Source organism: Oryza glaberrima, chromosome 9 (genome assembly GCF_000147395.1).
Source record: "Oryza glaberrima chromosome 9, OglaRS2, whole genome shotgun sequence".
In the NCBI taxonomy this organism is placed as follows: Eukaryota; Viridiplantae; Streptophyta; class Magnoliopsida; order Poales; family Poaceae; genus Oryza; species Oryza glaberrima.
The window spans coordinates 15,737,418-15,808,684 of NC_068334.1; the positions used below are offsets into that span (position 1 = coordinate 15,737,418).

At 43.6% G+C, this 71,267-nt stretch overlaps 5 protein-coding genes across 7 annotated transcripts; 4 read left to right on the forward strand and 1 right to left on the reverse strand.

Moving 5' to 3' along the window:
- Window positions 1-5,455: 5,455 nt before the first annotated feature.
- LOC127783669 (putative F-box protein At4g09190) lies at window positions 5,456-11,378 on the reverse strand. The gene is made up of 2 exons (XM_052310864.1): window positions 11,134-11,378; window positions 5,456-6,840 (listed from the first exon to the last, which is right to left on the reverse strand). The coding sequence occupies exon 2, from the start codon at window positions 6,816-6,818 to the stop codon at window positions 5,604-5,606; it is 1,215 nt and encodes a 404-aa protein (XP_052166824.1). The 5' UTR covers window positions 6,819-6,840; window positions 11,134-11,378; the 3' UTR covers window positions 5,456-5,603.
- Window positions 11,379-12,843: 1,465 nt separating this feature from the next.
- On the forward strand, window positions 12,844-17,973 carry LOC127783666 (probable potassium transporter 17). 3 transcript variants are annotated; one of them, XM_052310860.1, is made up of 8 exons: window positions 12,844-13,304; window positions 14,781-15,003; window positions 15,516-15,758; window positions 15,843-15,893; window positions 15,993-16,253; window positions 16,347-16,399; window positions 16,474-16,843; window positions 16,934-17,973. In XM_052310860.1, the coding sequence occupies exons 1-8, from the start codon at window positions 13,233-13,235 to the stop codon at window positions 17,776-17,778; spliced, it is 2,118 nt and encodes a 705-aa protein (XP_052166820.1). In that variant the 5' UTR covers window positions 12,844-13,232; the 3' UTR covers window positions 17,779-17,973. The 3 variants fall into 3 exon arrangements, with proteins under 3 accessions (XP_052166820.1, XP_052166821.1, XP_052166819.1); XM_052310861.1 differs by lacking the exon at window positions 12,844-13,304 and adding an exon at window positions 14,534-14,651; XM_052310859.1 differs by lacking the exon at window positions 12,844-13,304 and having other exon boundaries at window positions 14,658-15,003.
- A 6,588-nt stretch (window positions 17,974-24,561) lies between these two features.
- On the forward strand, window positions 24,562-26,672 carry LOC127783671 (uncharacterized). The gene is made up of 4 exons (XM_052310866.1): window positions 24,562-24,911; window positions 24,993-25,066; window positions 25,153-25,291; window positions 25,868-26,672. The coding sequence occupies exons 1-4, from the start codon at window positions 24,671-24,673 to the stop codon at window positions 26,449-26,451; spliced, it is 1,038 nt and encodes a 345-aa protein (XP_052166826.1). The 5' UTR covers window positions 24,562-24,670; the 3' UTR covers window positions 26,452-26,672.
- A 15,434-nt stretch (window positions 26,673-42,106) lies between these two features.
- On the forward strand, window positions 42,107-45,788 carry LOC127783670 (uncharacterized). The gene is made up of 11 exons (XM_052310865.1): window positions 42,107-42,474; window positions 42,567-42,654; window positions 43,316-43,465; window positions 43,610-43,741; window positions 44,005-44,149; window positions 44,240-44,278; window positions 44,364-44,438; window positions 44,659-44,718; window positions 44,844-44,908; window positions 45,243-45,333; window positions 45,413-45,788. The coding sequence occupies exons 1-11, from the start codon at window positions 42,225-42,227 to the stop codon at window positions 45,455-45,457; spliced, it is 1,140 nt and encodes a 379-aa protein (XP_052166825.1). The 5' UTR covers window positions 42,107-42,224; the 3' UTR covers window positions 45,458-45,788.
- A 145-nt stretch (window positions 45,789-45,933) lies between these two features.
- On the forward strand, window positions 45,934-49,497 carry LOC127783667 (PHD finger protein PERSISTENT TAPETAL CELL 1). Its single transcript, XM_052310862.1, has 3 exons — window positions 45,934-47,383; window positions 47,458-47,779; window positions 47,881-49,497. Exons 1-3 carry the CDS (start codon window positions 47,074-47,076, stop codon window positions 49,301-49,303), a joined length of 2,055 nt encoding a protein of 684 aa, XP_052166822.1. The 5' UTR covers window positions 45,934-47,073; the 3' UTR covers window positions 49,304-49,497.
- Window positions 49,498-71,267: the final 21,770 nt, after the last annotated feature.

Sequence of the window (71,267 nt, forward strand, 5' to 3'; positions counted from 1 at the left end):
GTTCCGGACGACAGAATATGGGCTTCACGTGACTCGCGTCCATCTTCCGGCCTACTAATTAATATGGGCCAAAAGTGAACAAAGCTCCATTATGGCCCGCACGTGAGCACCGAACTGCCGCCCTCACAGTCCACTTTACCTCGTCAATAAACATGGACGCTCCCATCCTCTGCGCCAGTTCCCACTCACTTTTTTCTGCAGTTAATTAATATTGCAAACAGCGAGTTAAAAAATAAAGCAATTTTTGCCTAGAGCATTTGCAGCTGCCTCTCCTCACATCAAGTTCAAGGCAGTAGTAGTAAACACCAGCTCTCTTGCATAGTTTCAGATTGACCAGATTCTTTTTCTGATTTCAAAACGACAGAATATTTATGTTAATAAACGACGATGAAACGATGGTCAGGAATATTAATGCAAGCCAAAAGCAAGATTTGCTAATATTCGCTAGCATAAAAATGTTAATTAAAACAAGATAAGAATGTAACACAAATGTCAGCAGCAAAATGCATAGGAGTTGATTCTGAGCAACATAACTGAGGACAATTGACATGATACTTATTGCATTTCATGGTCAATACAGCTAGAATGAACAATTGACTGTTACAGTAAAATAGTAGAACAGATTGAATTCAATGAAAATGATCCTTGGCTGACACTTGCAACATATATAAAATAAAATAAAAACAAACAAACTTCTCGCTACCTTGATCATTGCATGTTGTGGAGAAGCACACATTAACAGACAGAGAAGTAACTTCTCGAATCTCTAATCGGAACTGGACTCATGTAGCAACATTCACAAGCTTCAGCACAAGTAGAACGGTACAGAAAAAAGCTTGCTCTGCTAGTATTAGAGAACGAGAACTCCTGCAAGAGCAATTGTGGTATTGGAAAAGAAATAAGTCTATTTTGCCTCCTTCCCGCTGGTCCTTTGGTTGAATTGCATCCCTGGTCCTTTGGTTGAATCGCATCCCTCAATCGCAAAATTAGGTACAACGCCTCCCCCAACTTCAAAAACAGGTGCAAAATAGAGTCCCTCGGTAGTTTTAATAGCAGTTTCATCCTACGTGGCACTTACGTGGCGGGTTGACTTGGTCTTTATTCCACATGGTATCGATGTGGCACTAAAATAAAAACAAACCTAAATTGTGCCGGAGATATGGTGGAGCTCGTTGGATGGCGGCCTACCTCCTTCTCCCATCGTCGTCGGCAAGGAAACAAGGCGACTGATTCCACCTGATGGCATGGGGACGGATGCGATGACTGCGACACCGTGGGGCAGAGGTGCACACCGCCGAAGGGGGTGAGGAGGAGCGAGGTTTTGGCGGCCGTCACGGCGTCCGCCTCTCTGCATCACCGCCCATCCCTCGTCGGTAGGAGAGATAGTATCGGCGGCCGCCGCCCGTTCATCGTCGCCTACCTCTCTGCATCACCTCCCGCCCCATTGGTAGGAGAGATGGTAGTGGCGGCCACCGTGTCGTCCGCTATCGCTCGGGCACTCGCCCCTGGTTGTAGAGATGGAGAAAAAAGGGGAAGAGAGAGGAAGGGGAGGGAAGTAGAGAGAAAGAGAGAGGATGACACATGGCCCTACAAGCTGACATGTGAGTCCCACAACAAGCTGACTCAACCAATCAACGTATTCAAAGATGCCACGTGTGACAAAACCGCCTCTGAAACTGCTCAGGGAGTCAATTTGAAACGTTTTTGGGAGTTGGGGGACGGGCTATACCCGGTTTTATGATTGAGGGATGCGATTCAACCATGGACATGAGATTGATAGAGGCAAAATAGACTTATTCCTTCGAAAAATCACGTAAAGCCTCGTCCAAACAATGCGGGCTTCCATTCCGGCCCACCTAAATATAGAGGCAACACATGAGCTGTGGGCCCGTACAAGCCCAACTAAACATAAGCCGCAGGAAATACTTAGTGTCGGACGTCCGATCATATAGAAAAAAATCGGATGCTTTACTACTTTACTAGCTACTACTGTAGCTGCGCGTCTTTCTTTATTAGTAGCACATGTGAGAGAATAGCAGGGGGTGTGTGCATAGCTTTCCATATTTTGCATGCCCATATTACAACGAATATAATAGTAAAATCGGATTATAAATTGGAGAACTAATTTATGAGAAAAAATAGTTTCAAATTTGCTAAGAAAACTTAAAACAACCTAACTAACCATACATACACACTGGTACTCCACTGCCACGTGAGAGAGAGAGAGTCCGACCAATTTACATGCAAAGAGGAGTTGTTTCGTGCGCGTGTGTTGCATCCGATCTTTTAGCCAGTTGTCGGGAGCCCGATCCGATCCGTAGTCATATCCGCACGTGAGCCCGAGTCTCGTTCCGGTCCGGCTGGGTCTGTACGGCCCCGTTCACATAAAGCTCGGAACTCGGAACGAGAGGCGCCGCACGCGCACCGCCCCTGCTCTCGAACACCGCGACGCGAGCGCCTGGGCTACCGGCGGCGGCGAGTCGGCGACGACGTCTTCTACCGCGAGGGTCACACGAAGACCGGCCAACCTCCACCCGCAACGCAAAGCCCTAGCTGCCACACGGTCTCGGCCTCTCGGGCAGCCGCACGCACGCCACGCCCACTCGCTCGCTTCTCGGCCGCGTCGCACGCCGCCCCCCCCCCCCCCCCCCCCCCACCTACCCCCTCTCGTCTCACAAACTACCCCAACCTTGTTGTTCCTCGGCTCCTCCACAGTGCGGCTTCCTGCGAGCTCCAGGGCCCGTGACAAGCGCGGGGGGAGGCCCACATGGATCTCGAGCGCGGGGTCAATCCGACCCCACAGCGACGGCGGCGGCGGCGGTCCGGCGGCCGGCAGGGAGATCGATGTGAGTGTCCCCGGGGGAAAACCCTCACCCTTTTCTCTTTCAAGTGCAGCAATGTTCTTTTATTTTCTGTCGAGTTCTTAAGTTCTTCTAACCATATATGGTAATTTGTTGCGGTTCACCCAATACGTCTCGTGATTCCTGTGCGTGGATTTGTATTTTGTACTCCCTCTGTACTAAAATATAAGGATTTTTAGCATAGTGCCAAGTTAACTATTTTTAACTTTGACTATTAATAGCAATAAAATAAAAAAGATCAATCATGTAAAATTGATGCTACTAGATTTATCATTAATCAAACTATTATAATATACAACTCTTTTTATTTGAAATATTTTATTTTTATAGATGTTGTTAGTCAAAGTAGCATTTCAAAGACTGTAACTAGGTCCAAAATAGAGTTTCTGTTATCATCGACCCGTCACTGTGGAGTTCCTGTTAGCCGTACATCCACATCGGTTTACTTTCTGGGACTCGAGAATCCAGATAGCTGTGCTATGATGCATGAACTATGAAAACAAACTACTTGGTGGCTTCTTGATTTTTGTATCATGAGTTCCGTTGGACTCTGCCGAGCGTTCCTCTAATCTCTATCTAGAAATGGCTTCAAATCAATTGGATATTGAAAAAATGGCTTTCAGATGTTGGTAAAGTTAAAAAAGAAAGCGATCTTTAATGATGTTCATGTAGGTTGATGTGTAATTTTCAATTCAGTTTCCATGAAACAGCTTTGAGAAATGAGAGTCACGAGACCCATATCATCTTAATATTCTGATTTGCTTCTGGCAAAAGATTCATTGCGTGGTCAACTAATTATCACAATATGTTCTACATCCATTGTTGTGTAGAACTCTTTAAATACATGTGCCAGCAATGAGTATCATTTTTTTATTTTTTATAGATAAAAGATTTATATAAAACCCGACCTCTACATCAAGATGGATGTACACGGCCAATAGTTATAGGCCTTGTTTAGATCCAAAAAAAATTTAGCCAAAAACGTCGCATCAAATATTTGGACACATGTACGGTGCATTAAATATGAAAAAAAAACCAATTGCACAGTTTGCACGTAAATTGCGAAACGAATCTTTTGAGCTTAACTACGCCATGATTTGACAATGTGATGCTACAGTAAATATTTGCTAATGACGAATTAATTAGACTTAATAAATTCATCTTGCAGTTTACATGCAGAATCTATAATTTGTTTTGTTATTAGTTTACGTTTGATACTTCAAATATGTGTTCGTATACTTAAAAACTTTACACCCAAAGAACTAAACACACCCATAGTATATGAAAGGTGTTCAGCTTTCTTGTTCGGTTTTCCCGAAATTGGATATGCATGGTACGAAGGTGGTGCAGGCCGCGTAGCACACTGCACGGCGACGTTTAGGCTGGCTGCCGTGGGAATTAGAGCATCACCAAGTGTATCCCAATATTTCATTCCCAAAACTATTTTTATGGGAATGCTAAACAAAATTTGATGTGCTAAAATATTGATCCCTCCAGGAGATGGGCGTGGCTAATGAGTGATCGATTGATCCCCATCCCCCCACTATACACTGCTCTCCCCTTTTCCTCCTCCCCTTCTCTTCCTACTACACCATATAATTTTTTAAAAAATAAAAAAAACAAAGTTGGAAAAATTTATGTATAGAAATACTATATATAAAAAATATTTGAATTCAAATTTAAATTTGAAACAGATATGTAAACTTTTGACTTATAAACTTGGGGTCTATAAACTTTAGATGTATAGTAATACTATATATAAAAAATATTTGAATTCAAATTCAAATTTGAATCGGATATATAAACTTTTGATTTATAAACTTTAGGTCTCTAAACTTTAGATGTGTAAATAAACTTAAGGTGTAAAAACTTTAGGTGCATAAATTTACTAAAATAGGAAAGTAATGCGGTGCCAAAAAAGAAAACCATGTGGGGGAGAGGGGGGGGGGGCGACCCCGATCGCTAAATTGACTTCCTAAAACTAAAAGTGGGCCCTCTACGAAACCACCAACTGAAATTTATTTCCGTCTCTCCCTCTGTGAAATCACGGTCACGAACTCCTGATCGCGGCCTCGACAACAGCACATCAACAGCAGCACCAGCTGAAGAATTGAGCAAAAACAGTAAAGAACAATAGCACGAGAACCAGCAAGCAGCAACAGATACCTTAATCTTCAGCAAGTGCAACCAAGGTAATCTGTAAAAAGAGTCACAAGTGACTGACCGATTGAAACCCCTTGGTTAAAAAACATGGCACAAGTTTGAGCAATGGTGCAAGAGCAAAGATTGGGATCATTCACTTGCAGCGCTAAATCACATATCTATAGCCCGCTTTCTTCTCTCTTAAAAAGCACTAGCTCTCTTGGGAGTACTAGTTTCAGATGGACCAGATTATTTTTTGATGATCTCCTCAGATGATAGAATATATTAATAAACAACAATGAAAATATGATATTAGTAAGAATATATTTGCTAATATAAAATGTTAATTAAAACAAGAAAAGAACATATCACATATGTAAGTGGCAAAATGCATAGGAGTTATTCTGAGCAACATAACTGAGGACAATTCACATGATACTTATTGCGTTTCATGGTCAATACCGCTAGAATGAAAAATTGATTGTTACAGTAAAATAGTAGCACAGATGAATTCAATGAAAATGAACCTTGGCTGACACTTGCAACCAAAAAAAAACTTGTCCCTACCTTGGATCATTACAAGTTGTGGGGAAGCTCACACTAACAGACAGAAGTAACTTCACAAAATTCTCTAATTGGAGCTAGACTCTCAGCATAATTAAATAGATGCAAATCCCTTGCTTCCTTCTCCAAATATGGTTCATAGCAGGTGAAGTCTGAAACCTTTGAAGCTAATTCTACTATTGTACAGGTTTCGATATCATACCTGTAGACCTTTTTGAATGCCAGCAGAAACATTTTTTCACGAAAAACAATTAAAGGGGGTCTTTCTACAGGGTACTTCATAACAACATCAGGTGGAATCTGTATAACATAGCGTCGAGTCCATTCAAGGCTCTGCCCACCACTGCAGTTCCAAATCTCCAGCGCCAGCGTCTCACTGAAAAAGCAAGCACAACACAGTTCACCCTCCACCTCTGTGAAACGGACAGACTTTACATTAGATGGAGGGCACGGAAACAAACTGAACTTCTCATCAGTCAAACAGAATCGGAGGAATGCATTAGGTGGATCTGGGCAAAGTGAACTACACACTATCCAGTAGATGGCGCCTTTCACATGGACTGGAGTTAAAGCATCAATTGGATATGGTGGATCTTCAGTTTGCCTCCATGCATTAGTGCCCAGAGTAAGCACTTCAAACTTGCAGACTAATTCTTGTGTCTCACTATCCCTTTGATAGAAAGATCTAGCCACCTTGTATTTGTTGCTGTGAGGATCAAACCCAAATCCAGCCCTTGTGCCTGTGCAAATGTTACCACTGACTTTTGGTAGGAAAACAATCTGTCTTGTTGAAGGGTTACAGATCATCATTTCGTGGTTCATGGTGGGAATGAGGAGTAAACCATTACACTGCACAGGGCGAGTCCATACACCAATGCCTTGCGGAAAGTTCTGCATATGGACCAGTTCCATTGTTTTACCTCCATGGTACTTATAGAGGCCCATCATGAAGGCGATATTCTCACCGTCCTGCTTCTCATAAGCACCAGGGACCATGAGTATCGATGGGTTTCGCTTGGAACACTCAAGGTGAGCATCAATGAAACACGGGCTGGATATCATGGCATGCCAAGCCTTGCACACAGACTTAAATCGGATGAGAGACTTGGATGGCAGCCATGACAGGATGTTGAACATCACATCATCAGGGATGTAAGGGGGCATGAACCTCGACCAAGAGTTGATAACAATGCGCATCACCTTTCGCGGCCGAGTAGACACCAGATTGTCTGCACATCTTTTCGCTGCCATGACAACAATCTCTCAAGCTGATCTGCAGAAGATGACGAGGAGATAGGTTATGACTTTGCACTTAAAAAGGAGTTATTAAATATATATATAGACACACACACACACCTACCGCTTGTATCTGCCGTCCATCAACATCCACTCCCGATCGAGTCTAGTATCGGATCCACCTACGAGACCCGTTTTTATTTTCGGAGATTTTTTGGAGATAAAAATAATCCAGTAATCCTAATGAGCCGCACTATTTGGATATTTGAAAACCAAACGTATAAATCCCAGGGACAACGGCCACGCCTCGCTCCACCCGGATATTCGGATCGATAAAACTACCGGCAATTAGGAGTGAAACGGAGCGACTCAGCTGCGACGGCAGGGTGCATCGGCGATTTGGCGTTCACCATCCACGGCGCAGCAGTCGACCAACGAGTAGGGATGAAAACGGATCGAATACGGTCGGAAACTAGCTTTATCATATTCGTTTTCATATTTTTTTTCTCGGAATCGAAATCGGAATCGGAAACCCGAATACAAAAACGGAATCGAATATTATCGAATACAGATACGGAGCGAATACGAATCGAAACGAATACGGCAACAAATATTAATCGGAACATAAAAGCCCCTCAAACTGACCTTCACAAATCAACGAAGAAATATAACATGTTGTTTTTTTTTCTAATAGAACGTGTTACATTTCCAAAGATCAACGATTAATAATACCATAACGAGAAACATCCGCAAACTTGCACATACTGACAAAGTCACACTGTCACACACATTACCGGTTATAAACTTGCACACGATGACAGTCACACGCATTAACACATAGGGATAATTTCGTTCTTACCCCTATTTTGATATGCAATTGTAATTTTGCCCCTACTTTATAGGTTTTCATTTTTACCTATGTTTTTTTTTTCAAATGAACCAAGTATTTACCCCTAGTTCTCACGGAAGTTAGTGGAGCTGTAATTATTGTAGTAAGGAAATAGAAAAGAAAATAAATAATGATTTTGCAAATTATAAATTTACCTTTGTACCTCTGGCCATTGTGCAAAATCACGAAACAAAGTCTTGCTGGCCTGAGCCGAGCAGTTCCCCAAACCCTATCACTAATCCCCACACCGCCGACGGCGGCGTCTCGGCCAGGAGCAGCCAGCCATGCCACGGGCAGGAGGCCACAGCAGGCGGTGTCCGGGCCAGGAGCAGCCGGCCACGGGTAGGAGGCCACAGCGGGGCTGCTGGCCCCGTCAGTGGTTTCCGGGCTGGGAGCAGGTGGTGGTGCGCAGGAAGCCGTTGCGGCGAGCGGGAGGCCGCCGCGGCGGGCAGGAAGCCGCGACAGTGAGCAGGAGGCCGGCAGCTGCACGAGGCGGCGGCGGTGAAGGGGTGAGGCGGCGGTGGGCGGTAGCAGCGGCCGCCTAGATGCGCGTTGTGGGGATCGGGATTTGGGAGGCAGCGGCTGTTGCCTATTCCGGATATCCGAAAAAAAATCCCGGATAGTTTCCGACCGTTTTCCGATTTCGTCGGATATCAGTTTTACTGTATTTGTTTTCGTATTCGAGAAAAAAAATCCGAATTCATTTCCAAATCCGAAAAATTCCGGATAGTTCCGACCGAATTTTTCCGAATCCGAAAATTGGTCTAGATGAACGGAAACTATCTGAACCAGTTTCATCCCTACCAACGAGTACGAGGTGAGAAGGCGTGATCGATCACCATCGACATGGCAGCGTGGATGGCATTTCTTTTCTTTCAGATCGAGGTCAATTTCCCATCGTTTCCTGTTAGATCTATTTGCTTGCTCAAAAGAATGAACGCAGGTTGTGGCGGTTCGCAGCAACGCCCATCGGCCATCGTCCACCCCTCGACGGCCGGCGCGATCGTCCTCAGGCCTCAGCAACATCATTGGCAAGCTGGCTTCTACCTCGACGGCGTCGGCCGGTCGGCAGGCCCTTGCGAGTTGCGACAGCCTCGCATTAGCAGATCGATTCATGGTGATTCTTAGCCGCCGGCGTTGATCCATCCTTCGTCCAGCCAGGGCGTTTTTCTTTTTATTTTTTCTGATCGAAAATTCCTTTACGTGCTGACACAGTTCATGCATGCATGATTAGTACTACCTCCATCCTAAAATATTTGACGCAGTTGACTTTTTTTTTTAAATGTTTGACCGTTCGTCTTATTTAAAAAATTTAAGTAATTGTTCATTCTTTTTCTATCATTTGATTTATTGTTAAATATACTTTTATGAATACATATAGTTTTACACATATCACAAAAGTTTTTGAATAAAACGAACGGTCAAAAATGTTTAAAAAAGTCAACGGTGTCAAACATTTAGGGAAGGAGGGAGTACTAATTATGTCATCTCATGTTTATTAGATCCACGGCTGTGCTGATCTTCTGTACCCATGACGATTTGTTCTCTAATTTCTGTATGGTTTTCATGCTGAAATACAGACCTTATCTCCCGTTTTTTAAATATTCAGTCAATCCTTTTTAAGGTACAATATATCGATAGAGGATATATATAGGAGTAGCTGATAGTTAATTATGCGCCTATTTCAGATCTAGGTATACAGCTAGTATGCGGCCTACATATATAATTAAGAAACCATTATATCATATCACGTACGTGTGATTTGCTTAAAATTTGTTGGGTTGTGCCATGACAGCAACTATATACTGCAACTAAATAAAAAAACATTACATACTAACTAAAAAACAGTATATACTGCTACTACCTAAAATCAGTAAATACTAACTAAAAACAGTATATACTGCTACGAACTAACAAAAAGTATATAATGCTACTAACTAAAAAAAGTACATACTGCTACCTGCCAACAAAAAGTATATACTGCTCCTAACTAAAAAATAGTATATACTAAAAACCGATATATACTGCTACTTTAAAAAAAAAGTATGTCCTGCTATTAACATAAAAAAACATTATATATATACTGTTAGTAAACTAAAAACAGTATGCATTGCTACTAAATTTAAAAAACAGTATGTGCATACTGCTTCTTACTTAAGAAACTGTCTTTACTACGTTTAAAAAATTATTATCTGAACGATTTGTATATTAATTTGATATAACGCTAGCTGGCGATGAATGTGATTCCGGATGGAGCAAACCAAAAAACCAGACGAATGAAGCACACTAATGGACCAGTATATATGCATAGTTAATTATTAGCATGTTCTAGTAAATCACCAGTAACCATGAGGATCCTACAAGAAAGTACATACTGGATGCCACCAAATTGCATGCTACAAATTTTTTATCCTAACCTCATACCGGACGGAACGCATGCACATGCAGGAATTTTTTTTAAAAAGGGGGGGGGGGGGGGAGGGTATTTTCTTTAAAAAATTTCTTTTCAATCCAATTATTTAGTATATGGATATCCAATAAGAAGGGGTGTACATACATCTGGGTGTACAAAATGGTCATCATATATATATATATATATATATATATATATATATATATATATATATATATATATATATATATATATTTATTTATTTATTTATTTGTTTGGTGCTCCATGGTGTCCGGGCACCATTGTTGAAATTGAGTATATACCCAATTCAAATGAGTATGAAACTTTTTCAATTACTTAGGTATTAACATTAACTACTTTACTAACTAGTTCAAAGCAAGTTTGAACTGAATTTGAACTTGTTTTTGTTAGATTTTGTTTCTAGGTATATAGCATCCATACATATAATTAGTTAGGTATGTAATCATGGATTGTGAAATAAAGTTAAATTTGAGTTGTTTTGTTGATAGGTATAGGTATGAATCGAATTATTATAACTAGGTATATACTCACAATTTGAAAATTTTAAAAAATTTAAGTGATTTTGTGCATTTGATACCATGGTGCCCGGACATCATGGTGCCCCATATAAGTATCCTATGTATATATATTTTCACCGAGGGGAGAGCTTTTCCCCACTTATAAAGGAAGTATTGGCCATGCAAATCGAACTAGGCATCCGAACTTCGATCCGATTGGGACTAGTAAGTCCTCAACATCCGATTGGGACTAGTAATTCCTCAACCCGATTCTAAATCCTGTTCGGAGTTGCCAGGCAGCGGCGGTTTCTTCACAATTCACAAAATAAGCCTTTTATTTTTATCTCTTTCGGTCAAGTAAAGCTGCAGAGGAACTAGGACGATACAGAAAAAGCTAGCAACTGTTATCAAGGGAGAAAAACTGAATCTTGCTGAGGCAAACATGAAATTAACAAAAGCTTATGAACCAGAACGGTGCAGATAAACTTTATCTGCTATTGGAGAACTCACCGGCCGCCGTCTTGGCCGCGGCCCCCTTCGGCGCCGCCCGCGACGGCAGGGAGCGCCCTCTCGTAACTCCGCCTAAGTCGCACGGCGAGCGGATTCCTGGCTTGAGAGCCTGGGAAGGGGATGGCCGCCTCAGGTGGACCCCGCGCGCCGGCGCCGGCCGCTGGCCGAGCGACGGAGGAAGGTCGGTTTGCGTGGTCGCGTGAATAGCGAGCGAGATTTGGGGATTCTCGAGGAGGAGAAACCATCTCTTGCAAAATATAGTCAAATTGGGAAATAGAAAAAGTTCGCTTGATGTCCCCACCACGTTGTTTTTAAGTTGGAAAAAGTATGAATTATCTCCCGAACTATCGCGGTCGACCGAATTACCTCCCGAACTACAAAACCGGATATTCTTCACCCTTAACTATACAAACCGGATGAATTATCCCCCTCGACCCAATCCACGGTGGTTTTGGTCTATGTGGCATACGCGTGGCAGTCCATTCACCATTCTATTTATAAAAAAATATGGGACCCACCTGTCATACACTCATACTCTCTCTTCTCTCTCTCTCTCACACTTCATCTCTCTCTTCTCTTGATGGAGGAGGGGCGGCTGGGTGACGGTGTCCGGCGGGATCGAGGTCACGGCGACGGGCGCCCATCGTCGGCGCGGGATCTGGGTGGGCGGGAGGCAGCAGCCGCGGAGGAGCTGGCCGGCGGTGCAGGTGGGGGAAGCCGCCGCCCTCGTCCTCCTGCGCGCACGCCACCGAGATAGAGGGGGGAAGCCGTGCCGAGCTCCGTCCGCCCACACGCTGCCAAGAGGGCGGCCCCCTCCTCATCCCCAACCGCCGCCACCTCCACTCCGTCCTCATCTCCGCCGGCGAGAGGAGGAAGCAGAGGGGGGAGAGATGAAAAGAGGGGAGTGGAGAGAGAGGAGGAACAAGAGGAGGGGATTGAGAATGACAGGTGGGCCCACATGAGTCCCAACATTTATTATTATTATGTGTACTAAACTGACACATGGGTTCTATGGGTTTTATTATTTTTCCATAGTGAATTACCATGTAAGCGCCACGTCAGATAGAGACAGAGTCAAAGTAGCCACGTAAGTGCCACGTCAACTAAAATAACCGTCCAAACCGCCATGGGACCTATATTGCACCGGTTCTTATCTAGTTTTCCTGTTAAAGGACGAAAATCGGATTTGTTGAGAAGTTAAGGGACCTCGGATGAACTTATTCCATTGGAAAACACGTAAAGCCTCGTGCCCTCGTCCAACAACGCGGGCTCCCATTCCGGCCCACGTGAATCGCAGCCCTGTTCCAGCCTTCCTAAATACAGGCCGCATGTGAGCCGCGGGCCCGTCAGGCCCAACTAAACATAAGCCGAACGTGACGTGAACCAGAGTCTCGTTCCGGTCCGGCTGGTCTGTGCGGTTTGTAGAATCATGCGGTAATGAATTGGTACGATGTGATAGAAAAATTATGTGCGTATGAAAATTTAATGTGATGGAAAGTTAAAAGTTGAAAAAAAACTTTAGAACTAAATAGGGCCTATAAAAATTAGGGTAGCGAGATCGGTATTGTTTTGACTTGATAGTTACAGATACGGATCGGGACAATAATATGATACGGATCGGTATACCAACGACTTACTTTTGTAGCGGGCCCGATTCCGTAGTCATATCCGCACGTGAGCCAGAGCCTCGTTCCGGTCCGGCTGGTCTGTACGGCCCGCTCACATAAGCTCGGAACGAACGAGAGGCGCCGCACGCGCACCGCCCCTGCACTCGAACACCGCGACGGGAGCGCCTGGGCTACCGGCGGCGGCGGCGGCGAGTCGGCGACGACGTCTTCTACCGCGGGGGTCACACGAAGGCCGGCCAGGCCAACCTCCGCCACCGCAACGCAAAGCCCTAGCTGCCACACGGTCTCGGCCTCTCGGGCGGCCGCACGCACGCCACGCCCACTCGGCCGCGTCGCGCGCCGCCGCGTGGCGTAGCCCCCCGTCTCTCGTCTCACAAACCCCAACCTTGTTGTTCTTGTTCCTCGCTCCTCCTCAGTGCGGCTTCCTGCGAGCTCCAGGGCCCGTGACAAGCGCGGGGGGAGGCGGCCCACATGGATCTCGAGGCGGGGTCAATCCGACCCCGCAGCGACGGCGGCGGTCCGGCGGCCGGCAGGGAGACCGATGTGAGTGTCCCCGGGGGGAAACCCCCCACCCAACTCTTTCATGTGCAGCAATGTTCTTTTATCGAGTTCTTAAGTTCTTCTAATCATATATGGTAATTTGTTGCGGTTCACCCAATTCGTCTCGTGATTCCTGTGCGCTTTCTTGCCATGGAACTCGCTCCATTGTCTGCAGGTTTAAGGCCTGAACAGAACACTCGTGCTGTTTATTCTTAGTTTCTGACAAGAGAATAAGAGATTTGCATGGAAGAACTTGCATCTTATTACAACATTACTGTACGAATGCATCTTATTACAGTATTACTGTACGAATGATCAATCATGTTTATGGTTTAGTTCGTCAATGTGATGCAGACATGTGCCCATGTAGAGATGGTGTACATTTTCTTTTGTATGACAGCGTTGCGTTCGACTTGTCGCCCCGTGCTGTAGAGCTGAGGGTGTTGGAAATTCTGACTTTGGCTGCTGCTGCTGCAAACGACTGATGATAGCTTCGTGTCTCATTTTTCTCTAAGCTCGTGCTCTTCTTTTCCCAGCCTTTTCTGGCCGGCTTTGGTGACAACTGAGAAATTAATACTGATTTTGTTTCGTTTATTTTCGAATACTGGATATGTGGTAGTGGTACTTCAGAGTAGTCCAAACAGATAGATATAACGCGAGGCATGTGTTGTTTGTTTCTTTGTATGCTTCTTTGGAAAAATGACTAATATATTTTGTCTTGGTGTGGAATATGGGAATATTTTCCTTTTTCTTGTATCCTTTTTTTTTTGGATGATAATTTCACATTCACTCACCCCCTCCCCCTATCTTCAATGCAGAACATGGTGAATGTATTAATAGTATTGTTTGTTCAGTTAGCTGCATCCTTTTGCATAGCTATCCAAAAACTGAAAAGTGTTATTGTGAATGAAACACGGTAGCTGCAGTGGATATGAAGGAGCTGCATGCAAGCTTGATTAGAATATTATTTTGCATTTTAAGTGAAGTTTTTAAAAAGATTTTCAGGTGATTAAGTAACCAGATTGTCCCCTTCCTTTGAATTTGGATGTATCTGATCATTCTGCTGCTGATTATTTAATGTTTTAAGATATCTGACCATATAAGTATCAGAAGGGATGCTCCCCCCCCCCCCCCCCCCCCTGATGATGATGTCACGAATGATTGCATCATCAGGCTCTGTTTCCACATCCCTACAAGTATCCAATGTAATCAGATGTGAACCAAGAAGACCTGTATGCATTACCACGTGGTCAACGGGACCAGTCCCACAGTACCCATCAGCATAATAAATCTTAAATTTTATTATGTAACTATGTGTTTTGCTTGACTGCATTGGCTTGCTATGAGTAGGTCTGATCAGTTGCATTTATATGATAAATGTGGTTCATCGTTCTTCTTTGTTGTGTTCCAAATAGAAACTTGAAGTATCATCTTTGTGTTTTACAGTTTATATTAATGTTTTCTCTCAACTCTGAGCAGGATAGCAATGTTTGGAAGGATCTATTCCTTGCTTACAAGACTCTTGGTGTTGTTTTTGGTGGCCTCGTCACTTCTCCCCTCTACGTTTATCCCTCTATGAACTTATCATCTCCCACAGAAGCTGACTACCTGGGGATATACAGCATAATGTTTTGGACTCTTACTTTAATTGGTGTGGTCAAGTATGTATGCATAGCTCTCAATGCTGATGATCATGGTGAAGGTAACTAACCAATTCTACTGCTGCCTTTCCTCTCTATGTTCTTCTTCATTTTTGAGTGGCTACCTTTCCAGATAATTGTTGAATTAAGCAATAGCATTTGAACAAGAAAAATATTCATAAAAAAAAGGATGATTCATTACAAAAAAAAAGAAGATATGTTGATGAAAGATATGTATGTTTGGGGCTATGCATGCCTCTTCGATCTATAGTGTGCATAGGGTGTGTTTTTTTTATCGGACATAGGGTGTTTCTCAATAGTACTCATTATTCCGTATGGAGGCAGCATGCATCAATCTTTTAACATTCATTTAGTTTTATTACTGCCTTACTGGGAAAATATCTCTAGATTTTTCTTTCTTCAGACAGCACTTAATAAGCTGAATTGTAAGTCTGATAGAGATGGAACATACTGTATTTTCTTTGGAAGGCAATCTTTATTTTATGGATAGGTCTGAAATTCTTTTTTGGAATGTATCGATATGTATTGTTGCTTAAAAGTATACTTTCTGCAGGTGGTACATTTGCCATGTATTCTCTGTTGTGTAGGCATGCTGATATAGGCATCCTTCCTTCCAAAAGGGTGTATGCAGAAGAAGATCCACTGCTTCACAGTCAGTCTGCAATAGCCAGAAGGCCTAGTAGGCTGGGAAAGTTCTTTGAACAGAGCATAACTGCAAGAAGAGTATTGTTATTCATAGCAGTACTTGGGATGTGCATGCTCATTGGAGATGGCATACTTACTCCTGCTATTTCAGGTTTGCTATTTATAAATTACATGCCAATCTAACCATTCTTGTGATCATAGTGAGACCTGACAGTATTTTTTTACCCCTTTACAGTACTATCAGCAATTGATGGGATAAGAGGGCCATTTCCTACTGTTAGCAAACGTAAGGCCTCAGGAACATTGTAGCTAATGAACAATGAAAAATCTTTCTAATACTAACCTTTTGACATTCATCCTTTCTTTTCTTTTTTGTTTCTTCCAGCTGTTGTGGAGGCCCTTTCTGCAGCAATTCTCATTGGCTTATTCTTATTGCAAAAGTATGGGACTTCAAAAGTGAGCTTTCTGTTTTCTCCAATCATGGCAGCATGGACTTTCACCACTCCAATTATCGGCTTATACAGTATTGTACATTACTATCCTGGCATCTTCAAAGCCATTTCACCGTATTATATTGTTCATTTCTTCCTGAGAAATAAAAGGCAAGGTTGGCAACTGCTTGGTGGGACTGTTTTATGCATCACAGGTACATTCCATACCAGCATTATCAACTTTGAGTATTTTCTTTTCTCCTACCAATGATGATAGGTGTAAAGTTCAACCTCCTGCACATACACAGGTGCTGAAGCTATGTTCGCAGATCTTGGGCACTTCAGCAAAAAGGCTATTCAGGTTAGTTTCATTGAGACGTCCATCTGCAATTTATACACGATATAATTTCTTACAGTTGATCTTTTTTTTTTCAGATGGCATTTCTGTCTAGCATATATCCTTCTTTGGTGCTCACTTATGCTGGGCAAACAGCATACCTTATAAAAAATGTCAATGACTTTGGTGATGGTTTCTACAAATTTGTTCCTCGTCCCGTTTACTGGCCAATGTTTGTCGTTGCAACACTAGCAGCAATTGTTGCGAGCCAATCCTTAATATCCGCGACATTCTCTGTCATCAAGCAATCAGTTGTCCTGGATTACTTCCCTCGTGTTAAAGTGGTGCACACGTCGCAACACAAAGAAGGCGAGGTTTACTCCCCAGAAATCAATTACATTCTCATGGTACTGTGTGTCGGTGTTATACTAGGATTTGGTGGTGGCAAGGCTATAGGGAATGCTTTCGGTAAGCAAGTTCTACAAAATTCTCCACTTGTCAATACAAAATTATTTTGTATAAGAAGATTCAGTACCTCAATGTACATTATTTTTGCAGGTGTTGTGGTCATCATGGTCATGCTCATAACTACAGTCCTACTCACCCTTGTGATGATCATCATATGGAGAACACCACTTGTGCTTGCTGGGCTGTACTTCGTCCCTTTCTTCATCATGGAAGGGGCCTATGTCAGTGCAGTTTTCACCAAGATCCCTGAAGGAGGTTGGCTTCCTTTCGCGGTTTCCATAACCCTTGCAATGATCATGTTCGGCTGGTACTACGGTCGGCAAAGGAAATTTGAGTACGAGATGACAAACAAAGTGAGCTTGGAGCACCTCGGCGAGCTCTTGGCAAGGCCTGAGGTTCAGAGGGTCCCTGGCCTCTGCTTCTTCTACAGCAACATACAGGACGGGCTAACTCCGATTCTCGGCCATTACATCAAGAACATGAGCTCACTGCACACGGTCACAATCTTTGTCACCCTGAGGCCCCTGCTCGTCGCCAAAGTTGATCAAAGCGAAAGGATCCTGATAAACAGGCTTGGACCAAACGGGGTGTACGGCTGCACCGTTCAGTACGGCTACGCCGACAACCTCAGCCTCGAGGGCGGCGACGACCTCGCCGCGCAGGTCACGAGCTGCCTGCAATGGCACATCCAGATGGACACTGATGGCCGCCAGTCACCGGAGGAAGAGATGGCGCAGCTGGAGGCGGCGAGGTTGGCCGGCGTGGTGCACGTCCGGGGCAAGATGAGGTTCTACGTCGGCGAGGACGCCGGCTGGTTTGATAAGATCATGCTCGGATTCTATGAGTTCTTGCATGGGATCTGCCGGTCGGCTCTGCCGGTTCTTGGGATGCCTCTGCAACAGCGAGTTGAGATCGGCATGCTGTACAAGGTCTGATGAGCTGTTGATCGATTGAATCACTAGTGTTGTCTGTTGCCTTACGATGTTGATCGATTGGAACTAGGAATCAGACGGTTAGAAGTGTAAGATCAGGAAATTGTGTTACTGCGTTATGTAAACTGTATACATTATACGTATAGAAAAATTCAGCACGTCGTACTGACATGGTTCGCATGTTGCATCTTCTAAAAACTGAAGAAGGAATCGCGTCAACTTTCACAAATTTGAAGTCTGTATCTCTCATATTTGATCTTCAAGTTCAGTTCAGTGCGTACAAATATAGCTTCCAAGACGAACTCAACGTGGAAGTGCTGAAATTTTGTACAGTGGAAATGCTGAGGTTTTACCTCGTCAATTCCAGAATTTACTCGACGGTACATTTTGTGTATGTGCCTTCCTTTCTTTGAGTGGTACTCACTCACCTTGTATTTTGTGGATATGCCTTTCTTTCCTTGAGTGGTACTCAGGTGGTGTTTGGTTAGAGGGACTAAAGTGGGGCTAAACTTTAGGGACTTATGTTTTTGAGAGAAGACTAAATTTAGTCTCTAGTTCCCAAACACCCCCTCACTCACCTTGTTTGCTTGTCCGTTCCTCAGCAGCAGCAGTGCTTTTTGGTTGGGTGATTCAAACTAAAATAGTGGTGTGCAAAAAGTGGTCTTCTGTTTTGTGTCATGAGGACAATTTACATCCCATCAGTTGTTCTAGGATACAGTAACTGCTAATCTAGCCTTAGAGATTGTCCCTTTGCCGTCTAATCGTTGTTGCACCAGGTAAATTATTTTTACCATCCTAAGCTTTTGTAGGCATGCAACAGCTTTAGGAGGTTTGGTTCAACGCTTCACCTTATCACATCACATTTTAGACTAACACGCCCTTCTTAGTTTTATATTTGATTTATTATCATAGTTGTGGTAAACCACACTTTCTTAACACTTTACCTCACATGTCATCAATTAAATTCTTTGTCTAACTTTGCTATAAGTGTTGCTTATAATTTATAGGGCAAAAAGTGTGGCAAGCCACATCCGTCTAAAATGAGTTATGAGTTATGACAAATTGACAATATTAGTTAAGAACCAAACAAGAGTGTAGATGGACAGCCAGACCTGGTTAATTAATCTTGTTTAAAAAAACTGGTTGATTAATCTGCATAATTAACTTGTGCAGCACTGCAGCGCCATCATCCCATCACAGTTCTCATGTTCTACTTAAAGTATTCATAGGTACTAATTATAAACCATAACGTTTGTTACTAGCAGTCAAAAAATAATTTATGCATAAAACTTTTATATGTATTGTTAGTGACATAAAAGCAAGTGCTAAAAAACAATCTATAGTAAAAAAATCAAAATTAATTCTAAAATTAAGTTTTGAAATTTAAAATTTGTTTACCGACTAACTCTGTCTTTTACTGGAAACTGTAAATAAGCAACCATATGGTAAGAAATGTCTAGCGAGGAAAAACACCGACAGATGCAATAGCAGCAAGGAAGCCCTAGATGGCGTGATTGATGGAAAATCAGGCTCCAAAAGTGACGGTAAAGCGAGAAAGGAGAAGAGATACTGCCTGCAATTCGTGCATCTTTTTCAATGTTTGCAACATTGCTCTCGCTGTAGCTCCTTTTTCAAAAGGAGAAGATGGAAGAGATTAAAAATTAAAAAAAGATACTGTAGCTGCTCCCTTGATTTGCTGCTGGGAGATGGTAGATGCAGTGCAGGTGGTAGCAGACTGATCCAAGAACCAGTACAGTGGACCATTCTCCTCTTCCTAACCGAGGACGTTAGCGTAGTGTCTCGTTCCAGAACATTTTGAGGCCGAGACAACTGCAATCCGGACATTGACACCACCAACCGCTACAGATAGTTCCTGAGCTAGACGTTGACACTTTTTCCCCCTATTCAAAATTCACTTGATTCCAAGAGGTTTTCTACCACATTTTACTAGCTACCACCAAGGTTCACCTTTCCGATTGACCCCTGAAGGTGTGTACATGACTGTTTTTGACAATTTCAATCAAAGTTTGTCGGATTTCATTTCGAGCAAATTTACTGTTTCAAATTTAAATTCTTGAAGACCATTCGAAATTCCGGTTAGAATATACACCATGTTTAGTTCAGAAGTTTTTCTTCAAACTTCCAACTTTTCTATCACATCAGAACTTTCCTGCACACACAAACTTTTAATTTTTCCTTTACATCGTTCAAATTTCAACCAAACCTCCAATTTTAGTGTGAATAAAAACAGCCATACTATCCTTCTGCGTCGAGACCTCGAAATTTCACGGTTCTAGGCTGGCTTTCGTTGTAAACATGAATCCTGCCTACTACAAAACCTTACAAATCCAAACATCAGAACTGTGAAAGGTAAACATCATAAACATTGCAACTGTTTGGCTCATTCCATTTTCCAGTAAGAGTCCCAGAAGCTAACAAAAATAAAAATGTTACAGTGAGCAAAGCAAAACACCACAAATATTCAGAATCTTCAGAAACAGAGCAAGCCCACACATACACGCATGCACGGTTGCGCGCCATCAGCCAGCACGCATTATGACGGAGAATCTTTGCCTCTTCTTCGTTGACCCGACGACTCCGGGGCCGGTAAGACATTAGTAACTCTTCTGCTTTTGATTGGGTTTCTTCTCTTCTATTTCAGGGGCTCCCAAAATTTGGAGTGACACTTGCCTTTGGTTCTATTATGTGGAGCCCTTTTCTGCTTGGATTTGTCTCGCCTTAGTCACATGATGGGGTGCAATAATTCTGCCCACCACCCTGAAAAAAGTAACGGTGATCAAGTGTACAATTAACATTGTTCAATTGCACACCAAACCCCTAGCTCCTAATAGTAACACTTGGGGCCCTTTGGAAAAAGGAGGAGCTTCTGTGGGGTAGTGGGTAAAATAGTGTTGGAACCAAATTTATGTACTAGCAGTTTAGTGTGAATGATTGACCTCAGGTTTTTGGTTTGAAGTATGTACTGCAAAAATGTTTTTTTTTAACAGAGTCAGCTGGTGGTAAAAGTAAAAAAAAAAGATAATTGTGGAATACTCAACTGAGGTGAGTATGTTATGGGGTGGCACTGATGAAGCACATTCCTCATGGTGCTTAGTAAAATATTTGCAGAGTGTTGTTTAAGTCAATATGCTGCTGTCTAGTGGTCTATAAGTACTCCCAATGTTTTTTTCTTTGACAAGTTCATGCCACAGTTTCGCAGCATGTGTAGATGTGGAAAAAGAAAAGAGAGGAAATTTTTAGAAATTGTAATATCCCATTAAAACATCTTTACTCCTTGTCAAACTGTAAATCCCTAAAGCACCAATCTTTGTGACTTGTGATGGACATATGACACAGGTAGGCGAGTATAGGTCCTAGTTAATCATAAAAGGGATGAACTAAAAAAAAAACACTGAACTCCTCAAGCAGCTAGCCAAATGAAAAACCGTTATCATCTTTTTTTTGGGGGGGTTGCAGGTATTCTGGACTTATTATGCATACTGGCACATCCAGTCCCAGGACCAAGCTAGCCAAACACTACAGCAGTTTCAGCTAGTGCACTCTGACCAAGTGACCTCACCAAGCAACAGCTAGTAGCTTTGACCTACTTGCAACAGCAGGCATCACAAAACACCAACTCGGATAGAACCAAAACCTCTCCTCAATTTGCCACATCTCATATACAGAGCAGTAACATAAATCAATCCAGACCTTGAGCCAAAAAGTCCAAACGAAAACGATCCAAACCACGTGACAGGAGTGAACTAAAAGTGTTAAAGTTGACTAAACAAAAAAACAAAAGCCCCTAATCCCATAGACCTAGCTGCCGACAATTTTCGAATTATGATCACTACTAGTAGTAGTATAAGTTCACTACAACCTGCAGTACTTACGTACTACAAACAGCGATTCCCATGAAGAACAAGCAACAAATCGATCGTATCGGCACGAAAAACAAAAGGGGACGAGGATCCTATCAAAAGAGAGAGAGAGAGGGAGGGAGAAAAGAAAGCAGAGGTTGAAGTAGAAGAAGCATAAAAGAAAGGAGATCAAGGAAGAAGGAGCAAGAGAAAGCAAAGCAGGAGAAGACGAACATAACGAATCACGAGAAAGCGGCCGTAACCAACTAACCACCTCTATCTTTTGCTTTCGTTGCTTCATTTGGACTTTGTACTCTCGGCATCTGCTCGCCTGTAACTCTTTTCGGTTTCCACTCTTATCTTAAGCTCACTGACCTCACACCCCAGCAAGTCGCCCCATATCAAACGCAGAAAGACGCACATATCGCACATACACAATTGCACAAGTAGCCATGATAAAACCAACGGCAGATTTCTTCTTTTTTTTAAAAAAATGGTAACTTCAGGTCCGATAAAGAAAAACTAATTTTGTTGAAATACCATCAGTTAAATAGGATTCGTTAAAATGTCGCTCTGAACCAGGATGGCATCGTCGGAATGCCATCCGAGATGATTTTGCAAGTCGAGGAGCTCACAAGTCGCAAGTCCCCGAGTTAAAACCAACCCCTTAACGGGTTCTACTTCGCGTATCAGCACAAGGCCCTGACCCTGCACATCCGCTGCCTCATCAGCAACGCCACCTTCTCTGCCACATGCCTCGTCTCGGTCTTCCACATGCTCACATTCCGCCGGTGAGCTCCTCCAACACTTGGAGGAGAAGTGCTAGGGGCAATATTGTCCCAGATGATATTTCGACGAAGCCATCCTAGTTGTGTGGTATTTTAACGAAGCCCATTTGAATGATACTCCCTCCATCTATTTTTGATAGGCATATTTCCAAATCTGAAAAAATTACTTTTGATAGACATATTTCAATCCAACCATCTATCCTCTTAATGACTTTCTCGGATTTAATGCGTGATTCTCTATTCTTCCATACAAGATTGGCTACATGAGCATCGAGAAATGTAAATATTAATAAATCGCTTGTTTACGAGAAATAATTAGTAGCATGCTTAAATAAAAGATAAGTAAAATTACTTATCTTTGGTCATTGTGTTAAGATAAAATATTACTATCAAAAGTAGATGGAGGGAGTAGTTTTTAGGTAGTCCAATTTTATGTGATGGCATAATCACAGTTTTCTCCAAATGTCGGGTGGCTGCCTAGGCTATTCGGTGTGCAACTTTTTTTTTTAACGAAATCGATGTGCAAAACAGATACCAATTGCTTTGTTAAAATTTAGAATAGCAGTGGAATAATCGCGGCATCCCTTGTTAGAAATACCAATGCTAAAGAAACTCTTGGATCCACTGGTATCACATTCTCTTTGATAATAGAAATGGTTTACTTGCATTGTTTTATTTTAATGGGAACTCATCGAGCCTCTACAATCACACAAAAATACAGGTCAACCATAGTTGTGGTATTGCACAGAGAACAGTTTTTCAGATCGAATTACACCTCTAAATCTAAAAATCATACATTTTTCACCCCAAATATACAAACCGGATAAATAACCCCCTTGGCTCAATCGCTGGTGGTTTTGATTCTACGTGGCAGTCCAGTTAACATTTTTTTTAAAAGACGGGCCCCACATGGTAGTTTTTTCACCATCTCTATCTCTCTCTCTCTTTCCCAACTCTCTCTTCTCCCTCCCCTCACCTCCATCTCCACCACCGGAGGCGAGCTGAGGACGGCGGTGACCGGGGGTGGGAGCCAGTTGGGGGTGGTGGAGGGAGACCGAGGACTGCTGCAATCGGTGACGGAGGCGTAGGCCGACCGGGCGCGCGGTGGGTGGCGGGTAGCAAGCCGACGGCAACTTATCTGCGCGCAAGCGGGCAGCGGCTAGGCGGCGCAACGGGTGGTGGCTAAGGCAGCGGCCGGTGCCAAAATCTCGCGCAATCGCGTCGCACCGTCCAAGAGCCGCACAAGCCGATGAGCGCCATCGCTCGCTCGAGAACCGATTCCCCCTCCCTGCCGCTCCCGCCACCGCTCCCCCAGCAGCGCCCGTCGCCGCTCTCCGCTCACCGACGAGCGATTCTCCCTCCCTGCCGCTCCCGCCACCGCTCGCCCAACCGCGCCCGTCGCCGCTCTCCGCTCGCCGACGAGCGATTCCCCCTCCCTGCCGCTCCCGCCACCGCTCGCCCAGCCGCGCCCGTCGCCGCTCTCCGCTCGCCGACGAGCGATTCCCCCTCCCTGCCGCTCCCGCCACCGCTCGCCCAGCCGCGCCCGTCGCCGCTCTCCGCTCGCCGACGAGCGATTCCCCCTCCCTGCCGCTCCCGCCACCACTCGCCCAGCTGTGCCCGTCGCCGCTCACCACCAACCAGTTCCAATCCTTCCACGCCCACCGCAGACCAAAGCCACGCGTGTAGCCGCTCGCGTTCAAGTTCCAACGCCAACAGCACACACAGATAGAAATATGACTTGTGGGCCCTATATTTTTTTATTTTTATTTTTTGCTGATTGAATTTCCACGTTGGTGCCACATGTATGTCACGTAGGATTAAAACCGCTCCAGATTAAGTGAGGGGGGTAATTTATCCGGTTTCAATAGATTGAGGTTTAATATGTCTGTTTTGTGGTTCGCAGGGAGGGGGGATTCATACTATCACAATAGTTAGGGGGTAATTTGTACTTTTTTTCCGTTCAATAATCATAGTAAAAAGGTTTTATCCCAATTGGAATTTAGAAGAAGAAAAGTCGGTTTCCAAATAGGAACAAGTATAAACTAGGGTGTAGGGGTGGACTTGACACGCGGGCCTGCAGCTCGGGCGCTTTCGCTTTTGAGGACTCTTCGAAAAGCCCTCCTATTTAAGCAGCAGGCCTCGCCCACTCTATCGTCTCGTCTCGTCTCGTCTCGTCTCTCCTCACTCCACTCGACTCCTCACTCATCCTACTCGGCAACTCACTCTGCTCTGCTGCACTGCAACGCCATGGAGGCAGCAGCCCAAGAAAGGGAGCTGCAGCTGCTGCAGCTGCAGGGAGTGTCCTGGCCTTTCCACGCGATGGAGGCAGCGAGAAGCAGCAGCTGGGACGCCACCACCAGCAGCGGCAGCAGCAGCGGCGCCAGCGGCGGCGGCGGCGGCGATTGCTTCCTGCTCGGTTGGGAGCCGCCGTTCGCCGCCGGCTGCCTCGGCGTCCTCGCCGCCGACGTCCACGGCCTCTTCCCACTCTGTACGTGCCCTGCTCGCTTTCTTTACCTATGTTCAAGCCTTCGAATTGGTGAATTAATCCGTGCACCGGCTTGGAGTGCAGACATGGAGTCGCCGCCGGCGCCGCCGCAGCAGGACGCGGTGGCATTGCCGGAGGAGCTCGACGACCTTCTCCTGGTAGTAATCTCGCACGAGACAAGAGCAAAGGCAACAGTTTCTTGCAGATTTTCGTGAGGGCCTACGCTAATCTGCTTCTCCTGCAGAATTTCTGGGACGCAAGCAGCGACCAGCAGCAACAACAACAACAGGTCGCCTTCAATTCCAGCTGCATCCTGCAGGAGAAGACGAGCAGCACCACTGCCACTGCAACCACCACCAACTCCAACTCCAACTTCTTCTACGGTGAGAAGAAGAGTTTGAAATTAAAATCTTTTACGCCTTTTTTCGCCTAAAAAACCACCAGCTTTTGCCACGACACGCGCAGAGCAGCAGCAATCCTCTGCGTTTTTTAGGTCCTCCATGACCTCGCACCACCAAAGGACAGAACACGAAGTCGTATAGTAATATTTTTTGTGTCATCAAATTGTGATTCTGTCAATGGCGATGGGACCCGCGGGGAAGATTAGCAGCACGTAGTTGTTGTCACGACCCCCATGATTTGTGCATGATCGATGCATCATTAGATTATAGTAGTGTATAGAATAGTGATGAGTTATGAGTATATAGTATTATAGCAGAGGATGCATTTGATGGCATGATGCGTCTGACCTTGTTAGGAACTGTCAGTGGCGCTTCTTTTCAAGTAAAGACAGATCTGGGTTTTACGTGGTTAGACACTACCCAGATTCTGCTAATCTTCTTCGTTACTGCTCTTGTTAACGTTGAGCCTTTACGTGATTAGTAGTAGGTGATTAGTTTACTATACTTGAGTAGGAGTAGATTATTAATAAGTGGTGTCTTGTCATCTTTTGCTTGCAGACGACGATGATCTCCTGGGCTCGATTTTCTCGACGGGTCCCACATTGCCAGAGAAAGGCGTGGCAGAGCCACTACTCAGCAGCTCATCCTCCAACTGCCAGGCGGACCCACAGGTCAGTGAGGTTAGTGGGGCCCAGCCGCAGGCCACTCCGGCCGCGCCAGGTGTCGCGCGGGCCCCACCTCGCTGCTCCTCCTCCTCGTCGCTGAAGCGCGCCGCGCCGGCGGAGGACGCGGCGGCGGAGGCGGAGTACTGCAGACAGAGCAGCAGCAAGCGGCGGAGGGAGGCGGAGACGCCGACGCCGGAGAAGTCGGCGGCGGCGGCGGCGGCGCCGGCGTGCAGGGTGCTGTGCCCGTTCGCGGTGCTGAAGCCGGACGGGCTGGACGGCGGCGCGACGCTGGCGGACATCAACGCGCGGATCCTGATGCGGCCGTCGCGGCCGGTGCGCCACCCCGTCGGCGAGTTCGCGTGCGCGCCGCGCGTGTCGGCGGACAAGCCGGGGCTCTCCGGCAAGGCCGTCGCCGGCTTCACCAGGCTGCACACCCCGGGACGCGGCACCATCACCATCATACGAACCAGAGGCTAGAACACGATGATTAGCTGACGACGAAGACGAAGACGATGTAGATTAGCCTAGCTTAGGTAGCAATCAAACTGGCTAGAACACTCTCTAGCTAGCTACTTCCTACTCCCCCTCCCCGATCGAGCTTAATTAATTGATTCCCATGCCGTGTAAATTACATGTGCCCGATTATATATATCGAGCCAGAAATAAAAATCTCAATCTTTTTTTTTTTGCATAAAATTCTCATCTTTGGTTCAGGGCCTCCAATGGGAAAGGCATTTCCATTGGATCGCTACCGCGAAGCTAATACTCCCTCCGTTTTAGGTTATAAGAGACGTTTTGATTTTGGTTAAAGTTAGCTTCAATTTTTTTCAAGTTTGTAGAGAAAAATAATAATATTTTCAACTCAACACAAATTTATTATGAAAATATATTCAATTATTGATTTAATAAAACTAATTTGGTATTATAAATATTACTATATTTGTGTATAAATTTAGTTAAATTTAAAATAATTTGACTTTTATCAAAATCAAAACGTTTTCTAACCTGAAACGGAGGGAGTAAGCAGCAGCGGACAAAGCTGTCTGGTGCCTCCTGTTCTTGTGCTCCTATCCCCATAGACAAACAGGTGGTGTTACGGCTGCTTAAAATTCCAGAAAGCTGAAAGCTGCTGGCTTTCCTTTTGTCTGCACCACCAGCGTGGCCCTGCCTCCTCTCCTCTTCATTCCAGCCATGGCTCACACAGAGACACAGAGACAAGATGTTCTTTTTTTATTTATTTTGGACTCAACCACTACTGCAATTATTTCTGGCGAGGTGAGATCGATGTATATGGAGATTGTTGCATTGCAAAAAAGCTAGCCTGCCTCATCCCTGCATGTGAACCGTATCAGGTCCACGCATACAAATGGCTCATGTACATGTATGGATGTATGTGCCTCTTGTTCTTTTGTTTCAAACACTGCTCGGCAAAGAGAATATACGAAGGGAGTAAAGACAGGGTAGAGCAGGACAGAACAAAATCACCAAAGCTTAAGGTGAGGAGAAGGATTAAAGAAAGAGAAGAGTAAGATGAATTTGGTTGAGGAAAGAAAAATAAAGGAGCAAGGGGATCGAGCATCTGGTGCTCGCTGAAACTAAAGCAAAGTGCAATGGCTTCATCATTGTGGCCACACAAAAGCAAAGCAAAGCGTGGCTGCTGGACACTGTAGACCATACGGCAAAAATACTCAACCTTGAAACAGAGAGCTAGCCTGCATAAGAGAGAAACAGAGAGAGGTGAGTGATTCTGTATCCCGTTCTGTCATTCAGATGTAGATCGATCGAGTGGCTGGCTGGCCGGATAGCTCTGATGCAGAATAAGGACGCGATACACAAGAACTTGGAACGAATGATGGTGGTGATGATGATGAAAAATGCAGAGCAAGTCAACACAGCGTGAGTATATTCTGCATAATGTGTTAGTTCATGGAATTCTGCAGACTAGTAGTAGTAGTACGTTTCAGACGGTTTCTGTCAAAAATATTTGGACGTCAGGTAGTATGAATGGAGTGAGCTCATGAGCAGCTGTGGTCAAAGCTGTTCGTGGTTGTCAAATTCATGACATCAAAATCTCTGTAAATACTTGTGGGGGCAGTAGTTACACATGTTAGGTCAGGCGTGTGTCTGCTTGAATCAAAGGGTGCAAGCAAGGCAAGGTGAAAGGAGATAATTGCCCAGTGGAAAATTGTTGGAGGCTTTATTTTATCTGAAATTCTTAAATCCATGCGAGTTGAATAATTTTACCTTTCGTGGTCAAAACTACTTGTCAACATGAATTTTTTTTCCTCAACATTTTTTTTCTTTCTGGAAGTAAATTTGAAAATTGAAGTATATGTGCATGTAATTTTTTGAATAGCATTGGTTCTAAACTCAAAATATTTGTACTACTATGAATTGCTATTAAGGTACTCGTGAACTCCACCTAGCCAAGACACCTTCTTGTGTTAATTCCCTCCAGCAAAAACAATTAAGGGACTCGTGATCTCGTGTGTGAATGGTAGGTCAGTGGCGTGGAGAACATTATGAGTTATGATTTGGTCCCTATGTTTGGTAGAGCACGCACACAAGTACACACTTGTACTAGTTAGTGATGCGCCTACAAATTGGTCTTTCTTGCTGAAAGAGAAAAAAAAAACTATATGCATATACAATGCAAACCAACCAACTTTGCTAATTAAACCGCACGAGTCACTTCAGTTACCCCTGGATTTTCGCTCGGTTTTGATTTGAAACTGTCAAGTGTTCAGTTGAAAATTGCCTCAAGTTCTATTTGAAACCTTGTATTCCCCCCAATTTCTAAGTGACAAAAAATTAGATGAAAATGGTTTTGATTTTGAACTGATCGAGAGTGATGAATCTAAAACGTTTAAAGGTAGTAAGAGATCAATTTGGCTAGAAAGATGCTGCAATTTGTGGTCAAAACCTTGGTGAGGTACTGAGGTATCTGCAGGAGAGCTAATTACAGCATGTTATCTAGTGCTTTTATATAGGTGAAACTGCTCCATATGCATGTAACGAGTGAATTAAATTCCGAAATGCAAATCATGAACGTCTGGTTCAAGCTTTGAAATTAATTCAACATTGTTACATGCATGGGGCTAACAGCTACTCCGTCCCATGCTTCTAAAGAAAGAAGCCCAGGCCAGCTAGAACTGACACGCCAATCAGTGCATGCACCTAAAAATCATACGGATTTGCCTTTTAGGTTCGATCCAACACAACCGTAGACTGTTTCGGTTTTGAAAGATGGTGACACTGACATCATATGCATGGCACACCAAAGGGGGGGAAAAAAAAAGAAAAAATGCAAGTTAAAATATATTCAGTGCATTGCATGCATGCATACTACACATGTATTACTGCCTCTGACAGGTCGGTCACTAGCGTCATCAGCAGGCCAGAAATTTGTACCGTTTCTAAACGACGCATGCATGTGCATACAAAATAATTTGCAAATGCAATGCAGCGGTGGTACGACTCAATATACTCTCTCCATTTTTTAATAGATGACGCCGTCGACTTTTTCTCACATGTTTGACCATTCGTCTTATTCAAAAAATTTACGTAATTATAATTTATTTTGTTATGAGTTGTTTTATCACTCATAGTTCTTTAAGTGTGATTTATATCTTATACATTTGCATAAAATTTTTGAATAAGACGAATGGTCAAACATGTGAGAAAAAATCAACGGCGTCATCTATTAAAAAATAGAGGTAGTATATCACAATATAAATGCAGGGTACAAAACAATCTAGCAGCAAATCTGTTGATCAGAGATAATCAGATAGGCCACTATATTATCCTATCATCTCTGGCCTTGGCTCCCATCTTTCGCACGCAAGTCAAAACATGATTACTTTTTTTCATCTCAACACGGATGATCTGATCGATGCCTAGCTACTGCGCTTTGAAACGGCGTGTGTCAATCATTGCCTACAAGCTTCCCACGGCAAGCAGACAAGGAGGAGGAGAAGAAACGAAGAAATGACAGAGGCCAAAATCTTTCAGGGAAGCAGCAGGCAGTGGCTGTCAAGTGTCAACCGGTGACAGACACACGAGAGCTAGCCGTCGCGAGTCAACAATTTTTTGTTTCTTCTCTTCGAAACTACCAAATCAACTCATCTTTTAAAAGCTATATCTAAATCTTCTATTATATACTAAAAGTCCATGAAACTTCCTACAAACGCTCTTAAGCCGCCACGTGGCGTTCTAATAAAATAGAGAAAATCCTAGAAATTCTACGAAAAAAGCAAAACATCCGACCATTGATTTTCATTTAAATTGGTGGACCCATTATTTTACACCATTAGATTTATCTCAAGAAAAAAACAACCAAATCCACCTCTTTCCATCGTTAGATTAGATCTGTTGAGACTCACGGTCAAGCACACCTCGCCTCTTTCCGTGCATGCGACGCACTGTACGCACACTTCCTCTCCTCTCTTTTGCTGCCCCTCCCCTCCTATTCTCTTTTCTATTTGTAAGCAATCTTTTTTTTATCAAGAAATCAACAGTTCGATGTGTTCAAAATAATTACTATAGTTTTAATTTATTTTGTAAGCAAACTATCAGACCAAGAAAATCCTCCGTCGATATATGGAGCAGTTCTACCCAGTGTTGTAACAATATAAATAAATTTCTTGAAGCTTTTGGAAAATAAATTAATTTATTTTAGGCATTTGGGTTATCAGGTGGTTTTTAAGAGAGCGTGCCCTACCTCTTCCTACGTATGTGCCTCCCTACTCTTACACGCTAATAAGTCTTAATTTATACAATTAAAAACTCAGTTTTGAATATATTTTAAATCATAAAAATATAATTTTGCGGGAACATTATATTATATTATATTATATTATACACTAAAAGTATATTAAACTCTCTACAAACGTTCTCAAACGGTCACGTGACACAGTGGCTTAGATAGGATTTAGAGTAAAGACGGTCCATCTATTTGTAACAGGTCAATTAAAAGGGTGGTCCACTATATAATTTTTATTATATTAACTAGCACATATACTATAGTTTTAATCTTGATCAATCTTTTAGGTGGTCCATGGCCCACAGTGCCACCTAGCTAGCTACGCCTCTGACATGACGTTCTACAAACGCTTCTAGGATGTCATGTGGCGCTTTAATAAATTTAAAAATAAATCATGCAAATTCTAATTAAAAAGAAAAAAATTTTAAACATTGATTTTCTTTAAATAGGTGGACCCAATAATTTTAATCTTAAAAATAAATCCGATAACCCCACCTTCACCCCCACCGTATGTGATCACACATGCAAGTACTCCTCCACCCTCCTTCTCTCCTCTGGGATCCCACTCTCCTCTCTATTTTCTAGCTAACTTTCCTATTTTCTAGCTAACACAAAATATATAAAAAAAACAATAGCTAAATGATCATGACTCTCAAGTTACATGTACTTTTCTCAATCTATTTGCTTTCTTGTGTTATTGTATAATTAAATGCATAATCCAAGATCCATATTGCCCATATTTACTATATAAAAGTTAGATAATTTGGTCGTTCTAACTACAAATATTTGAGCAAAATAGCATTTTGAAAATGATGGATGGATTCAAATATGTACGTCTAAAGTCCAGGTTCAATAACCACCAAGGAGCTTGGAACCATAATACATCCTTTGAACCCGATGGACACCGACGGCAGCAGTAGCATTGACTTCCACGAGTTCCTGAGCCTAATAGCATGCTAAAGGACAAGTACTGATAGGAGGGGCAGAGGGAGATGTTCCGCTTCTTCAGCAAGGAGTAGAAAATTGCTTCATCTCTAACACCAAGCCCTGCCATGTCATGTCCAATGTATCAGGAGAGGCTCACTAATGAGGAGGTCGACGAGATGATCCATGAGACCGATGGTAGCAAGCGGATCAACTATAACGAGTTCGTAAGTAAATTCATAAAAAAAATAAAACAAGCAATTTGATTAAAATATACATTAAACCATAAAAAATCATTAAAAGTATAAAAAACAACATGATTCCATGTAGAATATAAAATATCAAGAATTCGTATGAAAGTATGAGTTATAAATAGATAAAATTGGGAATAATAAAATAAGTATCGAAAGAAAAGTCCAAACACAACACGATACGAGATTAAGTACAATTTAAAATCCCTGAAAAGACAATTTAGAATAAAGCAATAATTTGATCTGAACACAATTCGAAATTAGACTCGATCACTAAATTCAAAATACATTAAACATTTTTCAAAGAACTTTTCTATGTTGATTCACATGCATAACGGATTGCATATATATGAAGCAATTAAAGAAAGGGTTAGCAGGGTGGGAAAAATACATTTATTATAGTTTGTCGATATTTCTTCAGAAAAAAGATACAATGAACATTCAATTAAAAATAGAAAATGCCTTACTTTAATTTCAATTTATTTTTTAGAACTATTTTCAAAACAAACTAATATGCATGCCCGCGCGAATGCGCGGGCTATCTTTCTAGTTTAGTGTTTAAAAGTTGTATTTTTCTGAAACGCAAGGAGAAATGTGTAGTGCATGGACACACTAACAGCTCTCGATCGATCAGTCATCAATGGCATGAACTCACAACGAAATGGCGGCAAGTATGCAGACAGGAGAGGAGGAGATCGAATTGTATAGGATTGGCCTGGCTGCATATGTTTGCATGGAATTAGGTAGTGGGTCGGTTTGGCCGGTATGGTTCATGCGAACTATGAATGCGTCTGCGGCCATACGTACAGGGTACAGATTGGATCGCGGCAGCATATGGGTGGACGAATTGGATACATTGGCCAATCATCATATCACAACATGCATTGGTGGAGGCCACTGTTGCAGCGTCGCTTGCTTGCTTGCACGTGTATTTACTTCTCGTGACAACATTTGCGACGCAGCCTACTCAGTTTGGTGGCGACGACGAAGTAATTTCACCGATCGATCAATCGAGAGCAATATTGCAGATGGATGCCCACAGATGGACAGATCTGTTCACTTTTTTCATTTTACTTTGCAGATCGAGAGATCAATCAGCTGGTGTGATCGCCATGGATTCTCAATTTATCATGGCGAAACTTTTTCTGGTGCTCAGGGCGGCACGCATATGAATGCGACGTACGCGATCAAACAACAACATTCAACAATATCGTTGAGCGAGAAATTAAAAATGCATCATTGCTCGCGGGGAACAGGAGTACCCTGCACAAGTAGTGCGGTGCATGCGGTGCACGTACCCACGCGCACAGAGGAAGGCGGTCGATCGATTCATCATCGATCGGACGGACCAGGTGGTCCATGTCATGAGGTAATAGTTTGAACCTTGACAAGGAGGCGTGGTATAAATGCCCTGATTTTTGATCCTGCAAAAGCAAAATGCCCGAAATATAATCAAGTGGTATTTTTGTAACTTTTTAGGGGATTGTGAGTACAATTAAGTGATTTTTTTATATTTTTTAAAACAAAATACAAACACATGCACACCCACCTTTATGGATACACGTGTGTATACCCTATCACTTTGAGCATCTCTAAAAGATTGGGATGATATATATATATATATATATATATATATATATATATATATATATATATATATATATATATATATATATATATATAATATATATATATATATATTAAGATTGACAAATTCACCACAAGTATTTTGTTGGGTACATAGCCCACTACGAAAAAAAATAGTTAGCCTAAATATGAATACTCATGCTATGTTTAGAATTTAAACCCGAGTACGTGAGCATATCCTACCACAATAAACATAACCAATTAAATAACATGTACTTTGCTATTTTTTTCTTCTTTCTTGAGAACTTGTAGTAACTCTTATTTAAAAAAAATGTAGTAGCTCTTACAATAAAAATGGTTGTTTTATGTTTCCTTACACTTATTATGCTTAAGTTTAATATTAGGTCATGTTTAGGGGTGAGATATTCTTAGAACTACATGGTGAGTAGCTAGTGGGGAGGTTAGGTTTCCCAGCTTTCCAACTTACACAGGTAATTCATTTTCTAGATTATACAACTATTGATTCTTAAAATCTGAGTGAATTTGGAGAGCCCAAGATGCTACGAGAAGTTGTAGGCCTATAACTGTTATATATAAGCTCCTCTAAACAGGACCTTAGTGTTCTATTTTTTTTCTTCTTTCTTAGAACTTGTAGTGGCTTAAAAAAGTTGTTTTATGCTTGCTTACACTAGCTGTATGATTAAAGCTCAATTGTTCAATATTATTGTTTCATTCTGTGGTAGTTGGCCCACCACTCTTGAATTTACATCAAGCCTCATCACTAAATCTGCGCATACCATTTTCTGAACCAAGAATTTAAGAAATTATTGGTGGTCCAAGTTTAAAAAAGTTTGATCAAACATTTTACTGAACCTCAAATATTATATGTGACCGGATTTTTTTTTTCACAGATAAAAGAATGACATACATTTGCGGCCCATGCCATTTTCTAGCCTATCAGGGGCTTGGCTTATTATCGGGCTTCAAAAAGCCCAACCCAGCCCAGCCCAGCCCGAAGCCCATCTCGGAACAGGCCTAGGTGGCTAGGTCAACATGTTTTCCTTTTCTGTGATCAATCGAACGCGTGGAACATGTGTGAACTCCCATCGACGACAAAGGGACGTACAGTTCACGGCCGCACGGGCGATCGCGACGGACGGCGAGCATATATTGGTGGGGCTCCTCTCCCTGTTGCAAAACCCCATTCGCCTCGCCTTTCCTTTCCCCCCTCCTCCTATACACTGTCGATGGGTCGTGTCAGCCACGGCCCACGCACGGCACAATGCGCCGCAGAGAAGCAGCTCGCTCGCTGCCGTCGCCCGCGCGCGCGCGCCGCGGGCGCGCGGATCGACGGATGCTGGGTGCAGCGGTGGTCACGGCGCACCCACCCACCCACGCACGCACGCGTCTCCTCCTCCCCTTCGCTCGCGGCTCGCCGTCGCGTAGGTTGGGGCGCCCGCGCGCATGATTGCAACACCACCCACGCGCGCGCGCGCGATCGCGCACAGGCAGAGGCGCAGAAGCAAACCCAAGAAAAAGCGGTCGACGAGAGGGCGCGCGCGACTGCACGATCCGTCCGTCCGTTGGGGGTGGATTTTATCGACTTACCGTCGGTAACCGGGCTTACCGTGGAGGTACGGTAATATAAATACCACCGTAACCTCTTTAAATTTAAATAAATTTTAAAAAATAATTTAAATTTTTAATAAATTTTACACGGTTTTATACGGTTTTTCACGGTTACCGCGGTTACTGCGATTTAGGAAACCCTGGGGCCGCGGGGGCACGCGGTTGCACGGCCGTAAAGGCCGTAAAGGTCCTTTCCCGGACCGGCTCGGCCGTTTCCCTGTACGCTTGGACCCCCCCGCGACGAGCGAACAAATCCTTACGAAATTAACGTGTCTCATCCTCCTATAAACTCAAACATCGCTGGTTCTTTTCATGGCGTACGTCGATCGATCACGAGGCGATCACTGCTAACGACGGCGGTAGTGGACATAGGGCCGGGCCAGCACGGCCGACGGCGACGATGGCGAGGGGGAGAGGGGGAGCAGCATGGCCGGCCCAGGCGCCTAGCTAGTACAGAAACCAGTACTACGTTCGTGCATGCATGCTGCAAACCGGCTGACACTCTGGAACTGGAAGGCCAGCTGCTGCTGCTGCAGCTGCAGCTGCTGCCTGAGACAATTAGCAGTGGCCCTAGCTCACCCTCTGCCCAGGCTTTGGTCGATCAGATCAATCGATAGATCTACCTACTATATATCTCCTCAGGAAATCAGAAAATCACTCGCGCCCGCGCGTCGCAGCTAGCCAGTGTGATCAGCACATGCTTTTTTGGTGCTTTTTTTTTGTACAATGATTGTCGCGGTCGAGCAAGTATAAAGTATAATAGTAGGCTATAAACCGGCTAAATACTAAGATGGAGGAGAGAAGAGAGGAGAGAGAGAAGAAGCATGCTGTAAACTTATAGTCGGCTTGAACACAAGAATCAAGAAACTCTTTGAGAGAGATAAGTAGACCATGTATTAATTGTAAAAAGCTAACTATTAGTATATGGGTAGGCTAAGAAAATGCTACAAAGAACCTTATAGCCAATAGAATCGGCTGTATTATTAGTCTTGCTCTTAGCTAAGCTCGACGACGCTGCGGCGCCACCAAGTGTAGAAACCAAGCGCGACACTGCAAGTCTGAGACGCTTGTGCACAGTGAAGTCTGCTAGCCGCGCGCGAGAGAGCTGACCCGCTGCATGCTCCGCTGAGTGTGAGCAGCTAGCATAGCTGATCAAACACTGTGCGTCACGATGCTAGCGTCTACTACTGTAGAGGCTGCCTTCATGGGCATGCATGGGCTCAAGGGCTCAGGGCTCCTTTGCATGGCAAGCGACGCCGTGGTGATCACTGTAGCTAATGTGTCAAATCAAATGTGTGTGGTACCGTGTACAGGATTGCCCACAGTTTTTTCACGTTGCTCTCGTCCTGTCCTCGTTTGTAGATTGTGTATAAGGTGGTTGGAGTCAGGCCAGGGGAGCCTTGTTGCTTTCTCTCTTTTTTTCTGCATCTGCTGCTGAGTGCTGAGTGCTGAGACGAAGGGGAGGGAGAACAGGATGCAGGTGTTGCCAGAATGTTGGAGGAGTGGAGATTAATTACAACAGCTTTTCCTCTTTTTTTTTCCACCTACTACTATCACCGGTGGGGCTGAATCTCGCATTATTCATAATCCTTTTTCTAAGGATATATATCATATTAAATTGCATGCTTACTTAAAACGCATGTTTGAATAGCAGCTCCCTATAATTAAGGAGCCGGATTGGAAAACGAAAATGGATGGATAGCAGCCCCCTATAATTATTTTTGACGGAAAAGCAGCTCCCTATAATTAAGGAGCCGGATTGAGAAAAAAATGGATGGAATGGAAACAGAAATGGATGGAGGGTTAGAACAAATTAAATACAATGGGAAGAATGGACAGTTTATATTAAGGCTTCCTTCGATTCTGCCGCAGCTGGTGGGCTGATCATGGACGAGAAATAATGTACTTCCTTCGTTTTATATTATAAGACTTTTTAGCATTGCCCATATTCATATATAAATCTAGACATATATGTGTGCCTAGATTCATTTATATATATATGAATATGGGCAATGATAGAAAGTTTTATAACTTAAAACGGAGATAGTATATAATTAATTAAGTATATATTATTATAAATTTAATAAAATAGTTTTTTTATTTTTTTCATAAACTTTTATATATAAACATTTTACACGAAACACATTGTTTAATGGTTCAAAAAGCATGTTCTTAAAATAAAGTGTAGAGCCCTCAGACTAAATCGACCGCATCCTAAACCTGTTTTGAAGATATAAGGGACAATTGCTTATTTGACCCTGTTTTGAAGCCTAACTACCAATATAACCCTACTTTTTCTAGTTTGCTTATTTGACCCTACTTTTTTAAAACGAACACTCCGTTTGGCCCTGTTTTTTTAACATTGTTAAGTTTTCATTTAAAAAAAGAGAAAGAAATACAATTATTTTTCGTAATGACCAAAATACCCTCGACCAAACCCTATCATATCTACGTCTCTCCCCGTATTCCGTCTCTCTCTCTCTCTCTCTGAGTGCTGGTGGCGGCGGTGGCTCGTGGAGGGAGAGTGGCGGCGACCGCGAGGTGCGGCGGCGGCGGCGGCGGCTCGTGGAGGGAGGGAGGGGATCCGCATGGCGCTGGCTCGCGGAGGGAGGAGCGGCGACGCCGGCCTGTGGAGGGAGGGAGCGGCAGCGACCGTGTGGTGCGGAGGAAACAGCGGCGGCGACCGTGGGGGGATCCGTGCCGGCGCCGCCGTCGTCGGTCGTCTTCCACGTCGTCGAGCCGCTAGCGGCGCTCCTCGTCGCTGAGCTGCCGCTCCATCGCAGCCACCGCCAGCGGAGGGCCACCTCGTCGCCGAGCCGCCACCGCTCCTCCGCAGCCCTCCGCATCCGCCGCCAGCGGCGGCCCTCTGCGTCGCGCCATCGAGCCGCCGCTCCTCTGCATTCGCCGCTCCTCCGCCACTAGCGGAGGGCCGCCTCGTCGTCGAGCCGCCGCCGCTCGTCCGCAGCCCTCCGCATCCGCTACCAGCGGCAGTCCTCCGCGTCGCGCCGCCAAGCAGCCGCTCCTCCCGCCGCCCCTCCGCGTCACCGAGCCGCTGCTCCTCCGCAGCCGCTGCCGCCGCCGTCGCCGCTCCTCCGCTGCCGGCGGAGGGCCGCCTCGTCGCCGAGCTGCCGCCGCTCTTCCGCATCGTGCCACCGAGCTGCTGCTTCTCGGCAGTGCTCTGGTGAGAGAGCGAGAGAGAGAAAGTAGAGAGAGAGTGGATAAGAATGAGTGGTAGAGGATAGATGGATGTATTAGGGGCATTTTCGTCATTTTACCACTTAGTTAATGGTGTTAACTCGTCTTAACAGAATAGGGTCATCTTTCCTCTTCGATTTTGAAAAGCAGGGTCAAATTGGTAGTTAGCTTTCAAAATAGGGTCAAATAAGCAATTGCCCCAAGATATAATGTCTCAATCCCATTAGGCAAACATGTCCGGAGAGTGTAGAACTTCATGACCAATGTGAATTGCTGAGGGATAGCTAGGACATTGACCGGCAATATCTGTACCCTTTACAAGACCGATCCGTTCACCCTTTTCTCCTTTTGTGTCTTCTGGATCAATGACATCAAGACGTGCCCAGACAAAAGTAGTAGTGCAACTTCAACAAGACACAGCAGCAACCCAGATGGCCGTGCTTGAATCAACTGAAGGAGACACATAGGCCTTCCAACTTTTTATCAGCGAATATGGTCCTAACTTTTGAAATGCACGTCATGAATCTTTTTCTATAGGCAAATGTTATTTTTTTTTAATTTGTAAGGACAACTTTTGCACTTCATGTGAAAAGTACAATAGTTACACATGTAAGTCTCTCTCCCAAAAAAAAGTTACACATGTAAGATTTGTGCATGCAACTATGAGGAAAATTGGAAATGGCTCATGAAGGGCTAAACTAGTTCGGATGGCTTGATTTTTGCATGTGAGAATTGTATCCCAAGAGTTTGTTGGACAAGGAAGAAATGGACATGGAAGCTTGAATGAAGGGCAAATAGCTAATACGGTCACTGAAGTTTCACTTCAGGTTTAGTTTAATTCTTGAGGTTTCAAATCGTCCAAACGAGTCCTCCAAATTAATCATTTGGGTTAATATAGTCCTTGGACCCAAAAAAACTGCCACGTGAGTATGCCAAGTCATCCTCGCATGCAGTTGTATGAACGAAATAACTATTCTACCTTTATATACCATATAGAAAAGAAAGAAAAAAGAAGAAGAAATGGTTCACACATGTATGATCGTTTTAGAATTTTCACTTACGATTGCTGTAGCCCAGCACTGATCGCGTAAATTCCTTTGTCGGCCACCCATCCACAACATTGCTGGGCCTGGCCTTTTTTTTCGTTTGTCTTTTCTTTCTTTTCTATATGGTACATAAGGGTAGAATGGTCATTTCATTCATACCGTTGTATGTGAGAATGACTTGGTATACTCACATGGCATTTTTTTATGGGTCTAAGAAATATATTAATCCAAATGATTAATTTAGAGGATTTTTTTGGACAATTTTAAACATCACGGACTAAACTGAACCTGAAGCAAAACTTCACAGACCGTATTGGCTATTCACCCTTGAATGAACAACCTGTTTTTCTGCCTGTACCCACCATGCAACACCAATTCAAATTTGGTTCAGCTCGGAATTGGTACTTTTTCGTTGCTGCTGCTTGCAAGTTTTTCTCACCTTCTTGCGAAGGCCGCCCGGCTGGCACGTTGTTTTTTCAATGTAATGATGTATAATTATTTTGCGCGTTCGTGAAAAAAAATATTCTCTGGCTGTGTTTATTTTTCCTCTAATCTAAAAAAACAAGCTTACAAACTCAATCTTTTCTAGCTAGCAAAATCCTTCTTTTCATGACATGATAAAAAACAATCTTATAAGGCCTAAAACAAACTAATCTTGAACATCTGGTTGGGCATCAGATTTAGTTCTGTTGGGCCTAGCTGGGCTACTCAAGCCCATCGATGAAGCAAAACTGAGGCTACTCTGGCCCAATTTCTTTTACCAGTTAACTTATGACAAGTCCAAACACTATCATTTCATAGAGAAAATAAAAAAAAGTCTATTTGCCTCCCTAAACTATGGGCCGATTCTAGTTGGCATTTCTCAACGGTAACAAAACCTAATACAGAAGAGGTTACCTTTAACTATCAAAATCGGCTCATTTTGCTTCTTCGAGTATTTTGGTCGGTGGATTTTTTTTTTCTAATTGATATTTGTGTGGTATTATTTGTCTAATGGGTATGTTGACTTGATCAACACATGCTGATATGATATTCACGTGGCAATTCAACCTTAAAAGAAAAGAAAACCATAGGACACATCAAATAAATCCGTTGATGGCAATGTCACGCAAGCGTCACGTAGGAGAAAATCACCATCAAAACCACTCCAGGAGGCAAAATACATTGGTTTTACTAGTTGAGGTAGTCTTAATATTTGATTTTGTGATTAAGGATGCGAAATTAGACTTGATCACACAGTGAGTTGAGGGAGTTAGCATGGACTCTAGCTTCTTTCACAATAGAGGACGATCATATCTCTAGCACATTGTAGGGAGGACAAATGAATCTTGGCGGTACGTATGGGAACGGAACAAATACTTGGTCCGTCACTGACAATGCTTTTTTCCCTAAATAATTTGCCTCCGGCAAAGTTGAATTTCTACATTACTTACTGCAAGAGAAATGCAAGCACAAAAATACGACATCTTAAGCATATTCTGAACTAAAGACAAGCTCTTGTGCTAGATAACACGATTTATAAGCCTTCTTGCATGCCAAATATAGATGTCATAGTTGTATTTGGACTTTAATGACTAATCGGCCTCATGCGATTTCTTAAGTCCTTTACCAAACTATGTGTTCCATGTTCATCCAAGGAAGTAACTTTAGCAACAGGATAATCAAGAGAAGACACGACCACATTAAACATCTCAATCACTCGAGCAATATGGAAGGAATGAAATGGCAGGTTGTTTGCAACGCGTCCCTCTCCTTATTGTCTAAATGCAAAGCTTTATTTTTATCGTTTAGCACCCTTTAGGTACCGGCCTCCCTTTCATTCTCTTACTATTTTTTAATATGTACGTGCCACACTTCTTAATATAAGTGGAAATTGCTTATGTAGCATTACATATAGACTTTAAGCTATTCACTCAAATACTACTTATGGCATTTGCTGAAACTATCTATGGGACACATTCCCTTAAAGGGTACCACAGAGAGGATAACACTAACACATAAGCAAAGTGAGTAGTGGTCTTGGTTTGGCTTTTTTGTTTTTTCTAGATGAACTTGATATAGATTGCTCCAGTATTGTCAATAAAGATAAAAATATACAGTGAACGACACTGGGTAGAGCTTATTTATCTAGAGGACAGAGTCTGACAACTCCACCTTCCAATTGTACACCTGATATGCAATCTTAGAACATCTTTAGGTCTGCACATAACAATGATCATGAAGCCTTGTTGGACGGTCATCTTGTTTCTCTCATCGAAGGTAGATAAATAAGAGCAATTGAATTTGAAGCTATTCATCCATTCTCTGGCACCCTGTTAAATATCAAGAGCAGAGCTTGAGCTCTATCCCAAAATTTCATTCTCGAGTCTCGTCATTGTGTTGAAAGTATTCACAAGCTTTTAATCTATATCCATGGACATGAAAGTCCAAAACCTGTTCATCTTTTCTATAGGTGCCAACGGAACCATAGTCATTGAAGCTAGATTTCTAGCTAGACCCACTCTATTTTTAACCTTGTCTCTAGACTGCTTTGCTTTTTTTTTTTAAAGAGAGATGGGCACTCTAGACTAGCCAATATTACAACCATGGATATTTTGAACTCTATTTTCTATACCTCAGACCTCTAATCGTACTTTCACTTTCACAAATTCATCAGAACTACCAAAAATCTCTCTATATAGTATTGCAGCATTTCTCATTTTATCACCAAAGTTAAATAAAGGGTTTAACCGAAAAACGGGGGAAAGAAATAGGCAAAGACAGCCACGCGATTTTTCTCAGGGCGATCCACAATATCTCGTCACGGTCTGGGCCTCTGGGGCGCCATCCACCGGCGATCTCGGCCGCCGCCCGCCAATGGCCGCCGCCGCAGCGGCTAAACCCTTCCCGTTCCTCGCCGCCGCCGCCGCCGCCGCCTCACGGTCCCCACTTCCCCTCTCACCCGCGGCACGGCCGGCCCCAGCCTCGTCCCGCTTCGGCGACCGTCGCGCTCCCGCGGTGGTCGCTGCCACTGCCCGCCGCCGCGGCGCCCATGGGGTTCGAGCTCTCCGGCCCCTTCTCCTTCCCCGCGCCTCCGCTTCTCCCTCCGCGAAGACCGCGGCAGGAGGTATGCCCGGTGTAACGGAACTGGTGCTTTGGTGCGAGGTTGGGGTTGCCGGGTTGAAGTAGTGACAGGCAGTTGTTTGTTTGATTCTGAAGGCATGTCTGACCCGGAGCTAAGGATGGTGCTCGAGCTCGCCACCGACGAGGAGCTGATGGAGTTCGAGGAGATCCTATACGGTACCAGGTTCGATTTCTTGCTGGTAGTTCTAATGCTTTGTGGTACTGAAATAAATAATTGGGTGTGTGGATTGGTTGGTTCTGAAATAATTTCGATAAAATTCCTATTCGCGGTTAGTTGTGGGGTATGTTGTGAAATGCGAATTAATACTTGCTGTTCTATTGGGTATTCCGTTGCTACCTTCTGTAATTATGCCACTGTGACAGTAAATAGCAATGTTTTATGATTTGCCTGTCATGCAAATTTGCAGCGCCCAAACCTTTGTAAGTACAACAAATTTGTGAAATATCTTGCCACTACTATTTTGCTGCCTGTAAATATGTGGCATGAAACATTTAATTAGCTTCTGCGTTATAGTTATGAGCCACAGATGGCCAAACCCAAGCCTGCAAATTTATCTAAGATTAAGAGGTAAACTTTACTGTACCTATGATGAAATACATCTGTTATTGTATCTGACGTGTTGAGCATGGAGTTACCAATTTGTAAGAACTTCCTTTTCTCTTGATTTTTTATTTGCTTTGCTCACTGATTCAGTAACTCAGTTAGACTCACCTACTGACCTACTGAGTTTGTAATGTGAGAGCCATAGTATCTGTGAAGGAATATTTACCAATACTATTCCAATATTTCACCTTGCAATCAAGTAAATTTGTTTTCTATGCAGCTATTTTAGCCCACTGCTAAAATCAATTGCAAAAAGACCCAATTCAGATTATGTCGATGCTTTGGATGATATTGAGGAGAGAGATATTTTGATCTCAAAATTAGAGTCGAGGTTCCTGTATCTTGCTGCCGATGCCCGCTCAATCATAAGGTCAGTCAAGTAGCCTTTTGTTTTCTGTCTCAAATAGAAGTAGCCTTTGATTGGATTGACTTTTCTGTTAGTCAGCCAGCTTTAGTTCATCTATTTATTGAAGTTTTAACTGAACATTTGCACCTTTAAACTTGTATTTCATAGGGGATCTCGACCATCATACAGGAATGTCTTACTTGGAGTGAGAAGAGAACTTGGTGTTCGCTGCTCTAGTAAATTATGCACGGCAGACCTTGAGGCAGAAATATTTCTTCACCTGCTAGATGAATATTCGAGGTACTTAAAATATGGATGGAGAAATGTATCTGCAAACAAAATACCCTTCCGGAAAACAGTGCTTCCCTAAATAAATCATGTAGTCATCATCGCATGCAACTGCCATTTCATTTTTTGAACAATTTTCTTTGATGTCATTGTCACCATGAAGTATTCACTTTCTATCTGTGAATCCTTTCACAAGTCTGCAGTCTGCTACTCTCTTTAGAACACTAGTGGTCTTGACTCTTGAACATTAACATTTTTAATTGTCATGCATTCAGCCGTCAGAAAGGCCCAGATTTATTTCTGTGGAATAAACAGAAATCTCCAAAAGACAACTCTAGCCTTGGAGTTAACAAGTGGATGGTGCTTACTGATTCTGCTTGGAAGATTGGAGCAAAAGGACTAGAAAGTGCATTCTTGAAGGTTCTTTGTGATCCTCTTTATTATTATTTTCCTTTGTATCCCTCCAGTTTTTCTTTTTCTTTTGACTAATTCAGTTTTTTTTCCTTGAAGGGTGGTAGTGCATTGACTCTGAAAATGATCTATGAATCGGTAGGTATACTGTTTTATGAAGTTAGATTGATTTTACTTTTTCTTACAGCATCATTAGACATTAATGGACTTATCATCATGGTAGTTAGCCAAGAGACTATCTGGAAAGCTGCTCATGGAGGCTGGTAAATATGAGATAAAGAAAGAACTTCTAAAGCAGGTATATGTATTTTAGTTGATATCTGTAAGCAATTTTTCCTGATTTTATTATTTGCTCATCTCATATCTTTTAACAGAATAATAGATATACTCATGTTCTGGCCCCACCTGAAAAATGCAGTAGCATAGCTTGATACACAGATCATATACACAAGCTGTAACTATTTTTTTAATTGTTATAATAAATATCCTTTGGGAGTACTGAGGTTTGCCATCTGCAGGGTGGACGATTAGCTGCTGTTAATCTGGAGTCTCGAGCTGGTTTGCTTGCAGCTAGGCAGGTAACATTCTCATCTGTCAGCAGCTACTTCCATGCATAATTGGTATATTATGCTCCCAGTATTATCTGAAAAACTGCACATTTTAGATGGTCGGTTGAATAATCCTCTTGAATGTATGCATGCAGGGTTTGGCACGTGCAGCATCTAGATATGTTGGTCTTAGGAGTGTCATGACGTTTCTTGGACCAATGTATGTTTCTGCTAATATATCTTGAATCTGTTTGTTGCTGTATTTTTTTAAATCAATAATACACTATCAGGTTTCCGCATGTTTCTATAAAAAATTTGACCTCTTTTCCTTTTTGGTCAATAGTAGGTTCTTATGGTTAATTTATTTTTGGGTGCATGATGTATTCATGTTTTGCTACTTCAACTTGCTGTTCTGAGTTTACTGTTTGTCAGATCTACTTTTTAAGTAATGATTCATTCACAATAAGCTTCTTCAAATGCTTTGTTGTGTTGAATTTTGAGCAGACTATAAATCAGTTACTGACTCTTCTGTTCTACAACTTCTTGTTGCAAAGAATGTGGGGGACACTCTTGGCTGACATTGTGATCCAAATGCTTGGGACAGACTATGCTAGAATTGTGCAGGCAATCTATGCTTTTGCTCAGGTGAGCTTCTGATTGTTCAGTTTTTCGTCCAGTAACTCACTGTCCATCCATTGAGTTCACATCTTAGCCTTTCTAACAGATTCGGCTGACTAGGACATCTTACATAGAATCTCATGAAGAATAATCAACAGTGGGACATTTCTGGTCTGGACTAACAGGGCATTCTGGGCCCATAGTGTACATTCTGATCATGCAGAACATTTTTGGTTGAGTGCTGGCGCAATTCTCCCAAGAGGACTCGAGGACAGTAAGTTCATACTTTCACAGAAGTTGTGCAGCTGATGTAAATGCATAGAAGTTAGATGACAGAACAATTGATAGATGCTAGGTAGGATAGATGGTACAGATGACACACAAATCATCTATGCTTTTGAATTCTCCAAGGTTTAAGGCTGCTGGTTAAGTGAGAGCTTGTTATACATTCCAGGAAAAATTAATTTACTGCCACTATAGAATGGTGTAATTGTATTTAAGAAATAGCTCACAATGACCATTAGGGCCACCTACTCTCTAAACGCGGTAGTTGTGAATGAATATACATCCACTTCACACTTCCACGGGGGCCCGAAGTTGTAGACCATGCATTCCATTCTCTTCAGTTAATTATGCAACAAAACGGTTCCCCTGATCTTAAACTATTGCCCCCCTGACATTCAGTTAGGCAAGGCATACTTCATTGACATTAGTCCATGCTTATCCCAGCCATATGTTACAGATATGCTTACGTGTAAACACCAGGGCATAATTTGCATGTTGCACCCTGCTTATTCCCCTTATCAAAACACTAGCAACTAATTTATCAGTACAGGCTAGATATCATTATTCAAAATCGCAACAAGTTTGGTATCCTCACATTACCAAAACTTGCCATACTTCATTTAGCTAACATGTCTAACATGTGGCCAACAAAATTAAAGCCACACTTCAGCCATAGAAGAGTAAACTTGCCACACTTTTATGTGCCAATGACATGTGGGCCCCACATCATGGTGAAGGAATCTTGCTAAAAGTGTGGCACCAACCAAACGAATGCCTAACTAAGTCAAACCTGGCTAACTTGAGTTGTGGCATGATGAGGCAAATTGTGGTAGTGAACCAAACAACCCCTTAATATCTACTTCCTCCGTTTCAGGTTATAAGACTTCATTGTCTACATTCATATAGATGTTAATGAATCTAGACACACATATATATAAATGTGTCTAGATTCGTTAACATCTATATGAATGTGGGCAATACTAGAAAGTCTTATAACCTGAAATGGATGTAGTACTAGATTGTGTAACAATTCAGATAGCTAGTGCAATTGGTGATTGATTAATTTTACAGTCCTTATGTATTTGGAGGTATCATAATCTTAAGTGTTAATTTGTGATACCTCCTGGTCCTCAACACTAGAGAGATACTAAGTGGTAACACTGCAAAATGTGGCATCTCCTGGTACCTTTTAAGTACCAAATGCACTAGGTGCCTTTGCGCAAAATTCCCAGATGAGAGGACCCAATTTGTGATCGTGTGCGACATGTCTAGAAGGGTGGCCCATTGTTTACATTCCTTCACCAGATCGCCGAAGCTTTCTAAATCGCGGGCACTTAACGCGTGAGAAGCCCAATGAGACCTCCAAATGCTAACCTTAAAATCGCAGCGCTGCACGGCGACATGGTCTCCTAGCTAGCTGCCTAGCTTCTCGGCGACGTTGATTGGCAGCAACTAGCTAGCTCGCCGTCCGGCCGGCCGGCCATGGCGCCTAAGATGGTGATCAGCCTGGGGAGCTCGCGGCGGCGGAAGCGCGGCGAGATGCTGTTCCGGTTCGAGGCCTTCTGCCAGCCCGGCTACCCGGCGAACTTCGCCGGCGCCGGCGGCTTCAGGGACAACGTGAGGACGCTGCTCGGCTTCGCGCACCTGGAGGCCGGCGTCCACGGCGAGACCAAGTGCTGGTCATTCCAGCTCGAGCTGCACCGCCACCCCCCCACCGTCGTGAGGCTCTTCGTCGTCGAGGAGGAGGTCGCCGCCTCGCCGCACCGCCAGTGCCACCTCTGCCGCCATATTGGTCCGTCGAACAAACTACAATTAATCAATCAACCTTTACATAGGATTGATCCGATCGATGCCATGGTGTTGTAGGGTGGGGGAGGCATCTGATATGCAGCAAGAGGTATCACTTCTTGCTGCCGAGGAGGGAATCGGCGGCGGAAGCCGACGGCCTGTGCTTCGCGATCAACCACGGCGGCGGCGGTGGCGCGGAGAAAGCGTCGTCGAAAGGGACGACGACGACGACGACGACGGCGACGGCCTCCAGCAGAGGCCACCTGCTACACGGCGTCGTGCACCTCAACGGCTACGGCCACCTCGTCGCCCTCCACGGCCTCGAGGGCGGCTCCGACTTCGTCTCCGGCCACCAGATCATGGACCTCTGGGACCGCATTTGCTCAGCCTTGCACGTAAGGTAGTAGTAGTATACATGTGCGTGTGCATGCATGCAAGCAATGCAACGATGTCGGGCTGCGTGTGAGAACATTTGCTTGGGCATGGTGTGGTGTATGCAAGGACGGTGAGCCTGGTGGACACGGCGAGGAAGGGCCACATGGAGCTGAGGCTGCTGCACGGCGTCGCGTACGGCGAGACGTGGTTCGGGCGGTGGGGGTACAGGTACGGCCGGCCGAGCTACGGCGTCGCGCTGCCGTCGTACCGGCAGTCGCTGCACGCGCTCGGCTCCATGCCGCTCTGCGTGCTGGTGCCGCACCTGTCGTGCTTCAGCCAGGAGCTCCCCATGGTGGTCACCAAGTACCAGGCCATCAGCGGTCACAAGCTGCTCAGCCTCGGCGACCTCCTCCGCTTCTTGCTCGAGCTGCGCGCCCGCCTGCCGGCCACCTCCGTCACGGCCATGGACTACCGGGGCATCATGTCGGAGGCCTCGTGCCGGTGGTCGGCGAAGCGCGTCGACATGGCGGCGCGCGCCGTCGTGGACGCGCTCCGCCGCGCCGAGCCGGCGGCGCGGTGGGTCACGCGGCAGGAGGTGCGCGACGCGGCGCGCGCCTACATCGGCGACACGGGCCTCCTCGACTTCGTGCTCAAGTCCCTCGGCAACCACATCGTCGGCAACTACGTCGTGCGCCGCACCATGAACCCGGTGACCAAGGTGCTCGAGTACTGCCTCGAGGACGTCTCCAGCGTGCTCCCGGCGGTCGCCGGCGGCGGCGGCGTGCCGGCGCAGGGCAAGATGAGGGTGCGGTTCCAGCTCACGCGTGCGCAGCTCATGAGGGACCTGGTGCACCTGTACCGGCACGTGCTCAAGGAGCCCAGCCAGGCGCTCACCGGCGGCGCGTTCGGCGCGATCCCGGTGGCGGTGCGGATGGTCCTGGACATCAAGCACTTCGTCAAAGATTACCACGAAGGACAAGCCGCGGCGAGCAGCAATGGCGGTGGCGGATTCGGGCATCCCCACATCAACCTGTGCTGCACGCTGCTCGTGAGCAACGGGAGCCCGGAGCTAGCTCCACCGTACGAGACGGTGACCCTGCCGGCGCACGCGACGGTGGGCGAGCTGAAGTGGGAGGCGCAGAGGGTGTTCAGCGAGATGTACCTCGGCCTGAGGAGCTTCGCGGCGGACTCCGTCGTCGGGGTCGGCGCCGACCAGGAGGGCCTCCCGGTGCTCGGGCTGGTCGACGTCGGAAGCGCCGTCGTGGTGCAAGGGAGCGTGGGCGAGCAGATAAACGGGGAGGACCACGAGAGGAAGGAGGAGGCGGCGGCGGCGGCCGTGTGCGAGGGGAGCGGTGGCGGCGAGCGCGTCGTGGACTGCGCGTGCGGCGCGCTGGACGACGACGGCGAGCGCATGGCGTGCTGCGACATCTGCGAGGCGTGGCAGCACACGCGGTGCGCCGGGATCGCGGACACCGAGGACGCGCCGCACGTCTTCCTCTGCAGCCGGTGCGACAACGACGTCGTGTCGTTCCCGTCCTTCAACTGTTAGATGTGATGCTGCTGCTGCTACTGCTACTACTACTGCCTCTGCTGCTATATATGATGCTACCTAGTACAAGTGATCGAGAATTCAATTTGTTTTCTCGGCAAAACCAAAATGAAAACGAAGGTAAAACCAAGTGAACTTCAGATCAATTCAGACTTCTCAACTTTCCTCCCAAGAGAAAAAAAAGAATATGAAAAACCATCGAGCCCACTTAATGTGGGCCGGTGTTTGTTTATTCCAGCCCAGGAGGATCCATGGTTAGAATCACCCAATCAGGCCAGGAGCCCAGGACAACATCTTCTAACAAATGGGCCTCCTAGAGGTGAATTACGGCTATACCATGATGGGCTGGGCCGTGACCATGTAACCTACCTGAAATGAGGTGCCCATGAATTTTATTGCTTCCAAGTTCAACTCATCTTCATAAGATAGTTTTCTTCAACTGTGTGATTATTATGTCAGTGGCTTAGAGCAGGAGAGGCTTGATGACCAGCTTAAGGGTTGCACCTAATGTCTAATGACTAAGTTAAGTACCTATCAGGTAACAGTGCTACTAAACTGGCAAGTGACCACCAAAAGATGAGCTATTCACATGGCCTGTTTGGAGGGGCCCACTTGGTGGTGTCATGAAAGGCCTTTTAGGAAAGGGGCTTCCCTACACTGTGGACACTGCTGCTGCTACTACTATCCTATTCCTACTCCACGTTTGCATGCATCCATGGGAGAAGGGAGAAGCTAGCCATGGTTTCTGGTTGGAAGCATCCAACTAACATCCTGAATGATTCATGTCTAGCTTTGATGGCAAGAAACATGCTTTAGCCCACCAACGCAAAAGCTAAACTGAACCTGCAACAATGTGCTCCCCATCGTGCTTGCACGCTTAATTACCTTTCAGATGCTTGAGATTTGAGATCCTCACTTTCTTTCCTTACTGTTAGAACAGTGAACAGATCATTCTCCATTTTATCTCTTCCAAAAGCCAAGTGGCTGCTGAGTAGTGATTAGCAAGAAGGTAGAAATTTCAGTAGAAAAAGGGACTAGTACATAGTGACATACTGCACACTTTGACCATTGCAACAGCAAAGAAGTGGGAATTGTTCTGAAGAAGAATAAAGCAAGAAGAAACAAATGACTTATCATTGAAGCAATGAAAAGAGAGGGAGGAAAGTTGTTTTGCTTTTATCTCTCTCACTGTCACTCTCTCTGCCAGTAGAGGGACTCCATTTGTCCTGTGTCCCTAGTGAGACAACCTAGCTAGCCTTTTCTTTTCCCCTCTCTCTTTCTGTTCTTTTGCAGTTTTGCATTGCAAGGACTGAAGGTCCCCTTTGTTAGGGCTCTTTCACTCACCCTGATGAGATGCCTGTTTCTCTCTCCATCTTTTTCCCGTCTCTTTTTGTTTCATTAATCTGTCTCTGACATGTTGAGGTGATCCACCACTATGGTGTGAGGGCGATAGGGGCACATGGTCTGGTGGCTCGGCTAAAAAGGGACTCATCAACTAAAAGGAAGGGAGCAAGTAGCTTAAGCTAGCAACAGAGTGAAGATAGGAAGATCGATGTGGAAGTGACTAGAGAACGGCATCTTGGAAGCAAGCCAGCAAGAGGAGCTACTAACTGCTTTTGCTCCGTTTTCTGACTAATAATGTGCTCATTTGCCACTCTCATTTTGCCTAGTTCAGGACACTCTCTGAAGCTCTTACTAACTAATTCAAAAGCAACATTAATTTTAATTACTGGCCACCTCCACAGTCCACATGCATTATTAACCCTGCCTCACAAAAGAAGATAAGACAACAACCTGCAGTCATTTTCTCCGACTGCATGAGTGTGTTGCCTTGCCTGTATCACACCATCACAGCATCACTGTCACTCACAGAGCTCTTGACGAGAGGTGTGTACTGGAGAGTGCTTGCAACTAGGGCAGTACGGCACCAACAGACCAATGCTTCGTGCCACCACTTGGTCGTCTTCCTCGTCGTGTTATGGCCGGAGGAATATCGCCGGAGAGGCGCTGGGTGCGGCCGGGGCCCTACACACGGTGGAGGCCGGCGAGGTGGAAGAGGAGTGGGCAGCGTAGAGCTATCGCTCGCAGAGTATATAATCCATGGCGCCCACTATCCACTGAACCACACACTAGAGCTAAGCTAGCCAAAGCTAGGAGGAGTGAGGACCATGCATGGAGTCCAGAAGTAGTGTAGCCGTACAGTAGACGTTAGTCCGTCGGAGGTGACACTGACAGGTGGGGCCGCAGATCGTCTTTGTCTCGTTGCTGGCACAGACGGGACAAAGCCGGTCCAAGCTAAACTAGGCTACAAAAGCGATGAGGTAATGGACGATGGTTTGCTAGTAACTAGGATGGGGTACGTACGTTGTGCTGTCTTGTTGCCATTGGAGGATCTTTTGGCTCTTGTTGAGATAGTTGATGCCTATAGTAGAGTTTTTACCTGTAGCTCCATGGCTGATTCAATCGGGCAGAGTACAGTACACTTCTGTGCCTATAGCAGTGTGTAGTATAGCTAGCTTCTGTGGAGTTTATCTTGGATTCCAAGTAAGGCTGTGTTTAGATCTAGGGGTGTAAAATTTTGGCGTGTCACATCAGATATACGGACACATATTTAAAATATTAAACGTAGTCTAATAATAAAACAAATTATAGAATTCGCCTGTAAACCGCGAGACAAATTTATTAAGCATAATTAATCCGTCATTAGCAAATATTTACTGTAGCACCACATTGTCAAATCATGGCGCAATTAGGCTTAAAAGATTCGTCTCACAATTTACACGCAATCTATGTGATTAGTTATTTTTTTTATATTTAATACTCTATGCATGTATCCAAAAATTCGATGTGACAGTGTGTAAAATTTTGCTAGGGGATCTAAAGGCCCTGTTTAGATCCCACACCAAATTTTTCACCCTGTCACATCGAACGTTTGAACACCTGCATGAAGTATTAAATATAGGCTAAAAAATAACTAATTGCACATATTGCGACTAATTTGCGAAACGAATCTTTTAAGCCTAATTGTTCCATGATTTAACCATGTGATGCTACAGTAAATCACTACTATAGAAAGGGTAAAAGGTGCCGGTTCGGAAACCCTAATAGGTGCCGGTTTTCCGAACCGGCATAAAGGAGGCGGCACTGATGATACTTGTCATCAGTGCCGGTTCTAGAACCGGCACCTATTACCTATATGGTCCTAATAGGTGCCGGTTGTAAGCCAAATTGCCACGTGGCTGTTAAATAGGTGCCGGTTTTGAACTCAAAACCGGCACCTATATGGTCCTAATAGGTGACGGTTCTAAGCCAAATTGCCACGTGGCTGTCAAATAGGTGCCGGTTTTGACGTCAAAACTGGCACCTATTAGGACCATATAAGTGCCGGTTCAAGCCTAAAAACCGGCACCTATTTGTTGGGTCAAAAAAAATAATTGCAGTAAATTCATCCATTCAACCCCAATTCCATATAAACCTAAATTCATCCCTACAGCCCCACATCCATATAGCATATTCATTCACATTCACATTCACCACAACAAATAAAAACCTACAAGCCATTCATCACAACATATAAAAACCTACAAGTCTAAGTCAAAATTCGTAAATCCAAAAATTCCTATCTTTAAATCCTAAACATTTGCATATATATTCTAACTCAAAATATGCCTAGTTTAAAATTCCTAAGTCAAATGATTGTAAGTCTAAAATTTTTAAGTCCAAAAATTCCTATGTCTAAATTGTGAACATTAATTTGCACATATATCCTTAGGTCATAAATTCACAAGTCTAAAATTCATAAGTCCATAAAATTGTAAATGTAAATTCTAGACATTTGTATATAATTCACATTCATATCATTAAGGGTTAGCGACCTACTAAGTAACTCATAGAGCCTCAAAGCTCCTGCTGAGCACCACAGGGCATCCTCAACTTCTAATAGTTTATCACCATGTTGTTAACTTGTTATCCACATATCCAGGTGCCATCATGATATGCAGTCCAAAAAAATCATGTCAAGTTTCAGTAAGAATAACAAATAACTTGTTATATAATAGAATCTCGCTGTGATTTTCAACTTTAGGATAGCCCGCTATGATAGATATAATATCATGAAGGCATAATTAGCCCCCAAATAGTGTGATGCATTTGTAGTGGCGAACTTGACTTTCTTCAATGACACTCAGAACTATTTTTGGCCCTAGGTGACAACAAGTAAATGATAAAATTTGAATGGTAAGAATCTCACTGTTACATGTCATCACTGCATTGGGCTGTCTGCTTTTTGTAGCTCTTACATGGTAATGAATTAACCACGGATTCTAGAGCCTGGGAAGAGACAATGGAAAGTGAAAGTGATGCAGGTTGCCGGTGAATTTCATCCAATACATGTGAAGAATCACAAAATCAAATAATAAATAGGTAGACAGAAAGATATGTAAATGCAACAACAAGCAGTAAAGTTGATCTCTCCCAGTCACACGTTAATTGATAAGTGCAACACACATATATGCCTCAGTAAGACTTAGATTGCAGTTACACCATTACTTTTGATACTTGAGCTAATGCAATCATGTAGGAGAAACCCTGCCTTTTATGGTTCATGCTTGTGTAAATTACCTGCCATATCCCAAATGCTTCCCAAACTGCCAAAAAGTCCATCAGATTTAGGCCACCTCTGCTCCTCCTTATCCCCAACATACTTAGCCTGAAGATCAATTACCAAGATTTAGTTTTCTATCTGGACAAACTATTGGTTACCTGATGCACTGTTGGCAGAAGAGCATCTCACAATCGGCAACAACAACGGGTAGCTTGGAGAGCGCCTCACACACCTTGTGCCACCGGTGCTAGTCGTGGCACCTGCTCAGCTCCTCCTTGCACTTGTCCACCGCGCAGGAAGGGCACTGCTGCCCTGCGCCAACAACACCCTCAACGCGCACGGTCACTTCACCGGCACCGAGGCCACAGCTGCATCCACCTACAAAATCAATATCAATTAGCTATCACAAAACTTAATTTTGTAACATACATGTAACTAGCACCTCCCCGAACGCCTCGCAAGATTTTCGCGGACACACCAGGAGAGATGTCATCACCCACGCTGTCGTGGCCGGGAAGACACCGCGCTTAGGAGAGTTCTGTGATACTTATATACACAGAGATGGATTTATTCTAACATATGTCAGGTCATATGTTAGGAGGCACTTACATGAATCGTAATACATTTAAAAAATATTGTATGATCAATAATAGCATTTAAAAGCTAATATTGCAACAGATAAATTGTTCTAACCAACACCACTCAAAATTCAGAACTTACAACCGAGGTCAGCTATAACAGAGATAAAGCACACTGTATAAGTTAGCTTTTAAATGCTGCACCGTCAGGCGGCACACATAGTTATAACATTAGTAAAAATGAGCCAACCTAATTTACATAAAGCAGATGATATACCACAAAAGGTTGTGCATACTACCTGACAAGTGACGGCCAAGTGACCAACTAACCAGTAGAGCAGCTCACTGTAGCAGTTGCTCCAAGAGCCCTTCCTTGTCTAGGTTCTGTCAAGAGATCATCAAGTTATGAGTGTTTTTAACAGTTCAACATGCGAACATTTAAGTATTTAACCACTATAGCATTTCCTTCAAAATATCACAAAATTTTTCCACTGGGACATTAGATTTGTTGCTTAGAGGTCACTTTGTTAAGGCTATTATTGATCATACATTTTTTTTGAACTTCTTAGTTCTATTGCCATGGAGATACGAGCTACTCGACTCATCATGTGTTAGCGGATGAAGAAAGTACATAAAAGATCCAAAAAAATCATCAAGAGCTGAGGAGAACCTGAGAGAGGGAGAGGTCACTTACCAAATCTCAAATCCGTTGATTCACAAATCATAATCACTTTAAGCGGCGGGGATGATGCGGATCGGTTGAGCTCCATGTGGCGCCGCCGAGCTCCTCGTCACATCGGGCGGCAAGAGGACACAGGCGGCCTACGGGCTTTCTTCGACGGCGGTGGTTACGGACGGCACCGGATCCGGTAGCTGACGAAGGGGTCGTGGCGGGGGCCGGCGACCGACGGTGGTAGCGCGAGGCGGCGGCGCGAGGGGGAGGCGGAGGCGGCGGCGCGACGGGGATGACGATGGCGGCGGGGGGCGACGGAGGTGGCGGCGCGTGGCGGCGCGAGACGAAGGCGGCGGCGGGCGACGGGGGTGGCGGCGCGCGGCGGCGTGCGCGGCTCTGGACGGCGGAGGCAGCGGCGCGCGCGGCTCTCGGCGGCGGGAGAGGAAGAAGGACAAGGGGGCGGCGCTGGCTAGGGTTAGTGGAGGTCATTTGTGAAAAAGCCCCTATACTTACACTTTTTCAAGCGCAGTCCTAATTACTCCCTCCGTCCCTAAATATTCGATGCCGTTGACTTTTTTAAACATGTTTGATCATTCATCTTGTTTAAAAAATTTAAATAATTATTAATTATTTTCCTATCATTTGATTCATTGTTAAATATACTTTTATATATACATATAGTTTTACATATTTCACAAAAGTTTTTGAATAAGACGAACGGTCAAACATGTTTAAAAAAGTCAATGACATCAAATATTTAGGGACGGAGGAAGTAGCTATTTTTCTATCCTTTGTTTGGAATATCCGGCTTTTAGAAGGGTCTCTACATAAAATAGCGGCTCTGAGGTACTGTTCTTTGGGACCGAGATCGAATCTCTACTATTATAAAAATTAAAGATGTTTTTTGCCGGTATTTTGGTACATCTGTGTATGAGTTGATTTTTAAGTTTGTTCGCTTTTGGAAATACATATCCGTATTTGAGTCGGTTTTTAAGATCATTCACTTTTGGTAATACAGAAGGAATCATATAAGAAATCTGCTAAAAAAACTCGCATGCAACCTTAAGACGATCGGACTTCTAACTGCATCTCATGATTTTCTAAATATATATACATATATATCCAAGCGACCTCCCATAGTGAATTTCATCTTAACTAAACCATATAAAAATAATAAGATTAAAATAGACTTCACCCGTTGCAACGCACAGGCATTTTTTCTAGTTACATAAAAATCGAAGGACTTTTTTGCAAAAAAAATCCACCCCCGCACTATTCCACTCCTACGTGGCGTCCGCCCAGCGAGCGCCGCTTTTATTGATCGAATATCGTACGTGAAAAATTCCTAAGTCTACAATATCTAAGAATTCGTAAGTGCAAAAATATAAATGCGATTGTTTTTTACCTCCAACATGGGGTGAGCATATGATTTTAAGGGTTTCTCATCCTCAAGATATCTAGCCTGTAATAGAAAATATAAAATATAATCCATTATAATAATAAATATTCAAATGCATTACACATAAAGTACACTTCCATAGTTCATGCATAAACACTAATTAAATACATTTTTTTCACATAAATCTAGCTAGTTGGTTTTTCTTTTCCTAGGAGCTAATTTCTTCGCGGCTTGGTCCCGAGGGGGAGGGGCAGAAGATTGTGCTTGTTCTGGGAAGATATTGTCCGTAGGAAGAATTTCTTTCAAGAGCTCTAGCAACTCAGTGAAGCTCTTATCGGAACATCCGTTGCTCGCCTTCAGGTGAAGCAGCGATAGGACCACTTGGAGCTTGCTGTGCTCCGCCTTACATCCATTGTAAACTGGAGTTTTGGAGTCCTTCACCCTAGTTGTGAACTTGTGATATTCCCTATCATCAGTGTCAAATCTCTCCCCGTCACGCAGCATCTGATTGACACATGTTTGGTCCTCCTCCTCCTCGCAGCCGACATCCGCATCATGCCCATGACAGTTGCCAGCACTTCCCTCACCTTGCTCCTCCTCGCTAAGGAAGTTGTTCATAAAACCCCTTGTAAGGAGATGTGAATGAACCCGTTGAGCCGGAAGTTGTCTGTCTTTCTTGCAATCATGGCATGGACACCAAATATATTCCGGTGCATCGACTAAGTTTGTGCTGGTGGCCGCAGCAACGAGAGCCGTTACTCCCCTGAAATACTCCACATAGTCACGATCCGTTGTAGTTATCCATTCTAGATCTATTATATCCAATGGGTACCTGCGATTATTATCGTTTATTACAAACCGTGAAGCAAAAAACAATGAAGATTTCATAATTTACCAGCACATTAGAATAAAAACAACGAGGAAGGACCATTTTACCCTACGATAAAATTGAGGTTTTTGCACACACCCACGTCACCTTAATTCAAATTTAGTATAACACCCGAGAACAGATCTACAAATGGCTAATGGATCCATACAAATGACTAGTGCATTTTACATGTATTACCACATGGCAATTCAATTCAACGAGCGGGTGTGAACCGGGGTGAGAAATAATGAATATTTACCTTGTAGGCTTCAATCTTCAACCAAAACCTAAGAAAAATCGAGCAAAACCGCTTCCACCTCCTCTAGCGGATCGATGGGCACCCTAACATAAATTTGAAATAAATCAAGCTATCAATAGATATTTTCGTGGCCTTAACATAGTTTGACTAGCATTAATTTGACTAACAACCATGACGTAGATGGAAGAAAACATTAACACAAATTTAGCATTTCATCCAACAATGGACATAAAAGAGATAAAAAGAATTATCCCTAAAAAGAATTGTCTTCCCAAAAGGCACCTTTATGTGGGACATGAAAAGCACTATTGGAGGAAAGGTGCCGGTTCTAGATCAAAAACCGGCACCTTTGTGTGGGACATGAAAAGCACTATTGGAAGAAAGGTGCCGGTTCTCGACCAAAAAACCGGTACCTTTGTGTGAGGCATGAAAAGCACTTTCGGAACAAAGGTGCCGGTTCTAATCCAAAAACCGGCACCTATTGAATATAAAAGGTGCCGGTTTTGGGTCTAGAACTGGCACCTTTCTCCGACACAGGTTTTAGGTGCCGGTTTTATTTAAAACCAGCACCTATTTGAATATAAAGGTGCCGGTTTTTGAATATGTGGCGCGTGGGGGTGGGCGCGTGGGCGGGGAAGGCATTATAGGTGCCGGTTTTTGGTGTGCCGGCACATATAGTGGCGACACATATTTGCCTTTTTGTAGTAGTGAATATTTGCTAATGATGGATTAATTAGGCTTAATAAATTCGTCTCGCAGTTTACTAACGGATTCTGTAATTAATTTTTTTATTAGTGTCCGAACACCCTATCCGACACCCTATATAATATCTGATGTAACACGCCAAAACTTTACACCCTGAATCTAAATACCCCCTAAACAGCCCCTAAAATGCATAGTATAGCGATAGGTTGTCTTTTCCCTGGAGCGTATAGCTGGATGGATGGATCTTGCAACAGTCCAAGAGATTGTGCGTATCTCCATCTAGTGTCTAGTTCACTATACCTACGTATACCTATACAATACTGTACAAGAAGCTAGCACCACGGTAAACTGAGATCGACAGACGTCAGCTCTCTGAAATAGTATACGTGTAAAGCTTAGTAGGAGTAGACTGTTGAAGTTGGAACAGAACACGTAGGAGTAGCACACAACACAGAGAAAGAAAGAAAGAAAGAATCTTTGACGCCATACCAAAAGCTACCCCATGAATTGGCTTCTGATTCTAGGAAATCATACGTGCATGATGCATGAATGTTTTTCTTCTTCAATTCATGCATATATGGTCCATGTTCTGGAGAAAGAAAACGAACCAATCGTGATAAAAGGTGCGAGTGCGACGATAGCTTTATGTAGTAGTAGTAGCAGCAGCAGCTGATGCATGCCACTCTGTTCCCTGCCTTTGCACTCATGTTTCAGTGTGGGCGCGATCGATATATATGTTGCTCAATGATCGGTCGCCTCTACTACTGTGAAGACTGTGCATGATCAATGTGGTGGTTCCGGCACTCATGCATCGATCAGCTGCTAGCAGCTAGCAGCTGTGGTTTTCTCTTTCCGGCAGGAGAGGGACATGAAATTCAGATCGTCCAACAAAAATCTATGCATGTGATAGATGTGTTTTGGTTGATGCATGGTTTGTGGCTAGAGTACATAGGCATCGCAGAGCTGGTATGCGCTTACAAGAGAGTAGAGTTGAGACCTGACACGGGGCCTGAATTCTAGGGCCAGTTGTCCATGCATGCTCTTGACATTTCAGCAGTCATGCATGCAAATGCATGGTCAGTTGCCAGAGGCCAAATCAATCCAAGGTCGCGGCATTCTCAAGGTTCGTCTAAACCAGAGGCCAAGCTAGCCAGACCAGATCATCGTAAAACCTGAACTCCAAATCCGACCTGGTTCCCCTGAGTGTGTTGTTCTATGTGTGTGCTGGGGCGGATCCGAAATCAGATTGAAGAGGGGACTTATCTCATTCTTCCTTTCTTCAGTCCCTCTACTCTTTATATTCTCCCTTTTCTTCCTCCTTCATCTCTCCTTATACCAATGGTGATCCGACGGACCAGTAGGGGGACTTAAGTCCTTCCAGCACCTACGCTGGATCAGTCCCTATGTGTAGTCATATCATCGGAGAGAATCTCTAAGCAGTACTAGCAACTGATCGCTGTTCACTGATCTCAACGAGAAGCTAGCCATGCGACACACAACTGGTTCTCGCATCAGTCGAATTAATGCACGCGAGGCAGGCAGGCAGTCTTCAGTCAGGCGAACTACTGGCTTGCGTTGCGTCCGGCTAAAAAACGTCGCGGCCGCCATCGCTTTTCGGGCACTTCGGCTACCGCGCTCGCTCGCGCGCGACGACGACTGGGCGAATCCTATGGCGACGTACCAGCACGTGCCGACGGCAGAGGAGACCGCGCGCAGCGAACGTTGCCATCGGAGAGAGGAGAGCCCGTCGCTTTTCACGTCTGATTCCCGGCCATCTCCACACACACACACACTCGTACTCGTACTGACAGAGAGAGTGAGTGAAACGCTGTCACCTTTGCAACACGAGAGCGAGACAAATTAGCTGGGGGGAGAGGAGATTGGGAAAGGATGGCCCGCCACCCACTCGAGCGTGTCCCAGTGAGTGCGGCACGTGTAGCTGTCTCACCCTTCACGTGAGTCCAAGCGAGCGGTGAATGATATGCAGGGATCGTTCAGAGAGAGAGAGATGAGTCCAACCGAGGAGAGGCCCCGGCGCGTCACTGCGTCAGGTCAGAGACATGAATGAGAGGAGGCCAGGCCAGAGGAGACGACGCATTGCATTGGCAAGCGAAACAGCAGTGACTGACTGACTAGTGAAGGAGAAAAAAAAAAGTTAAAGCGAACAAAAAACCAATACGCTTTTACCCGGTCTCGCGGCGCGCGCGCGAGCGGATGGAGTGGTGACAAAAGGGGGCTCAGCGGGCGGGGCAGTCGCTGGGGGATAAAAGAGGAAAGAGCTCACCTACCGTGTGCTGCAAAAGCTTTCACCGATGCATCAGCTTTTGCAAGATGCTGTGCCCTACACGCAGCATGTCCTGGTACTACTACTGGTGTGTTTTTACTGGTTGTAGACTTGTAGTACTCCATTTGATTGACGTCTAAACGGCAACTTGATCACGGATATATAGATAACCTAGCCTGATCAAGAGTGATACGTGCACCACGTGCTCACCACCCAACTGTAGCCATAAGCCCAGTCGTGAAAAGAATGGACGTATATACGCAGGCCGTACTGTCGCGAGCGCGCGGTGGACTATCGATCGATCCCCTACCGTCTCGCGGGATGCGCGCTAGTAAATTGTGAGGGCGTTCACGGTGCGTCATTCTTATACGAGAAGTCTCAGAATACCACATAAGTTAGGATTACAAGTCCAAAATCTATATTCTCCAATACAAGTAGCTTTAGGAGTGTATTTAATTTTATATTTCAGTCCATGTCAATTTTAATTTCAGTTCTCGTACTTTTTATCAATCTGTATAAAAGCCTAAAGTTTACAATGAACATCCTAAAATCCATAAAAGAATATAAACCCCTTCCCCTTTCTCTCTCCCACAATCTCTCACTCGGATGACACTCTCACAGCCTCCCACAGCGGAGTAGCGGCGAGTCACACCACCCCCCTCATCTCCCTCCGCCCCAGGCTGGCAGCGCGGAGACCCCCCCCCCCCCCCCCCCCCCCCTCTCTCTCTCTCTCTCCCCCATCCTTCTCCGTCCTCTCCCACAGCGGCGCACCACCCTTTCTCTCTTCCTCCCACCAGCGACTCTCTTCCCCAGTTCGGCGGCGCGGAGAGGTACGGGACAGGCTTGAGCTCTTCTCCCTTCTCTGATGCTGGACCGCACCGGTGTGGACGGGTCGAGGAGGCCGTCGTCGAGCTGCTGTTGCTGCGAACAGGACGAGGTGGCTTGGAGCGGAGGACGGCGACGAGGCCAGCGGCACGGAACGGGGATGACACGCCATATCCACCGCCACCTCTTCATCTGCCACCGCCTCTTCCTCCTCCACCGTCATCTTTCCTTCTCCCCAGGCTGTCGATGCCGTCCCGCTGACAGGTTCGCACCTTCACTTTGGGGGCGACGAAGCACGGGGCCACACCCTCCCAACGCGTTGCTCGACCTGTTCCTCGTCTCGCTCTGACAAATGCCTGCCAAGCCTGATAAAAGAACGCGTGATCAAGTTTAGCTCCACGGTTTTTAGGTTGATAATGCGAGACGCATGCGTGGCTGGTCGAGACCGAACGCCACACGGAGGCGCACCCCCGAACGCCCTGGGAAACTGAGAATATTGAGCCCTGTGACATGTACGTGCCGGGCGGCTGCCCCCGCGCGTATGCATGCGCATGTGGCTGCTACCACCACGCGAGCGGCAGCAACCGAACAAGAGAAGCAAGGCGCCAGGAGAGTGCGCGCGTACGTGCGCCGGGGGCGGGGAGCGTGTCGACGCGGGCGGGGGAAGCAAGAGCCGCGTTGGAAATTGGAGCGTGCCGCGCGCCGGGCGAATGTCTCTGCGCGCGGGGCGCCGGCCGGCCCAGCGATGTGGCGATGGCTACGGGTGACTGCCACTGTGATGTGTACTACCGTGGCGCTGGCTGGCTGGTTGGTTTGACATGGCCGAGCCGAGCGGATATGCCTTACTATTTCAGCAACTGAGCAACAGCGACAAAGATAGGAGCTGAGCACAGATCTGACCTCGTTATCACCTTTGCTCAGCAGCAACAGTATTTGTCACTCTTGATCTGCATGCTCGTGGCCAAAATGGCATGAGAGAGACAGCCCTGTTCGTTTTAGCTTACGGAGACACGAGTTATTCGTGCCATAATTTTTAAAAGTACGGATTTTCTAAAAGCCTTTTACGATAGCTAGTATGGTTTAGATACTCCCTCTGTTAAAATTATATATATAATTATTGTATTTAAAATTTGTCACACAGATATTGCAGTTCTAATTTATATAGAGTAGTAGTACTAGTAAAGTAGGCGCTAGGTAAATTATACCAACAACTTGGAATAGGGCACCCAAGTAATTTTATAGGAGTAATAGTTTCTTATAGGGTAATTGCGTGCAATTGACAAACCCATCGTTTCGCTAATACTTATACTTATAACTCAAAATTTAATTTTCAAATTTAACTTTTAAGCTGATTTTGTGTTTTTTCATCGTAGTTTATTTTGCAACATTAACTTGTGAATCACTATTGATTCATATATAAAAACTTTTACCCATAAATTAATTTCTATTTGTTAATAAACTGTAGAAATAAACAAGTATAAGCGAAACAGTAGAGCTCACACTCTTTGGTGGATTGAGAAAGTAACCTTAGAGTCTATAATATTTAATTAAGAATAAAGTGCACGAACAATCCTTAAACTTGTACGAGTAAGTCACCTAGGTCCATGAATTCTCAAATGCATTTTTGAATCCCCGAACTTATCTTAAGTGCTATATAGGTCCAAACGGGCTCCAACCTGCTCCATACACTGACGTACCATGTCACGGTAGCGCCTACGTATTAGTCGGACACACGTCTAGGAAAAATAAAATAAAATAAACATATTTTCTTCCCTCTACCTTAAAATTATTTTTAATTTTTTTCTCTCTACCTGAAAGGAGAAAATATGGTTTTTTTTATTTTTTTTATATATATGTGATTGATATGTGGGTCCAACTGACACGTAGGTGCCATCGTGGCATGCCACGTCAGTGCATGGAGCGGATTACAATTCGTTTGGATCTATATGACACCCAAAATAAGTTCAGGGATAAAAATGCATTTTGAAATCCAGAGACCTATACGATGCACATGCACAAATTTAGGAACCATCCACTACTTAACTCCTGCAGGCAAAATTGAAAAACAGAGAGAGGGAGAGAAATAAAAATTTCATCACATGCCCCTGAAATATGCTCATGCTTCTACAGCACTCCATATCAATTTGCATGCTTCCAGTCCACCTATGGAGTACGTTTCTCAGAAGCATAGAACTCTCTCCTTTGATTAAACCCTGATTACTTTATATGGGAGTGGCACTTCAGTGATCACATTCAGCCATTCATGTACTCCTAACGTACGTATAGTAAATGCGATCAAGAGTAATGGCACCAGTGTTCATGTTAATTCCGGAATAAATTTGTACGGTGTACAGATGTACTGAATAATTTATTTCGTATGCATTTAACGCATATACCGACCGTATGCAGTGTAACTAAAGCTTTGGAATGAGACAGAGGCTAATCATGCCGTAGCAGCCCCCTAGCTTGCCATAATTTTTAGCATTCAATTTCCCACAGTGCACAATTAAATCCACTAGCAGTCAATGGTTTGTGACAAATTCTTAGGACAAAAGAGAGTAAATTAGGCTGTCCAGATCTTGACTTAACATCCAGGAGGGTAGACCTGAAATAATATACTTCTATGGGGGGCGCTTTCTGGGTTACTATTGCTCATTTCTTTCTGTGCCTGAATGAGCTGAAAGTGAGGCAGCTAACTCAACCAACTAGAGTGTACTCCATTTTAACTTTGTAACCTTGTGGTCCTTGAGTAAGTTGGAGGACTAGCATCAAAAAGAAAACCATAGGGGTTGGATCATTCTTGTCTGTCTCGATTGTGTCAAGTTGGCTTCTATCACACATACATACACAGACACAGTTTGTAGGCCCATCGTTGGACGGAAAAGCCTGAGGTGCTACCACCGACCTAGCCAAAAGCAAACCCAGCCCAACGTGCATCCGCAGCAAGAACAGATCTTTGCACAGACGTCCAAATGCATGCAAAGCGGTACTAGTACTAACCTATAGTATGTACATCATGGGTTTGCTAAATGAAATAAGAAGAGTGTATTTTATAAAACTATAGCTGTTTTAATCAAACTATCGTAAAACTATAGATTATAAGGTGTAGAATCACAAAAATATTTAGCACTAAAGTCACGAAACTATAGATTCAAAACCAAGTATCAAGACTACATATTTAGTAACAAAATTATTACAAAACTATAAGTTTAGCACTAATTTAATTGTACAACTAGAACGATTATAGTCTCAACATAATATTAGTGCTAGGATTTAAACTCTGAAATATGTAGTGTTGTAATGATTTTAATATTAAATATGCAGTCTGTGATATAGCATCAATCTCAAATATAGTTTTGCGATAGTTTGATTAAAATACCTCTAGTTTTGTAAAATTTACTCAATTAATAATGAGAAATTTTACGTTGCATATGAAAATATTGAGAGATAACATAATTTCTAGTCTACAATTTGGTACAAGTACTAGAAGGTACTTAATTTTATAATAAAAAAATCCCTCTTGATACTACCTCATAAGGATCGTAAAATCACTTGATAGAAATAGATCTGCAATTTTCTTCCTCGTTTTGGAATCACATACTGATCCTCTTATTGATTACAGAAAAATAGTATTTTTCTCATGAAAAGGATGATACAATGAAAAGGGGAATTGTGAATCATTAAGAAACTCAAACCTTTTGTAAACACAATCAAATTCCTAAGGCGGGTGAAGAGAACACGGGAGTTTCCTTAGTTTTGAGAGTGTAAGATAGAGTGGCAATGGTAAAGGTGATGTAGTGGTTGTGCTGTCGAAGCTAGCCATACAATATGGTGGGCAACGGATGTGGAACGGAAGACCGGGCATCGAGGGCTAAAGATATATAGGGCTTGTTCGGCTAAATCCTCAGTTGGGGAAAGAAATTGTAGGGGATTGAAGAGATTAATTCCACACCTCTCTGCAAATTTCCTTCAATTCTCAGGGAGGGATTAATTAGCCGAACAAGCCAAAGTTCAGTGGAGGCTCGGAGGAGCAACTGGTAGTTGTGGAAAGGAAGATGTCATAAAGCTAACTAGGATGGTGGCCCGCGCAGATTGAGCGGATAGCATCATTATATTTTCTCTTAAATAATAGCATATATGTTTTCTCATTATATTATTCAAATATATTAAAATGACAACATAATTTAAAATTTTGCAATAACTTTACAAAACTACTAATGTGTAATATTCATATTATATTTTATATACGTGTTAGTTATTAATTATTTTTAATATCAAATTTTAGTTATTTGTAATATATATATATATATATATATATATATATATATATATATATATATATATATATATATATATATATATATATATGCACTCTAGACTCATCTTTTAATATTTCTTTCTTTTTATTTCGAATTTTCTATAAATTTTATTTCTATATAGATTCTATGCTCTTCTTCCAAATATTATTTATTTTTATTTCTGAATTTTTATATTATATTTTATATAAGTGTTAGTTATTAATTATTTTTAATATCAAATTTTAGTTATTTGTAAATTATATATATTCCTATATAGACTCTAAACTCGTCTTTTAATATTTCTTTTTTTTTAATTCTAAATTTTCTGTAAACTGTATTTCTATATAGACTTTATGCTCTTCTTCCAATATTATTTATTTTTATTTATGAATTTTTATTATTTCTAATTGTATTTCTATGTGAACTCTAAACTCATCTTTTAATATTGTTTAATTTTTAATTTCGAATTTCAGTTACTTCTAAATTGTATTTCTATATTTGTATTCCTATATTGAACTTAAACTCTTCTTCCCATGTTTTTCTAATTTGGAATTTTAGTTATTTGTAAATTGTATTTTTATACAGACTCTAAACTCTACTTTTAATTTTATTATGTTTATTCCAAATTTTAATTAGTTTAAATTCTTATATAGACTCTATACTCTACTTTTAATATTCCTTATTTTTTAATTCCGAATTTCTATTTTTTTTCTTAATTGTATTTCTATATGGACTCTATACTCTACTTTTAATATTCCTTCTTTTTAATTCCAAATTTATATTATTTCCTAATTATATTTCTATATGTACTCTATGCTCTACTTCTAATATTCCTTATTTTTAATTCCGAATTTCAGTTTTTTTCTAATTGTATTTCTTTATGGACTCTAGTCTCCTCTCCTAATATTCCTTATTTTTTAATTTCGAATTTCAGTTATTTCCTAATTGTATTTCTATATGGACTCGAGTCTCCTCTTCTAATATTCCTTATTTTTTAATTCCGTATTTCAGCTATTTCTAAATTGTATTTCTATATGGACTCTAGTCTCCTCTTCTAATATTCCTTATTTTTTAATTCTGAATTTCAGTTATTTCTAAATTGTATTTCTATATGAACTCTGATTTTTCTTTTTCTCCGATTAATGTGAGAATTTCTAGGAAATGAGAGCGAACGTGGAGGCTCATTTTTCTATTTCTTTAATATTATAATAGATTTGAATGAATTTAAAATATATCTGATCCATAACGTTATTTCCGCAAATAGATGGGTGGCAGGGTATAGCAGTCCAAATCTCACATGATGGGGAAAAACAAATGAAGATGTAAAATTGTGTGTTTATTGCCAGTTGGACGAATAATGTCAAATCCTACAATAATTGGAACTATGTAAAATTGACTACATTCCTACCGTATAGCCCAAATAGTCCACTGTTCTGGCTAAGGATTCCAAGATATATAGAACAAAAATATCTTAACAAACTGAGTCATATAGATGCCAAGTATATATGACAAATCAATGTTTTCTGTTTTCTCAGTGTTTTTCTTCAATGCGCCAAAACATTCTAGGCGCCACATGCCGTATAATATACTGTAGTATGGGAACAGTGAACCAACTATCCCTCATATATATACATAAAAAAAAAGAGAGATGTAGATAGAGAGAATGGAGCAGAGAACCAGCTAGGACAAAAGAAGACACAAGCCGCAGAACTACAGATGATCATGGGCACGCACGCACTGAGAACTGCAGGACCACAACTAGCTAGCCGGCCACCCGGGCTTACATTACATTACATGTACGTGCCAAAGCATGGCATGCACTTGTTGCTTCACTACCACACTCTGCAGTTGTCAAAGCTAGCCACATGCTCCATGATGCATCGTCCGTGCCCAGTTTCCCATCTTGCAGCTTGTCTTGCTAGAATGTATGCTAGCTAACTGATCAACATCGACTAGGAAATTAACAAACTGCCAAGCCAACATATATATACGGCTGATCTTATCTCAGATCCTCACTGTATATGCCCATGTTTGAGTGGCAGTGTGGCGCACACACAAAGCCCTAAATTCCTAGGCAAATCATCGCCGCTGTGGTACGGCAATGTACGCGTCGCATTATTAATCCCCTTGGTCGAAAAATTCGCCAGATGAGTAGTACTAGTACAGGCTCAGATGTACAGATCAAGCTTAATTAATCTTGTGGCTCTAGCTAGGCCTGATCAGGTCGACAGGATCTCTTGGGGGATGGGGATTAATAAAGCAAGCAGAAATCCAAGAGAGCAAGGCTGTATTTAGTTCACTTCAAACTTCCAAAAATTCCATCACATCAAATGTTTGGACACATACATAAAGTATTAAATGTGGATGAAAAAAAAACAATTTTACAGTTTACATGTAAATTACGAGACGAATCTTTTAAACCTAATTACGCCATGATTTGACAATGTGGTGCTACAGTAAACATTTTCTAATAATGGATTAATTAGGCTTAATAGATTCATCTCGCAGTTTACAAACGAAATCTATAATTTATTTTTTTATTAGTCTACGTTTAATATTTTAAATGTGTGTCCGTATAAAAAATTTTGAAAAGGAATTAAACACGGCCCAAGTGAGAGATTTCCGTGTGCCGAACCGAGAGACGAAGAATGATTAGGATTTGTGGCGCGCGCAACGGGGGAATCATCGGCGGCGCTGGCCTTTTTTCCTCGGTGGAGGCAACGTGCGGCGCCATGGCTGATCGATCACTCACCGCCCCCCATTCCAGAGGCCACACTAAACTAAGCTCTCGCGACGCGTACGGACACCCGCGGCCGCCATGAAGCGAGCACATGCGTGCGTGGGGGGTGATGGGTGGTTAGCTTCTCGGTGAATCTCTGTGGACGCTTTTGGAACGGGCGAATGGCAGAGACGATCGATGATCGAATCCCTGAAAGAGATCGGTGTTTTTTGTTTTCTTTTTGGTGAGAAGTATGAACGAGATCGATGCGGCTGCCTTTTTATGCGTATATATTCATCTTCGGCGATCGATCGCCTTTTGTGATAAAGCGACTGGGGACGACATGGATGCATTGGCTTTATATTATATTAGCACTACCTCCGTTTCGAAATATGAAAATTGAGACGTGTTCAAATTCATAGTATTAAAATATGTCATATCTAATATAAGGTTGCTATATTATAAAACGGAGGGAGAGTATTACTTACTATCGGTTCTTTCGCCATTTAATTTTTGATGAGGATGTACGGCGTATAGTGCACACGCCTGCACGTACGTATTACATATACTAGTGTATACTACGTACTCTACCTACGTGGCTATGTATGTTCCGTATATATAGCATGTCCACGGGCATCCTGCAGAAATTTTTGCACTGAAGCGAGGAATAGATTGGATATGTACTGTGACACTGTAGTAGATGTTGCAAAACGAGGAACTAACTTTTGGCTGCATGCGCGCGTATGCGTATGTACTGGCATGTGAGTGAGAGGACCCATCACCATTTCACACCAATCTAGCGAGAGATCGTTCCTGCTACTTAGGTCCGGTTTAGTTGGCAAAAATTTTTGTTTTAAAGTGTCATATTGGATATACGGATAACATTTGAAGTATTAAACGTTGTCTAATAACAAAACAAATTACAAATTACAGATTTCGCTTGAAAACTGCGAAACGAATTTATTAAGTTTAATTAATCCGTCATTAACAATATTTACTATAGCACCACATTGTCAAATCATGGTGTAATTAGGCTTAAAAGATTCATCTCGTGATTTACACGTAATATGTATAATTAGTTTTTTTTTGTCTATATTTAACACTCCATACTCTATACATGTATATATCCAAATATTTGATGTTATAGGGGGAAAATTTTTGTTTTAGGAGCCTTACTACTCCAGCTACCAGCATGCAATTCAGTGGATGACTGTTACATACGTTTTGCTGCCGGTATGTAACGTGTGTATTCTGACAGCTACTGATGCAGCTACATACGCTGATGTTGGCTACAGAACGCTGGATCGTCGTATACATCTCATTTTGCACGTACGTAAATACTTCTATATGCAGCAGGCAGGCACGTACTTAATTACGTTCTAGATTGAATGACAGTTTACATTACGTCGCTAACCGCGCGGTTACCAGACTTACCGCGGGGTATAGTAATAAAAAAACCACTGTAATCTCCTTAAATTTAAATAAATTTTATTTTTTTTAAATTTCTGATAAATTTTACACGGTTTATCACGGTTACCATGGTAACCATGCTTACCGCTGGGGCACGGTAACCCCGGCCCTAGCGATTTAGGAAACCTGATTGAATCCCGACTGGTTGGACGTAAGTACGTGCCTGATGCAATTTGGCATGACCATATCTGCGTTCGACATCAAAGCATGGCAATGTAAATGCCCATTATTATGCACGGCCGCTTAGAGTAAATAAAGTGTACTTTTTTTACCGCCTATATGGCTTTTTGAAAAGAAACAAATATTCTCCCATATCTTACAAATTCTTGACCATCGAATTGCTTTAATATTCGTGCAACATATACCGACCCTATCTCCTTCCTTTCTTTAGTCCCTCCCATCACTACCACTTTTACGCGCTCGCTCGCTTCTCCGCTTCCCACATCACTGCTCGGCCGACCTCCCCATCTTCGGCAGCTCCCCGCCACCGGATCCGGCACCACCGTCTACCGCCTTCTAACCAATCACGCCATTTGCCGTGCCGTCAATGCCAATCCACCGTTTGATGCCGACCCCGTGGCTCTAGTGCCACCGCCTCGCCACCCGCCCACCATCGGTGCTCTGCCTCCACAGCTACCCGTCTAAGCCCCGAACCCCCCCCCCCCCCTTCTGTTTCCTCTCACAACCCCAACACTGAACCCTAATCCATATATCTCCTGTCAGAGTTGGGGGCACCGCTGGCACCAGAGAAGAGGGGGAGCTTGCTGGAATCGGAGAGAAGAAGAAGAGATACAAATCTTGGTGCGACAAAATCTATTTATAAGATTTCATCCACAAATCTTGGTGCGACAAAATCTATTTATAAGATTTCATCCCCATGTACCGTTTGATATACGCTGCTTGTTGCCCATGTCTGAAATATAACATCATAATAGGACGTCGTCTATTCAAGTGGTGGAGCCAACAAAGTTGTCAAGATAGTACCATGAATCACCGGTTTACATATAATATGTTAACGTTGCTTCAAGCAGTCATTAAAGTCAATAATATTTACATGTAGTTAGCTAGCTGTCCAGCCTGAGGGCTAGCTCTAATATTGTTACATGTCAAATAGTAGAAAGTTATTGTATCTCATATAGTAGTGAGATATATTGTTTGAGGCTCTATATGGCTGCACTGCAATGTAGTCATTTCTACTGCAACCACACACACTACACAATACTGGTTAGGTAGGATGCACCACAGTCAAAAGAAGTGCAACCGAACAGACCCTGAATCACTGA

Coding starts and splice junctions, on each gene's coding strand:
- LOC127783669 (XM_052310864.1), bottom strand. CDS start 6,818: ATGGCAGCGAAAAGATGTGCAGACAATCTGGTGTCTACTCGGCCGCGA.
- LOC127783666 (XM_052310859.1), top strand. CDS start 14,679: ATGTGGTTCATCGTTCTTCTTTGTTGTGTTCCAAATAGAAACTTGAAG. Junction 15,759..15,842: donor ACTTACTCCTGCTATTTCAG/GTTTGCTATTTA, acceptor ACCCCTTTACAG/TACTATCAGCAATTGATGGG. Junction 15,894..15,992: donor ATTTCCTACTGTTAGCAAAC/GTAAGGCCTCAG, acceptor TGTTTCTTCCAG/CTGTTGTGGAGGCCCTTTCT.
- LOC127783671 (XM_052310866.1), top strand. CDS start 24,671: ATGGAGGCAGCAGCCCAAGAAAGGGAGCTGCAGCTGCTGCAGCTGCAG. Junction 24,912..24,992: donor CCACGGCCTCTTCCCACTCT/GTACGTGCCCTG, acceptor CTTGGAGTGCAG/ACATGGAGTCGCCGCCGGCG. Junction 25,067..25,152: donor AGCTCGACGACCTTCTCCTG/GTAGTAATCTCG, acceptor CTTCTCCTGCAG/AATTTCTGGGACGCAAGCAG.
- LOC127783670 (XM_052310865.1), top strand. CDS start 42,225: ATGGCCGCCGCCGCAGCGGCTAAACCCTTCCCGTTCCTCGCCGCCGCC. Junction 42,655..43,315: donor GAGATCCTATACGGTACCAG/GTTCGATTTCTT, acceptor TTTTCTATGCAG/CTATTTTAGCCCACTGCTAA. Junction 43,466..43,609: donor GATGCCCGCTCAATCATAAG/GTCAGTCAAGTA, acceptor TGTATTTCATAG/GGGATCTCGACCATCATACA.
- LOC127783667 (XM_052310862.1), top strand. CDS start 47,074: ATGGCGCCTAAGATGGTGATCAGCCTGGGGAGCTCGCGGCGGCGGAAG. Junction 47,384..47,457: donor CCACCTCTGCCGCCATATTG/GTCCGTCGAACA, acceptor ATGGTGTTGTAG/GGTGGGGGAGGCATCTGATA. Junction 47,780..47,880: donor TGCTCAGCCTTGCACGTAAG/GTAGTAGTAGTA, acceptor GGTGTATGCAAG/GACGGTGAGCCTGGTGGACA.